The 72089-nt window shown below is 36.6% G+C and overlaps 1 protein-coding gene across 1 annotated transcript; it reads right to left on the minus strand.

Moving 5' to 3' along the window:
• Nucleotides 1-767: 767 nt before the first annotated feature.
• Nucleotides 768-37732, minus strand: ARGLU1 (arginine and glutamate rich 1). The gene is made up of 4 exons (XM_003341817.4): nucleotides 37085-37732; nucleotides 19417-19642; nucleotides 17025-17108; nucleotides 768-1667 (listed from the first exon to the last, which is right to left on the minus strand). Exons 1-4 carry the CDS (start codon nucleotides 37429-37431, stop codon nucleotides 1500-1502), a joined length of 825 nt encoding a protein of 274 aa, XP_003341865.1. The 5' UTR covers nucleotides 37432-37732; the 3' UTR covers nucleotides 768-1499.
• Nucleotides 37733-72089: the final 34357 nt, after the last annotated feature.

Genomic DNA, 72089 nt, shown 5'->3' on the forward strand with positions numbered 1-72089 from the left:
TGCCTATTTTTAATTATGTGCCCTATTTTAAAATTTGTTTTGAATACTTAAAACTGATCATATAATTTTTACTTTACTGCCACTACCTTACTATCTTCATCCACAAGCTAAGAACTGAAGTAAACATTCAAGGAAAAGAAATTGTAACTTTTAGTTACCTTGACATGTACATAAAGTTCCTATGAAATAATATCAGTATTTTCTCACTTTGACTCCATGTTTCTATAACTTGGGTAATCACTTTTTTGTACCCAAACCATTTTAACATATGATTTAATAAACAGTAGGTAAAGACATTAAAAAAAAAAACGGACAAGATGAGGGTATCAGAATTCCAGTTTTAAAGATATGATCACATGCATAAGGAATTTTAAAAATTCAAATATATACTTCTAAAAAACAAAAGCATACCACCAAAGCCCTGCCTTTTAATTTTAAGAATATTTTTTCCTTGGTTTTAAGAACAATCTGCAATATTACTTAAATCCTAATTGTTTCAGAGGCACAAACCTGAGGATTAAAATTTAAATGCCTATCTGGGTCCTGTAAACAATACAGTCAAACATTAATACTGAAGCTATAATCATTCTATCATTATAAAGTAGATATTTATGAAAATAGCCATTAAATATTAATTCACAAGCTTATTTTAAATTCTATATTAAAGGTATAAACTGGGAGAAAAATTAGTGATCTGAAGTGTTACTAAACTGTTGACTGACGAAAAGCATTTTTTTAGAACTTAAAAAAAAAATTACTTAAACATATGAATTTAAGACTTGCTTTATTCGGCAAATTGATTTATTTACACAATGGGGAATGCTGGTTGGATTTAGTCAATGTAAGAAAAACAAAATGAACAGAGACAATACTGAACTATATATATATATAAATATATATATATATGCTTTTATATATATATGTATATATTTATATATTTATAGCAGAGTTGACCAACTGATTCCTTACCTGTATCAGGAACATCAAGCGCAACAGTGGAACAGTATCATGGGACACTGATTTAACAATACACCACATAGGTCCAGTAATACCCTGGGAATTTACCAATGCAATTACCAACTTTTCCCTTTTTTTGTGTTTTTTTTTCTTAAAAAAAAGAAAAAAGAAAAAAAGGCAGCAAAACCAGCATTATGGTCTAATAAACAGAGTATTAACTCTGAGGTGAGTGGGTCAGTAAAAACCTTATCAGACCATCCACAATTTATATAGTGACCTGATTTGCTTCAGACCACTAATACAGAATTAAAATGGGTGAAAATATCACTCTTTAGAAGACAACAATGATCTGATAAGGATTTAACTTAATGGAGGTTAAAAAGGAAAAAAAAAGTTGCAGAGCACAGCCCCTATTAGAACAAGCTAACTTTCCAGATTTTCCAAATTAAAAAAACAAACAAACAAAAAAAAAACCACTTCAACATGAAGCTACCATACAAAGTTTTTCCATTTCTCTTTGTAAAATGTTCAGAGTTTTCAATTTAATCCTGGGTGGTTTTTATTGAGAAGGACAGTTTTGGCCTGGACTTCCCCTTGCCCAGGATAATTTTTTGCTCTTCTTTTTGTTGACGTTGTCTCTCTTGTTCTAGTTTCATCCTTTCCTCATGAATCTTTCTTTGTTCTTCAACAATTCTCAATTGTTCTTCAGCCTGTAAATTAAAGTAAAAATAAGAACTCTAAATATCACTGATTTTCATGTTTTAAACAGCAACATTTAATTTGGTATATATATTCAGTAAACTGTATTTGTGGAGGAGGGACATATAATAACAAATATTAAAAGATACGGGTAAATGCTTGTTGATTGCTGACTGAGGGTGTGTCTGTACTGCAAGTTAGTAAGATCCTGTTCAATCTCCTATGCCTTCTAAATAGAATGAAAGAGGTTCATAAATTTTAATTCTGAGGCATTAGAAGAGCATAAAAATAGGTTAAATTATATATCCATATTGATGAAATCATTGATCTTTTAAAGTACTCTTGCTTAAATAAGTACATCCTAATAAATCTTATGAAGATTTTCTGTTTTGCTCAATTCTGGTTCAGCCCTAAATTTCTCTTTTCATTATTTCCTGCTTATGGGACATAATGAAAATCATAGAAATAGTGTGACCCGGTCTATAAACTCATGTTAACTTTTAATGGGCACAATGCTAACAATTCATTTTTATTAATTTATTGATTCTTTAGCACAGTTATTACACATGGTATGTTCTTTCAATTATCTTTAACCAAACTCATAGCCTTTACTCCCCAGGACTGCCAGCCTTGGTTGGATTTTTTTCCTTCTTTCCCCAATGCAATAAGTTGACATGATCTCCCTATTTTTCTCTTTTCTACTTTAATCTTGTCTCAACTATTTTCTTTTTCTCTTTCTGAATAAGCAGTGTCCTTTTTCATTTTCAAGGTTTACCCCACTACTTAATCCTTTACTCTGTTTAATTCTGCTAACCACACATCCATCTCACCTTGCTCCCGTCTTTAAAGAATCTTCAATTCTAAGTAGATCCTTAGCCAACAAATAATTGGTACATAATCTCCCATTCCAATCCAGAAATTCTAATTCTTCTCTACTACACTCCTAGGAAATCATCTTTACCTTACTGATCTAGTTACCATTTATTCATAAGAAGAGTGGTCAGTCCATTCTTGTCTCTATTTCTAAAGCTAACCTAGGACAAATCTTTTCTCTATTAACTTTCTTGACAGCTTTGAAGTATTTTGCAGCGAAGCACTACACTCCCTCATTGCTTCCATATGGACAAAAAATTTCATCTGCTCCTCCACTACATCTTCCACAAGACTGTTGTAGAGAAACAATGCTCTGTCTGCTGATCATTTGTAATAGGTTATCCAGACTGCACCTTAAAAAAGCCCCAAATATATATGCCCTCTGTGATCTTAAACCCTAATCTTAACTTTCAGTACTGACATACTCTAACCAAACTGCTCTATTCATCATGGACTGACCACACCCTGTGTCTCCTTTATCACATATACTTTGACTATAAAAATCTCACTGATCAAAGTCCATTTTAAATGATGCCTGTGGGTCACTAATCACTTTGGCAACAATAGTAGTAGTAGCAGTAGCAGTGCCTCTGTTCCCTCAATTATACTAAGACTTAGTTTATGTAACTCAAATAGTAGAGCTCATTCTGCCTCACACTGTAGTTATACATACCTCTCACCTACACTACTAGGATTATAAACTCACTGAGCAGTGTTTTATTTAATATTTATCAATCTAAATATCCAGTGTAACTGTGCTGGAAGATATTCTGCCCTCTAAAATTAATGAGACCTAAAGAAAATAATAAAAAAAGCCCACTTCCTATTCTTCAGATCCCAATACTTCCTTATTTGTCCAAATCCATTCATATTTGGAGTGGGAAAGAACCCACTAAAGAACAAAGGCAATAAAGAAAATCCTAAAAACTAGGGAAATTACTCAAGGTACTCATGACAATCAAAAAGGACATTCACCAACTGATCCCTAATTTTTTATCCTCATCCTGATCACTAATTGAAGATTTCTTTTTGTCTTTATGTTTAAACTGATTAAAATGTGACCAGGGTAATTTAACATAAACATCTAGTCAAAATTGAATGCTGTAATGGCAGATTTTTTTGACCGTCACATCTCCTAGGACCAAGGAATATAATTTCTCTATTCCTTCATCAATCTGATGCTTAGAACAGTATTTGCAACATAAAATCATCCAAATATTTGTTGAATTACTGAAGGGGACAGCTGAAGTATATAGATTAGGTGAACATCAGGAAACATGCATGAGTTATATAGTCCCTGTTCTGTTGCTAACTAGCTATGTGATTGGGTAAACTGTTTAAATACTTAGAGCTGTATTCTATTCTGTATCTATAAAACAGGAAGATGATACACCACACAGCAACATTTTCCAAACTAATTTCACAATGGAACCATTCTCCTGAATTCTAAAGAAAGTATAAAATGATATCCTGGTGAGTATATGTATTAATAATACTTGGGATGAAGATGGATAAAAACCTTGGAAATAAAAAAAAAGGAAATGAAGTCTTTTTTAAAAAAACATCAAAATTGGGGGGCAGTTGGGGGGCTCAGTGGACTGAAAGGCAGGCCTAGAGGTGGGAGGTCTTGGGTTCAAATCTGACCTGACACTTCCTGGCTTAGCTGTGTGACCCTAGGCAAGTCATTTAATCCCTACTGCCCAGCCCTTACCACTCTTGTGCCTTGGAACCAATATCTAGTATTGATTCTAAAGCAGAAGGTAAGGGTTTAAAAAATCTATATATTGTAATTGCCATATGTAATAAGTATTTTTCAGTGTTGGATTTGAGGTTAAGAAAACCTGGGTTCATAATATATTTCCATTGTGGGTAGGCTGCAAGTCATTTAGCCCTTCTGAGCTTCAGGTTCCGATTTAATAAAATACAGATAATAGAGATATTCAGATGAAAATGCACTGTACATTACCTTACAAAACAAAATCTTCAAGTGCCATGTCAGGTATTAATGATTTCATAAACATTTAAAAAGAAGGAATATTACTAACATTTGAAATTGTCTGGTGGAACTCTTTATGTTCATATAGCATTAAACACCAGAATTCTACAGAACTATCCTAAGAAACACTCTAAAAGTCTATTATTTCACAAACCAATTTTCAACAGGGGCCTACGAACAAAAAACTATCTAATTTGCAAGTGAAACTGGGTTTTGGAAGCAGTATAAAAAACCCATGAGACTCAGAATCCACCTAAAACCTTCAGGAGACACCTCATCTTTTGTTCCTTTTGGCTTCCAGGTATCCAGAGCCTCTTTATGTGACATTAAGGGCATACACTTTGGGTTAAAATTTTGTCTCTGATACTTAATACCTAGAGGATGTTGTGTAAATTATCTAAGCAAGCTCTTGATCTTTTCTAAGTCTAGATCTATATTTCATGCTTCAGAATTACCTCTCCTATCACCTTTTCCCTCAATATCTTACCAATAAAGTAAGCATATAAACTAATTCAATAAAACTAAGGTATTGATATCTTAAATCCCCCATCCCATGGAGAAGACTTGTTGAACTGCCAAAGTAAGTCTCTGGACCTCTATCCAGTATCTAATCTGAGGTTTCCTCTTGCTAAAACAAAGTCCATTGATATGCACTGTAAAATTCCAAGATTTTCAGAGGCAGTAGCTTCTGCCTTCAATTCAATAAATACTATTAAATACTGATCTGCAGATTTCTTGTTATATGTGAAAGACACAAAAGAAAACATAAATCTCAGTAATTCCTGGCCCACAAGAAGCTTAAATTTTACTAAAGGAATGGATGTGATGTGCAAAGACAAATATAATAAAGGGAAGATGGGGCAAGATCATAGAAGAATTCAAACAATAAATAAGTAAACATTTATTAAGAGCCTGCGTACCAAGAACTGGGGATACAAGTTTAAAACATTTTTTAATTAAAAATACAAGTTTAAAACATTTTTTAATTAAAAATCAAACAATCTTTACTGTCAAAGACAACATGAATATATAAGTATGAAATAAATATATAACAAGGTAGGAGATATGGAAAATGGTATATGAATTCTGAAGGAAATAACAGATTCTATATAAAGCAAAAAATAAGGCATTCTAGGAATGGGATATAGCATTGTAAAAGCCAGGAAGACAAGAGATAAAGTACTTTGTATGAGGAAAGAGAAAGACCAATTTGACTAGACTGGACAGTATAATTTATGAGAATAGAAAGATAGGTTAGAACCAGGTAGTGAAAGGCTTTGTGTGTGTGTGTGTGTGTGTGTGTGTGTGTGTGTGTGTGTGTGTGTGTGTGTGTGTGTGTGTGTGTGAGAGAGAGAGAGAGAGAGAGAGAGAGAGAGAGAGAGAGAGAGAGAGAGAGAGAGCGAGAGCGAGAGCGAGAGCGAGAGCGAGAGCGAGAGCGAGAGCGAGAGCGAGAGCGAGAGCGAGAGCGAGAGAGAGAGAGAGAGAGAGAGAGAGAGAGATTTGGTCAGCCAAGACTTTTGAACTTAAGGGAAAGAATTTTAGCAATTGTATGAGACAATAGATATGGGATGGCACCTAAGATAAAAATCCACTGAAATAGTCTAGTCAACAAATAATAAAGTGGTGGGATTATGAGGTCAGATATGAGAAATGGAGGTAGAAATGGCAGGGTGTAACAAGTAAATGGCTACATGGGGGCAAGGGAGAATGAGGAGTTAAAGTTAGGAACCTGGGAGACTAGAAGGATAGTATAGCTTTGAACAGAAACAGGTTATAGGAATGGAGAAGACTGGGAAGTTGAAAGGTTAGAATTATTCAGAACAACAGCATGAGAAAGATTATATAATATAATCCAGTACAAAACTACTTGGAAAAAAAAAACAGAGGAAACTAGGAAACAGTAGACACCATGAACTTCAAAAGGAGACAATTTTGAATGGAATTTCAGGAGAGGTTATTATGACATCTTCCACAAATAGGGTTATAAGTTATATGAGAAGGTAAAGCCAGTGATAAAATCTAGTCTTCTTACACTTTACTTCCCTGTCACCTATTCTTCAATCCAGTGACATTGGCATTCTTGCTGTTTCACAAATAAGATATTCCACCGCTGTCTACCATGCCTAGAATGCTTTTCCTCCTCTTCTCTGCCTACTGACTTTTCTAACTTCCTTTAGTTGCAACTAAAATCCCATGTTTTACAGAAAGCCTTTCCCAATCCTTCTTAATTCTAGTACTTTTTCTCTGTTATATGCTATTTATCATGTATACAGCTTGTCTGTAAGTATAGGTTGTCTCCCTATTCGATCGCAAACTTCTGAGGGCAGAGATTATCTTTTGCTTCTTTTTGTAACACCAGTACTTAACACAGTGCCTGGCACATAGTAGGCATAGTAAAAGGGGATGGATTTAAGATGAGGAGGAAAGGGAGATAAGAGGGATGACTAAACTCTCCTTAAGTTTATCATAAACAGATGATAGATGTTAGCTACCCAAAGGAGTAGATGAAATTATAATGCTAAGCCCCTATAGTGGGGTGGTTAGTCAAAGGAAATAAACTTGGGGATGGAGAACAGAATGACAAGATTGAGATAAAATCTCAGGGAAAATGTGGAGAAAATATCTGAGATAAGGATAGGAGAAACTGAATGGTAGTGATCAGCCCTTGCTTAATTTGCCCTATCCTAGGTTGCTTAGTCATTTCACCTTTTTCAAACTTGAGATCCACTCTTTATTCTACCATGAGCTATGACGTTTTGCATAAGTTAAACCAGTATCACCTGCTCCTTTTCTTAGAGATAAACACCAGCAAAGTCCCATCTAGTTATAATTATCTCCTGGTATCTGGAATGGAATCACAGGAGCTGTGATGTTAGTAAGAGGCAATTGTTCAAAGATTCAAATTATTTACAAAATCTCTATTTTCTTTGTTTTCTTATATAACATACTTATATTCTTAACTAACACAGTATAGTCATCTGCTCATTTAAACTGTATTCTAAGTGTTGGTTGCTATCATTAAAACTAGTTGGTGACCCTGGTTGAGAGACAGTAAATTTTCATGGCTATTTTTTGATATATGCTTCAAAGAGTGCTGAAATAATCAAATAATTTAAAGTGGAAACACTTTAAAATGCCCTATTCCTAAATGTAGGGCCCAAAGAATATTGATAATCAACACCTATTTTATTAAGATGAATCTTTCTGCTATAGACAAATAGAATACAAATTTGAAAGATAAAATCATAGAACCCTCAAGTCCAGTTGGCATCCAATATCACTAATGTAAGGTTTTTTTCTTTAAAGGATGTAAACTTTTTTTTTACATACTGACTTATTTAGTATGTTTTTAAAGAATATATGAAAACTCTCCAGAGGCAGGAAAGAAATATTACTTTTATAACCCGGTATTATAAAATTTTAGTATTTTATGGTATCAAGCTATTCAGATATTATTTACAAACATGCTGTTTAAAAAAATAATCAAATCCTCTAAGAAAGACTAATAGAATGTTTATATTTTAAAAGAGATGGATAACAGATCTTTATGCCACCAACTTGGGCTTTTTGCTTTTCTTTTTACTACCATACCTCTCCTAATGGGTTATACAATCTTTCCCTTTCCCTTGTTCTATTTTTATTCCCTTGTTCTTTCCCTTTCCCTTGATCTATTTTTTACTACCCACTTCTAGTCATAAATGTAGACCTTTCCTATTTAATAAGAAACATTCAAGGGGTGGTCTCTAAACCACTTTTAATTGCTTCTACTTTTTCTCTGAGAAATCAACAGATTTTCTATGAACGGTAGCTAATACAATTTCTTGCATTACACTATCACATCTCCCAAACCACCACAATACCTATTTTCTTGCAATAAGGATATTCCAGAAAAAGTGAAACCATCTAAGAGAATTTTCTTATCAACTTCTTCTATAAGGATAGTTGCATTTAAAGATGACATGAAAAGAAATGTTCTATGGACAGTTGAAGTACTTAAAATATTCCAAGATTCACAGACCTAGAGCTAGAAGTAACCTCCAGGCCAAGCCTAACTCCCTTATTTTATTGATAACCTCCTAACAAGTTTAAATTTTTTTATTTTAATATAGTATATTAACAGTTGATATTTACCATATCAGAAATTTAAAAATATCCTAGTATTATGATGAAAATTTTTGACATCAGTGATCAATAAATCAATTTAAGAACCGCTGCACCACATCACATTAGTCAAAGTAATAAAAGAATAATCTGAATTTTCTCTTACTAGGAAGGGAGCAAATTACAAGTAGCCCAGACTGCTTACCTACCAAATACAGTAGACATGACACACTTGGAAGGAAAGGACTTTACTAGATTCTGGGGTCATGTTACAAAACAAACAAAAACAACCTTAAAAGTATTTTGTTGGGCATAATCTGAAAGGGCTAGGTAACTAGCCATGGCTAATCGGTACAAGCTATGGAAGAATCTAAGTGCACTGATGTCTGCCTCTCCAATAATCTTGAATAGACACAGGGCCATCAGCAAAATTTCAGCAGTAGACTGGCACACTAAATTCTACCATCTGATACCTCAGTTCTAAGAACATAATGGAAGCTATGCTGGCTGCTTTCTCAGAAAATGAGGAAATCACTTGGGGGGTGTTTCAGGCTGACTCCTTTTTTATTACTTGCATTTCCGTTTATTTTTGTTCACTCTTCTATAATTCTATTTTCTCTCTATGCCTTGCCTTAACTTCCAAGCTCATTAGAATTGGAAGGGACCTCAGAGGCTGTCCAGTCTAATCCATAACTGAATAAGAAACTATTCACATATCTCCCAAGTGGTTGTCATCCAACCTTTGTCTAAAGACCTTAAAACAAGAAGAAACCCACTATCTCCTGAGAAGAGTCCAATATACTTTTGGACAGTCTCATTATGAAGTTTCCCCCTTTATTAAGCTGAAATTTTTTTTTTTGCAATTGCCACTCACTGCTACAAGTTGTTTGCTGGAGTCAAGCAAAAGCTCTTCTTTCTCATGAAAATTTTAAAAATATTTGAAGCTGTCATGTCTCCCTTAGTATATACCAAAGTACATACCCTCAGAGATTTCAAATGATCTTCAGATAACATGATCTTAGCGACCTAGGCCAAGATCCTTAGCATCCTACTCTCTCCAGCTTCTTATTATCTCCCCCCTAAAGTATGGCAATAAAAACTGAACATAATTCAACTATTTCCTGTATGTAGAACACCACTGTATTTTAAGAGTCTTACATATATATTTAAATATGATTATATATTAAAACAATCATAGATATCTACAGAACTTATACGTGGCAAAATCTGATTTGACCAAATTAGAAGATTTAACAAAAAATCTAATGTTAAAGAACAAAAAATAGCATCCCCCCCCCTTTAAAATGTTCTATAATTCAAGCTGGTTTACTCTCTATTAAATGAATTAACATTTTTACTAAAATGGCACATCTATGCCACCTGTTTCTTCATATATAAAATGGAAACAAGGCTTTTGTCTCTATAATAGTCACTTGTAATATCAAATAAACGAAAGAGTTTTGAAAGTTGAAAATCCTACTAAACTGCAAAGTTTTTAGTATAAAAACACTTAGGATTAAGTATGTGCAATGGGTAAAAAGTTACACCAATTTGATGAACTGTGGAACAAATGCTAAAAACAAAAGCAAACTGGAGATGAGGAATGGTTATGGAGAGAGAAAAAAAAAACTTAAGATACGAAAGAGACTGGTGACCTCTTCTACCCTTCAGAGTGCTGACTTAACACTATTTTTCCAACCTTTCAGCACACATAACTATTCTGATGCCAAACATTTTCTAGCTGTTGGACTTTGGGCCAATCATTAAATCTCACTAACTCTCATTTTCTTCACATATAAAATGGTTATTTTATTTGTACTATCTATTTTATAAGGTTGCAGTGAAAAAAGTACATCGTAAACTCTATAGAAATGATCACAGTAACTCATGTATTATAAGAACAAAAATTTTGTTCTCTGAATATTTATGAAACTGGAAGAGGTATTTAATTTCTACATCTAATTCCCTTATTTTGGAGTCAAAGAAAAATAAATCGGAGACTTGTCTAAGAGACACAGAGAAGAACTAGTCTTAAATGCACACAGAATACCATAATTTTTATATTACCCATGTCAGCTTTGGCCCCAAAGGTGAAAACTACTATTATTTTGCCTCAATAATAGGACAGGTTATCTCTTATTTTGGGAAAATCTAAATCTATGAAAATAAAATAATAACAAAACATAAATGAGTTATAACAGCAGTTTCTCCATGTTCATTTATATTTTTTAATACCATAAAATATAACCCCAAGTTCTAGCCACCTGTCAGAATTTATGAAAAGAACTTAGGCATGCCAGTTTCCAAATACTGAATATGAATCAGAAATCAAAGATTCATATGGTAGCTAACATCTAATTAAATTTTTTTATTTAAAATCACTAAATGAACTTCACCCTTTTTAGCTGCTCTGAACTCCAGCAACTCATCTTTCAAGGCTCTGTTAAATCCCTAATTTAAAATCACACAATCTTCCTTAACAACTCTAGCTCAGTAATCTCTCTTTCTTCTTCTTTTCCCCCCTGGACTTCTAGGGACATGTCTTCAGAGTTAAATCTCAACAAGAGATTCTCCCTCCATTTATTTAAGATTTTGAACACTTAATACTACTAAAGAAATTGAATATATACCCTAAGACCATAGAACATGATGGGCTTACTGATTAAACCAAGCTCCACAAATGTTGTCTCTAATTCCTAATCAGCTCTTCTATTTAAAATGAGAAAAAAAAAATAAAAGGTCCCTTTCACAGCTCTCATTATAGATCTACAATCTTACTAATAGTCCAATCCAAACTATATACTAGCTAGGCAAACCTCAGTGTATCTTTTACTGAAACATATGATTGAAAAAGTTATATCCTTCCCATCACTCTACCACCTATACCTAAATGGAAAAAATTTGTCTGAACATGCAGTTCCTCTCAGTGTTTCTAAAAACAAGGCGAAGCATAGAATTCATTGTTTAATATAAAATTTTACACACAGTAGGGGCTTAATAAAATACTTTCTGAATAAATGAACCATATAATATAAAGGGACTTCAGAGATCATCTGTAGACCAATCCATCCCATGGTTAGACCACATTTCTCTAAATGGTGGTCTAGTTTTTGCATCTAATCATGGATATAATAGAATTCATCTATCTGACCGGCTCCCATCATTATTCCTAGACAAATTCCTTCTTTAGTCCTCAGTCCAATCATCTGAAAAATAAGGGGTCTGGATTAAATGACATATAGGGTTTCTTTCAACTCTAAAATACTAAGATAATAAACCTAATTCATATTCAGGTTAAACATTCCCATTTCTTTGCCAAACAAGTTTTTGATACAATATAGCATTCAGGGAGTTAGTTCACAACCCAATATACTTTTCTCTAGATATGCTTTAGTTTGTCAGTCCTTCCTAAGGAAAGGAGGACTTTTATCTGCCAACATTTTGAGGATCTAGGCCATCATATTAACCCTCTAGTACATTAAAAAAAACAAACAAATATTTTAGATACCTTTAGAAAAAGATGGGTTCTTTGCATCTGAAAAATATAACAATTCTATATCTTCCCTTCTCTAGATTAATTTTTACATATTTTTCTTAACCAAATCTCTATCCTTGGTCAATTATACTTTTTTTAAAGCCCAAGTTTGAAACTTTATATTTATCCCCTATTAAATTCCACCTAATTAGATTCGACATTTCTATGCTGAAATGTTTTGGATATTGAATTTATTACCCAACAAAGTGGCAGAGTAAGACTGAATTTGGGTTTTGGAAGAACAGGACTTTGATCCTGCCTCAGATATTTACTAGTTGTAGGATACTGCGGCAAGTCACTTAACTTTTCTTAGCCTCCATTTCTTCATTTAGAAGTTGCAGGATAAAAACTGCACTGATCTCAAGAGTTGTTGTGTATCTTAAATGTGCTTAAAAACCATAACTCCCTATTAAACTGCCAGATAGTTTTGTCATCTATCACTCTCCAACTTTCTGACACCCATAAATTTGATTAAAAGTTACTTTCAACCTTACTTCTAGGTTACCATCATTCCTTTAATTACAATCCTCAGACTTTGAACATTCAAAGGCGCCTAGTTTTTCAGTCAAAGGACCCGAGTTAAACTAAGACCTCAAATATCTGGGTCTACGATCCTATGACTATGGTGTACTTTCTTGTATCTTGTCTTACAAGGATAACACTGATGTCAAACACCACATACAACACCTGACATTTCAATCCATATTCTCACTAAGTTCAATTAGAGAACTACTCTTGAGCTGGTTATCTGAAGATGACCAAGCAAAGCCTTTATACCATACTTAAAAACATAAAAACAATATGCCTCCAGAATTATCTATTTTTGCCTGTTGTCCAATGAAGGAATTCTCTATAGAAGAACCACAATAAGTTGTTATAAAGCCTATATTTGAAAGCTTCTGAAAGAAAATTATCACTAAACAAGGCAGCTCATTTTCTTTTCAGATTACAGATTGTTACCAAGTTCTTTACATGGAGCTCCAATCTGACTCATTATAATTTCCATCAAATGATCTTATGGGACTTTATTTTATCAGACTAATCCCTATTCTGCAGTAGAAGGTACAGAAGAGACATAGCTGTTTGCTTAATAAGACTAGATGCAATGACTGCCCAGACATATACACAGTAATGTGCTTTACCTTTTAAACCTCCTATTATCATCTGTTCCTTTTATATTACTAAAATTAACATTCTATGCATTATCTTTCAAAAATAGATGTATTCAAAGCTAAAATACAGTAGTATAAAACCCTCAAAGCAAAAAACAAGGAAGAAAAGATATGAACGATTGAGAAAATACAAGAGATAATCAATCATAAAAACCAGACTTTGAATCCCTAACTTAGTAATGTGATTCAATTGTCTCTAAAATGAGGACAATATTTGTCCTAAGCTATCTTGTTGTGAAGCTTTATAAAATGAGATTTCATTCTTTCAAATCTCTATCTCTTACTTTTTACCTTTCTTTGTATCCTCAGCACTTAGCAGAATTCCTCTTACACAGTAAGCACTTGTATACAAGTATAGTAAATTTTACTGGGGCAGCTAGGTGGTTACCATGGATAGAGCTCTGGTACTAGAGTCAGGAAGACCTTAGTCTAAATCCAGCTTCAGATATAAACTAACTGTGTAACTCAGGGCAAGTCACTTAAACCCAAATTGAACTACAGAAGAAATGGCAAACTACCAGTATGTTTGCCAAGAAGATTCCAAACAAGGTTGTGAAGGGTCAGACATGACTGAAAACAACTAAACAATAATAAGCTTGACTTACCTCTCACATGCTCTTCAGCTCTATTTCCCCAGCAGGCAAAAAAAAAAATCTAACTCTACTGAAAGTTATGTTAACTCCTTGCTATCAAACTCAACCCGTACCTCCTCAAAACCATTAAATTCCCAGTGCCTCAAATGGTGCCCAATACATAGTATAGTAGGCATTAAGGTTGTCAGTTGGTGATTAACTTCTCTATTACTGCCAATCCCATCAGCCCCCAGTTCTGGAATTATTTTTGGTAATGGGAAAAAGCCAGTCACTTCAACCTTCCTATAGAATGATAGTTTCTCAATTTCAAGATCTCATTGCCTTATTATACTCATACTGTGTCACTCTTGGGTAGCCTTCTTTACAGTTAGGTTTATCCTATCCAGTATATAGACCACCCATTATCCATGACATCAAACCCAAATTCAATCAGTTCAATAAGCTTTAGTGTTTCAAACTGCTCAGGTTGAAAGGTTAGACCCACAATCAATAAGATCCACCACATTTCCCCAATATTCTCTTACTATTTTCCAACAGCATCTCTTTGTATCTCATAAAGAGGCTTTTCTCTTTCCTCCTAGAAAATTTCCCTCAAACTCTTGGTCATTTTTCATATCAGCTTCAGACATTTACTATGAAGCTTTATCAAATGAGGACCTTTAAATGTGAGCGATCCTTTCCTTACAGTGAGTTTCTTAAGTGTTATAACATGACTAAGAAATTATCACGTTTTCTCACGAATGAGATCACATTCTTTCTCATGTGATATATTTTTAATCAACCCAATTTTTGTCCATATGTCTTTCTACTAAAAAAAAAAATCACAAGATAGTGGGTAGTAAGAGCAAATATCTTATTTTTAAAAATAAATATTTTGTATTTTCTGTGAGAAAAAAATTTGAAAAAGAGGAATTATGGTGATGTTGATAAAAGAGTAGATAAATATTTGTTGCATAAGCTTTATTTTTTTTTAAATAAAACCCTTACCTTCAGTCTTGGAATCAATACTGGGTATTGGCTCCAAGGCAGAAGAGCAGTAAGGGCTAGGCATGGGAGTGAAGTGATTTGCCCAAGGTGACACAGTTGGGAAGTCTGAGTCCAGATTTGAACCCAGGACCTGATCTCTAGGCCTGGCTCTCAATCCACTGAGCTACCCACCTGCCCCCTGTTGTATAAGCTCTTGAAGAAAACTCTTCTCCCTCTTGATTCCCAGGTTTCTAACAAACATCAAGTCCAAAAGGAACATGACTTTGGGAACCAGAGTTGGTGCATACCTAAGTTCCGATTAGTGAAATGAATCCCCTGAATATCACAGCCCCATTATTTGAATGTGCACTGTGTATTTCCATTGGGCTGGAATAAATTGTTACTTTACACAATTATAACTTACAATACTTTCTATTTGAATAGAGGTATACCACTCCAGTGGATTTATTATTCACAGTAATCTGGACTTTGCTGTAATAGTAAGATCTCTATAATCAGAAGACCAGGATTCAAGTTCCAGCTCTGTCAGTTGCTAGCTTTTTAACTCTGGGCAAGCTAATTTCTTCATTTGTGAAATGAAAATATGACATTACATTTAAAAGCCTCTTACATAAAAATTTAGTAATTTGAGAAACTTTAGATATTTTTTCTACTTTCTTTAACTGTAAATGCAATTGAAAGAAACTTGGGAACTAAGGTTGCCTTTGTTATATGGTCTTCTTTACTTGAACATATTCTACCTACTCAAATAAACTGGTCTAAGTTTCTTTCAGGGCCAACACAGTGTAAATGTGCCCTTTATAAGGCAATTTGGGTTCAAATTTCAACTCTGCCACTTAATGGTAGGCTATGGGGAAAAAACTTAACTTCTTAGGGCCCTAATTTCCTCATCTGTAATGTGATAAGAGTCGGACTAGATAACTTCTAAATTCTCTTTTCTGTCCCATGATAGGATTTCTATTTGAGGATTGAAATAGTCCTTTCATCACAACAAAGCATTTCTCACAGTAAATACAAACTCATTATGACTAAAGTGAACAGATTATATTTGTAGTCCTATTTTTCTTACAAAAACTGAAAAATCAACCTCTAATAATTCAATCTCCAAAGGTTAAAAAAATCGTGTTTTCCTTTTAGACGACTGTTTTAAGACTTTATTTATTTTTTTTTATTTTAAACCCTTATCTTCCGTCTTGGAATCAATACTGTGTATTAGTTCCAAGGCAGAAGAGTGGTAAGGGCTAGGCAATGGGGATCAAGTAACTTCCTGGGAATTGTCTGAGGCCAGTTTTCAACCTAGGACCACCCATCTCTAAATCCACTGAGATACCCAGCTGCCCTCTATTTTAAGACTTTTTTAATAAAAATTGTTTTAGATTCATTGATCAAATTATAAAATAAACGGGAAATTGAAAATCTTGGTGTCCTATAATTAGAAATGTTTTGTCACTTAGAAGTTGCTTTTAGCACCTTAAGTTCTAACACAGCCTTAGGATTTAGGTTAAGAGAAAGTAACATTCTCTAGATTCTTTTATAAAGTTCCTTGCTTGGTCCCAAATTATACAAGATTAATTTTTGGAGGGAGGAAAAAGGGATGCAAAAGATTCTTGGACCAGAAACCAGTTAAACCTGAATGGCTCTTCCCCACTTAAGCAACTTCTAGGTATAAAGCTATAGGGGATGAAGCTCTGGACTAAGTCAGGAAGACCTGAATTCTAATGTAGCATCACACACTAGTTGTGTGATACTGGGCAAGTCATTTTACCTGTTTGACTCATTTCCTTCATATATATGTAAAATGGGAATAACAAAGAGCACCTACTTCCCAGGATTATCATGAAGATCAAATAAGATACTAATTGTAAAGTGCTCAAGAAAGTGTCAGTCACACAGTAAGTGCTGCTATCATTATCATCATCATCATCATCATCAAATGATCATCAAAAGTCTATACTAAGCATCTAAAGCCTTGGTCAAATTTTAGGGAGAAAACCCTTACCATAAACTGAAAATGCATGACAACTGGTTTGGTGTTTTAGAGTTTATATGTCCTACTGATTCTTTTCATTTTGGGGGAGTGAGGGTGGTGGGGTAGGAAAGGGAGTACATACCAGTTTGGCTTGTGCATCTGCAATTTTTCGATTATTCTCTTCTAGTATTCGCTCTAGTTCCTCACGTTTTGCACGCTCTTCCTCCTAAAGGGGAGGACATGGTAAAATGTTAGAAAAGTAAAGTATTTTTATTTGTGTATCTTTACTAATCTTCCTCTGAACTTTTTTTGTGAACTGACTTACAGGGCAGCTTTATAGCCACCTTTTGTCTGACAAATGGTAAAACTGTGCAGCCACTAAAATTGGTTCTAGTACTAAATTTAAATCATCCCTCCCAGTCCAAACAGCAACCAACTAAACCCTCCCTAATCATAGATTCCTGATAGTTATTACTAATACTTTAATATCACACAAATCAACAAGGACAACTACAAAACTGGATAGTATTTACCAAATTAAAAAAATAATATATAAAATATAAATAAAGTGAATATTTGTCTCACCAATTATGTATACCTACGTATTCTTTACCTATACTCCTTTAATCAGCATTAAAAGTTGAATATTTACTGTCTTGTCCAGTGTCCTGCAGAGTGTGCTCCTCGGCTGCCATACGCGCCAGCTTCCTCTTTAAAATGATTTGTACTGTTAGCTTGGCAATACCTGCATCAGCAGCTCAACCATTTATAAAGAAACAACATACAAGGAAGGCTGAGCTGAGGAATGCAGATGTTTATGGTAAGAAGGAACAAAAAATGTAATTCATCATTCCTAAGGCAAACAATTAATAAGAAAAATACATTTACTGTTAGTGAAAAATACAAATGGTAATCCATACTTCATGGAACTAAGGGCTTCTTCCATGGGGAAAATGGACTTAACATTCAGTATGTTGACAATTTCTTAAGGCAGCTTAAATTGTCATCTACAGTTTGAACTGGAATTCAGGAATCCAGGGGAGGCATGGTCAGGAAATAAAGTTCTGTAATTTATTTTTCTTGGAGAATTTAATGAAATTTTGTTATGCAAACTATATGAATACTGCATGATGGTTTGGGCAGTGTTCAGTTTACAGCATACATGATTTTAGTTTGGAAAGACTGTCAGAGGATTGTGTCCGTGTGAAAAAAAAAAGTTGTTAATATGAAACAAAGCAAGCACATGAAGAGAAAAAAAATCTTACTATGATTAGTAACTCGCTACAAGATAGCACTATTACTCCAAAAATGTTATTAAAAGCACTGATATTCATCACATTTAATAAAATTTACACACACAAGACCTATGGAATTAATTGAAATCCACTATAAGCACAGAATTGTGTGTTTATCTTGGCAAAGTTAACAATGAAAAGAACTTAAAATAGTTTTAAAGATAAAAGTAAATGAGATTTGGTATTCTGTTAATTTGCCTACAATCAGAAATCATTAAGATTAAGAGTGACTATTAGCCACACAAATTTAAGAACTACTACAGGAATTTCCTATAGTAAACAATAATTTTCATTTCTGTCAACATAAGTAGTTTCACTCAGTGCTGTAGTTTTGCCTTGAAAGCCTCAGTGACTTTTTACAAGTTTTAGAAATTCAGAGTAATTGGTGCAGACAAGCCATAGAGACTTCAGTAGCAAATTACTGTCTCACAGAAAGACATTTTCAACTTCTGCTCCAGCTGCTGATAAAACAAATCATGTGTTTAGCTTGACTCCAGACAAGGACAACCTGTTCCTTCATAACTCTCTAGAGAAAAAAGGAGTTGTTAGTAGTTACTAAAAAAATGGATAATGATCTGGACATTTTTCCTAAAAAGATTCTTTGAAACACATTAGGACAGTGGAGGGCCTTAAAGATCAGAATGCCAAGAATTAATCCATTGTGTTGAGGCAGGATTTGAAGTTTTTTGTTTTTTGTCTTTTTTTTGTTTTGTTTTTAAAAAGGGAAAAAAGAATAAGAAGAAAACCTATTTGTCAAAAGCAGGTGCTGTCGCTCAAAGCTGGGCCCTGCTCTTTTTAATCTGACTGAAGGCAAGAAGCCTCTCACAGTCTAGGTAAATAGAATGATAAAACAGAAAAGAAGAATACATAACCACAGGTGGAGTTTAACCTTTTCCCTTCACCAGTCTCCAACCCTCCTCTCCCCCCGCCCCGAAAAAAAAGAAAGGATTGGTTGTAGGTCCTGCAGCCATGGCAAAAGTTTCAAACACTTCTCAAATATGTAGGCCAGTTCCATTAAAATCAAGTATCCTTGAATAGGTTTTAGGAGAATAACTGTTTTAAGCATCAGTCAGCTCTTCTGAATAAGCTAAAAATTAACTTCCGCAGCAATGCAAGTTTATATGAGAAAGGAATTAGATAGTCTGTATTCCATCTCTTTCTGAACTGAGCAGGAGGCACAACCCAACACTGAAAGTTTTGCCATGGACTGTCTCTACTTTCCAAACGACCGAGCGTTACCTCTCTAGCTTTTTGTGCTGCAAGCTCAGCTTGTCTCTGTCGCTCGAGTTCTTCGAGCAACTGCTTTTCCATGATGCGCTTAGCTTCTTCCACCCTTCGGAGAACTTCTCGCTCAATTTCATCCTTCCTTTTCTCCAATTCTTCTTCTACTCGTTTTGCCACAAGTTCTTCCACTCTTCTTGCTGTTTCTTCCTCAATGAGCTTCTCTTCTATTTCCTGCTGTCGACTAGCAAATAAAAGAAAAAGTAACAAGAAAACATATAATTTGGTGTTTTGTTACTTATTTTCTAATTCCTAGTTATCTCCCCCTTCTTCCTTTCCTTCTCATACTAGAGGTGCCATTACATGGCAAAAAATATACGTGTATATATAAACAATGTTTTTCATATTTCTATTAACAGTTCTTTCTCTGAATGTGGACATTCATTCTTCAAACATTAATTCTATAGCTGTCTATAATGATCTCTTGGTTCTACTTGTTTTACACTTCAACATTTCTTGTGAGACTTTCCATGGTTTTTGTTGTTGCTTTTAAAAATTAACCTGTTCATCATTTCTTACAGTACAAGTAGTATTCTATGACAATCATATGCCATAACAACTTGTTTAGCCAAGTGATGAGCATCCCATCCCCTCAATTTCTAGTTCTTTGCTACCACAAAGAGGGCTGCTATAATAAATATCTTAGAACATGTGGTTTCTTTTCCTTTTCCCTGATCACTTTCAGATGCAGATCCAAATCACAAATCACAGAAACAATCACTGATTTCATTGAAGGAATGACAATGAGGAGACAACCTATCAAAATTTATGGGATACATCCAAAGCAGTATTCAGAGGAAAATGTATACATCCAAGTGCTTATTATCACTAAAATAGAGAAAAAGCAGATCAATGACTTGGCCATGCAACAAAACTAGAAAAAGAACAAATTAAAAATCCCCAGTTAAAGGCTAGATTGGAAAGCCTAAAAATAAAAGGAGAAATCAATAAAATTGAAAGTAAAAGAATTATTGAACTAAAAATTAAGACTAGGAGCTGGTTCTAAAAGCTATAGACCCAAGTGGGCTGAGTCTAAGGATATATAGAGTAACTCTCTGGATATAATTCCAAAATGCTCTCCAAAAATTGAATCAATTCAGAGTTCCACCAGCAGTGTATTAGTGTCCTCATTTTTCCACATCCCCTCCAAATGTCATTTTGTTCTTTCATTTTAGCCAAACCAACAGGTATGAGATGACAGCACACTTGCTTTGATTTTCATTTCTCTTATCAGTAATGATTTCAAGCATTTTTCATATGACTATATATGAGTTTGATTTCTTCAAAAACTGTCTTTATCTTTTTTGACCATTTATCAATTGGGGAATGGCTCACTCTTGTAAACCAGACAACATTCTCTATATATTTAAGATATGAGACCTCTATCTGAGAAACCATCTATAAAAATCCCTGAATTTTCTGCTTTCCTTCTAATCTTGGCTACAGTGGTTTTATCTGCACGAAAACCTTTTAATGTAATTGAAGCTTATTTGTTTTAAAACTTCATAATGATCTTGTTTATTCATAAATTCCTCTCCTATAAATAAATAAATCTAATAGGCAATTATGTTCCCTGTTCTAACTTTCTTTTGATATCTCACTTTACATATCCATTTGATCTTATTTTAGGAAATAGTATTGGTCTATATCAAGTTTCTGTCAAACTACTTTGCAGTTTTCCTAACAATTAACCAAATGAGTTAATTCTTATCCCAAAAGCTTAGATCTTTACTTGTCAAACACAACTACTGTTAGTTTTACGCCTGTTATGTTCCATCAATCTACCTTTGTATTTCTTAGCTAGTATCATGTAGTTTTGAAAATTACTGCTATATAATACAGTAAAACATAATTTGAAAGATGCAGTGATATGCTTTCTCCCTAAACTATTCATCATAATTTGCTTTGATTTAATAAAAGAAGGAAAATTTGTACCTTCACGGTACTTCTGAGATTTACAAATAATTTCCCTTGTAATGATCCTTTATATTTCCCTTACAACATATATAAAACACAAAACTATTATCATCTCCATTATACAGTTAAGAAAAATGAAGTTCAAAAAGATTGAGTTGAGCCAAAGCCACATAAAATGTCAGAAACAGGATTCATATGGAGATCTTTTCTACTTCACCACTGAGATCAAAGGAGAATATATATATATATATATTTATTTATCTATCTATTCAGCTTTATATATATAAAGCTGAAAGCGACATTAAAAGATTTAGTCCAACTCCCTCATTTTATAAATAAACTGAGAAAGATTTAACTGATGTGCCTAGGTCTCACATGAGCTGTGAGGTAGGATTCAAACCTAAAGAAATTTTGAATCACTATTTAAAAAACTTCCACACAATATGCTAGCCATATTGAGCCTTTATCTAGATGTGGGAAAAAAATCATATAGAAATGCAAAATAAACACACAAAAATTAGAAAGAAGGATTTAGAAACAAGACTCAATTGGGCATACTGGATATAGTCCTGGCTAGGTGGCCACCATAGAGTAACAAAAATTGTAATGTATTTGAGGTTGAAGGATCTTTTTGGCATCCTAGCTCTTTTCTGACCTGATGGGACTTTGAGCAAGGCATTTGGCTTTTCTGGGTTTCAGTTTCCTTATCTGATAAATGAGGGGATAGGATGTACTCTATAAGTTCCATTCCAACTCTAAAACAATGATCCTATTTGGTCATTTGTTACCAGCTCAATAAGAGGATCCTCTGACTTTTCTTTTATTTAGTCAATTTCAAACATTATTCCTTGGTTACAAAAATCATATTCTATTCCTCCCTCCCCTCACCCCGTCCTTCCCACAGCTGACACACAATTTCACTGGTTGTTACATGTGTCCTTGATCAGAACCTATTTCCATGCTGTTGATGTTTGCACTAGGATATTCATTTACAGTCTACATCCCCAATCATATCCCCTCGACCCATGTAATCAAGCAGTTATTTTTCTTCGTTGTTTTTATGCCCACAGCTTCCCCTCTGAATGTGGATAGTGTTCTTTCTCATAGATCCCTCTGGATTGTTCAGGATCACTGCATTGCCACTAATGTACATTACAATACATTCGATTGTACCCCAGTGTATCAGTCTCTGTGTACAATGTTTTCCTGGTTCTGTTCCTTTCACACTGCATCAATTCCTAGAGCTCATTCCAGTTCACATGGAATTCCTCCACTTTATTATTCCTTTAAGCATAATAATATTCCATCACCAACATATACCACAATTTGTTCAGCCATTCTCCAATTGAAGAGCATCCCCTCATTTTCCAATTTTTTGCCACCACAAAGAGCGCAGCTATGAATATTCTTGTACAAGTCTTTTTACTTATTGTCTCTTTGGGGTACAAACCCAGCAGTGCTATGGCTGGATCAAAGGGCAGACAGTCTTTTATTGCTCTTTGGGCATAGTTCCAAATTGCCCTCCAGAATGGTTGGATCAGTTCACAACTCCACCAGCAATGCATTAATAGCCCAACTTTGCCACATCCCCTCCAAAATTCATTACTTTCCCTTGATGTCATGTTAGCCTATCTCTTAGGTGTGAGGTGATAACTAAGAGTTATTTTGATTTGAATCTCTCTAAGAGATGTAGAAAACTTTTTCATGTGCTTATTAAGAGTTTTGATTCCTTTGACTGAAAATTGCCTATTTATGTCCCTTGCCCATTTATCAATTGGAGAATGGCTTGATCTTTTGTACAATTGATTTAGCTCTTTGTAAATTTGAGTAATTAGACCTTTGTCAGAGGTTTTCGTTATGAAGATTGTTTCCCAATTTGTTACTTCCCTTCTAATTTTGGTTACATTGGTTTTGTTTGTACAAAACCTTTTTAATTTGGTGTAATCAAAATGATTGATTTTACATTTTGTGACTCTAAGTATTGCTTGGTTTTAAAATCTTTCCTTTCCCAAAGATCTGACATGTATACTATTCTGTGTTCACCCAATTTATTTGTAGTTTCCTTCTTTATGTTCAAGTCATTGACCCATTCTGAGTTTATCTTGGTGTAGGGTGTGACATGTTGATCCAAACCTAATTTCACCCATACTGTCTTCCAATTTTCCCAGCACTTTTTATCAAATAGTGGATTTTGGTCCCAAAAGATGGATCTTTGGGCTTGTCATAGACTATCTTGCTGAGGTCACTTACCCCAAGTCTATTCCACTGATCCTTCTTTCTGTCTCTTAGCCAGTACCCTATTGTTTTGATGACCACTGCTTTATAGTATAGTTTAAGATCTGGTACTGCTAGACCAACTTCCTTTGCATTTTTTTTCATTATTTCCCTGGATATATCCTTGATCTTTTGTTCTTCCAAATGAACTTTGTTATGGTTTTTTCTAATTCAGTAAGAAAGTTTTTTTGTAGTTAAATGGGTATGGCACTAAATAAGTAAATAAGTTTGGGTAGGGTGATCATTTTTATTATGTTAGCTCAACCCACCCATGAGCAATCAATGTTTTTCCAATTGTTTACATCTAAGTTTTAATTGTGTGGAGAGTGTTGTGTAGTTGTGTTCATATAGTTCCTGTGTTTGTCTCCGCAGATAGATTCCTAAGTATTTTATATTGTCTACGGTGATTTTAAATGGAATTTCTCTTTCTAATTCTTGCTGCTGAGATGTGTTGGAAATATATATATAAATGCTGATGACTTTTGCAGGTTTATTTTGTATCCTGCAACTTTGCTAAAGTTGTTGATTATTTCTACTAGCTTTTTAGTTGGTTCTCTAGGATTCTTTAAGTAGACAATGATATCTGCAAAGAATGATAGCTTGGTCTCCTCACTGCCAATTTTAATATCTTCAATATCTTTTTCTTCTCTAATTGCTACTGCTAGTATTTCTTGTACAATGTTAAATAATAGCAGTGATAACAGCCATCCTTGTTTCACTCCTGATCTTATTGGGAAGGCTTCTAGTTTGTCCCCATTGCAGATGATGTTTGCTGATGATTTTAAATATATACTGTGTTATTTTTAGGAAAGACCCTTCTATTCCTATGCTTTCTAGTGTTTTCAATAGGAATGAGTGTTGTATTTTATCAAAGGATTTTTCTGCATCTATTGAAATAATCATGTGATTTTTTTGGTTTGGTTGTTGATATGGTCAATTATGTGGATGGTTTTCCTAATACTGAACCATCCTTGTATTCCTGGTATAAATCCCACCTGATCATAGTGAATAACCCTTTGCTGGAGTCTTTTTGCTAGTATCCTATTTAAGATTTTTGCATCTATGTTCATTAAGGAGATTGGTCTATAGTTTTCTTTCTCTGTTTTTGACCTGCCTAGCTTTGGAATCAGTACCATCATTTGTGTCATAAAAGGAATTTGGTAGAACTCCCTCTTTTCTTATTATGTCAAAGTTTGCATAGCATTAGGATTATCTTTTCTTTGAATGTTTGATAGAATTCACTTGTGAATCCATCAGGCCCTGGGGATTTTTCCCTAGGGAGTTCTTTGATGGTTTGTTCAATTTCTTTTTCTGATGAAAGATTATTTAAGAATTCTATTTCTTCTGTTAATCTAGGCAATTTATATTTTTGTAAATATTCATCCATATCACCTAGATTGGCATATTTATTGCCACATAATTGGGCAAAATAGTTTTTAATGATTGCCTTAATTTACTCTTCATTGGATTTTTTGTAGTATGATTTCAAGATTTCTGTTTATTTCTGGTTTTTCAGGTAGACCATTGATTCTCAAATTGTCTCTCCTTGCTCTGTTTTACTGATCTGTCATCTTCTCAGTGAAATTTTTTATGTTTTCTTCTATTTTGTCAGTCATTTGACTTTGCTTTAGTAATTCTTGTTTTGCAAGATCATTGGTTTCCAGTTGCCTATTTCTGGTCTTTAAAGACTGGCTTTCCTTTTCAGTTTGGCCTATCCTGCTTTTTGTGGCTTCCAGCTGTTTCTCCAGTTGGGAGTTCCTGTCCTTTAAACTGTCTTTGAACTATTTTCCAGTTTTCTTGCCAGAAGGCGTCCATCTTTTTGATAAGCTCCAATTTAAATTCTTCAAGAGCTTGTGGATAATTTCCATTTTTTTGGAAGGTTTTGGTGCATTTATTTGAATTTCCTACTCTATTTCCTCTGTAGCCTGTGTTTTTCCTCTGTAAAAATTTTCCAGGGTCTATGTCTTCTTTTTGTTTTTCTTGGAGGGAGATTGTTGTTCCTAGGCACAATTTGCCATCACAGTGGAAGTTTTTCCTTCCCTTTTTAGTCAGAAATCTGAGTGAGACTAGCAGGCTCTCTGTGTATGGAGTTAAGGAGCAAGGATTTTGCCTGAGACAAGCTCTCCAATCTCTGCAGGTCCTGCTGTTTGCTGCCCTTCTCTGTGCTATCTTCCCACGAGCACCCATGGTCTGTGTTCTTCAGCCTGCTGGGATTTCAAGTGTAGCTGCTCTCAAGGGTAGGTCTTTGGTGGTCTTAGTCAGCTCCCAAGGACCTAGAGGTGCCCTCGCTCACTTGCTGATTCTGGTGCGTGCTGGCACTGTGGGTGGGGTGGGGGAGGGTAGATCAGCTTGTGTTTTGGTGGGAGCTTTTTCACCCCCTTATAGTGTGAAAATGCCCAAATTCCACATACCTTCAATGCTGCACCCTACTGTAGAGTCCCTTCATTCTTATGAATTTTGTTTTTTTGGCCTTTTGAGCCAGTATATATTGGTGTGTGCTGAGGAGAGGACAAGTCTTAAGTCTAGACTGCCGCCATGTTTACCAGGAAGTCTCCCAGACCCTCTGACTTTTAAGTAAGTTTTCCCTATTCCTTATAAAACATATGAGTAAGGTAGATGTGTATGGCATAGCTATTTTATGCTAAATGACTTACACCAGAATAAAAAAGTTTCTGTCCCTTCACAAAAACCTCAAGGGATATTTTCTGTGATAAATAAAATATCCACCATGTCTTCATAAAGGACAGGGTGAGAGGAGGGAAGCATGAACATTATTTCTTGCTCACGACACTTTTGCCTTAAAATAGTATATTAAAAACCATTGGCATTCAAATGGGAAAATCATTGCTTTAATGAACAAGTTTTCAGAAAAAAATGTCTCTAACATTTATCTGAATTAATACACCTTGTAGTAACTAATCTAGTCAGTTTTCATAATCTTAGGAATATATTCAACTAACATTGTATTGTTAGAAATTGTGGTATTACTATTCTTCAAAGTACTTTTTAAGTATACCTAGTATATTAGAAGACTATTTAATTTTGTTTTGAAAATTTCTCAAAACTAAAGGAACCTGAGATGCCACAAGTTCTGACCTAGTAATCATTTTGTAAGTATACAAAAATTTCATGTGTTCCCAAGTCACAAAGATAGACTCTCCCCAAAGGACCTAGTATAAAAACAGGGACTTATTGGTGGTCATTTGGATAGGTCTGAATGTTATCTACATCCTATGGCATTTAGCACAGGTTCTTAATAAGGACTCCTTAACTAAAATTATTGAATGCCTTTAAGAATCATTAAGAAGAGTCACCTACTTTGTCTTTGACTATACTTTTTCAAAGGCACATGTCCTGTTAAGCAATTTTCTACATTCCTGGTTTCCCCTTCTCTTTTCTAAACTATAAGGAGCTTACAATAAGATAAATTTTTTTAAACCCTTACCTTCTGTACTTGCAAAGGGGGGTAAGTGACTGAGGCCAGTCTGAGGCCAGATTTGAACCCAGGACCGCCTAACTCTAGGCCTGGCTTCCAATTCACTGATCCACCCAGTTGTCTGCAGATAAGATTCTTGAAGGTAGTCACTAATGGATTCTAGGATGATAAACCTAGAACTGAAAGTAATCTCAGGAACTATTCTAACTCCCTCATCATAAGGAAATTGAGGCTAAGAGATGATAAATTGCCTGTCCATAATTGAAAAATGGAAGCATGGGAACTATAAAAATGTATATGGGGGTGGAGGCAAGGGTTTACAATCAGCAAGGTTGGATTGGGGAGGTAACAAACCAGCTTGTAAAATTGCTATGCTTATTTTCAAGGCTGCTCTGATTCCTAAGGACAAGATACTAACATCTATAGTCAATAAGAATTGGCTGAAACAAAAAATATTGGAAAGAATCCACCAGGTTCAGTCTGGTGAATCTGTATTACAATACAATATAGCTACAACTAAAAACTGTATCTCTATGAATCACAGCATTATATTTGCATGTTATTCTTTATTCTTAAATGCTCTGTAATGCTCCTTCAACCTCTTGCTTGACTATTTACAGTCTTACTTAAGTTTTATCAGTATGGGAGAAAACTGATAAAAAGTGAAATCAGTCAAAATTTCTATTTTAGAGGCACCTATTGGGGCGGGCAGGTGGAATAATTAATTACGAGGAGGCTTTAGGATAAATGATAATTTTGTTCATGTTATCATAACTTTATCAAATAAGCTATGCATATGCCATTTTATCGGATGTTGGAAATAATGAGAGGATTAGGAAGAAAATCTTCTGACTGACCAAAGACTTGGTCAATCAACATTTAATGAGTGCCTACTATGTGCCAGGACCAGTGCTAAACACTAGGGATACAAGAGGCAAAAAACAGTCCCTTCCCTCAAGGAGCTTAGAATCTCATCAGGGAGATAACATGAAGAATATATATAAAGGATCAGTAGAAAATATTTCAGAGGGAAAGGTCCTAAATTACTAGGGGTTAGGGAATGTTTTCAGGAAAAGATGTGATTTTGGTCAGTAGTTAAAGAAAGCCAGAAAGATTGGTAGGCAGAGCAGAGGAGGAAGAGGTTTCCAAGGCATGGCCAGAGCTGAGATGGAATATTTTATTTGTAGAAAAGCAAGGAGGCCAAGGCCACTGGATCAAAAAGCACATGTTGAGGAGTGAGGTTTGTAAAAAAGACTGGAAAGTTAGGAGGAGCCTAGATTATAAAAGGTGTTGAATGTCAAACAGTAGTCTGTATATATTCCTAAAAGTAAAAGGAAACCAAGTTTTTTTGGGTAGAAGGGTGACATGACTGGACCTACATTTTAGGGAAATCATATCAGTGACTCAATGGAGGATAGACTAGAATGGGAAGACTTATGACTGGCAGACTCACCAGCAGGATATTGCAATAATAAATGCTTGAGGAAATAAGGGCCTGAACTAGAATAATAGTCCTATCAGAAGAGAGAAAGGAGTCAGTAATTGATTTGTGTTGCAAAGAACGAAATTTCAAGTCTTGGCCATAGCGTGGATATCTGGGGTTGGAGGGACAGGGATGGAGTTAAGATAGTGAGAAACCTAGGATGATTCCTAGGTTGTAAGCATGAGGGATTGGGAAGATGGTATTGCTCTCTGGGATAGCTGAATTCCATTGGAAATGAGTTCCATTTTGGACATACTAAGTGTAAGGTATCTATTGGACATCCAGTTCAAAAGGTCTGAAAAGCAGTTGAAGATACAATATTGGAGGTTAATAGATAGACATGGGCAAGAAAGGTAAAATTGAGAAACATCAGCAGAGAGGAGTTATTGAGTCATAGGAGCTGATGAGATTACCAATCAAAATAGTATAGAGGGAGAAGAGGGACACCTAGAATTAAAAGGCATGATCCTGAGGAGGAGCCAACAAAGAAGACATAGAAGTGTGAGTTTTAAAATTAATATTCAATAACTAAGTATTATATTTTAAAAGTTTTATTAATAATAACTAAGGCAAAAGAACTGCCTGAATTCAGTCCCATCACAAGTCCAAAAAGAGAGAGAGAGAGAAAGAGGAGTTATAGCCACTTAAATACAATTAGGCAAAACAAGGGGATGCAGGAAAAGGGAATTTTGGGGAAATACTAAGGGACTTCTGGGGGATGAAGTCCAAAGGCTCAAAATCTCCATTTATACAGAAGGAACAATTGGGGGGAGGGGGAGAACCAAAAAATAGTGGTGTCTTCAAAACTTAAATGAGAAAAGAGTGTCAGGGAGGAGTGATCAACAGTGTCAAAGATTGCAAAGAGATCAAGGAGAATAAGGATTGAGAAAAGACCATGGAATTGGTAACTAAGAGATCATTAATAACTTTGGAGAGAGAATAGTTTCAGGGGAATAAAGTCAGACAGATTGTAGGGGGTAAAAGAGTAAGAGGAGAGAAAGAAAAGACATATATGATAGATGATCTTTTCAAATTTAGCTACAAAGGGCAGAAGGGATATAGGGTTAGCTACAAAGGGCAGAAGGGATAGTTTGGAAGGATCAAATGAGGGCTTTTTAAGGATAAGGGAGACATGGACCTGTTTGTAGACAGGAAATGAGCCAGTAGGGAAGAGATTGAAAAGAAGTTTAAAGAGTGGAGATGACAGAGAGGGCAATCTGTTAAGAAGAGATGGGATAAGGGACAGCTAGGTAGCTCAGTGGGTTGAGAGCCAGGCCCACAGATAGGGAAGTACTGGGTTCAAACCTGGCCTCCTGGGCAAGTCACTGAATCCCCATTGCCTAGCACTTACCACTCTTCTATCCTAGGAGGGAGGGAGGGAGGGAGGGAGGGAGAGAGAGGGAGAGAGGAAGAGGGAGAGGGAGAGAGAGAGAGAGAGAGAGAGAGAGAGAGAGAGAGAAGAGATGGGATAGAATAGAATATTTGAATAAGTGAAAAGATTACAGGGGGTGGGGTTAAGACAGGGTTGATGGAAAAGAAGGCATCTGAGTGATAGGAGATGAAGAGGGACCTCAGTGAATGGTTTTACAATTAAAGGAAACTGAGGTAAAGATTATATTACATGATTTTCCCAGGGGGTCACAGTGAGTGTCTAAGACTGGACTTGAATTCACATATTCTTGATGCCAGATTAAGGATTTAAATCACTGTGTTACCTAACTGCCTGGCCAGGGCAGTTCCTCAAAAGAAGATCCCAGGAAGAACTCACCAATGGAAAAGGGACTGCAAAAGCAAACTAAAAAGGCCTCAAGGCAAAAAGATTTTACAAGACTAGAAGATAGCTAAAGCCTACTTGCTAGTTGGCTTGGGCAATTTCTCAAAATGGAAGTTCAGCTTCCTTTCCTATTTTATTTAAACTATTTAGATATAATACACAAACCTCATTAACTATATACATTTAATTATAATGCCATAAAATGATTTTGAAAATACAGCATTTTTAGCAGGCAGCACAGTGCAATAGAAAAAGCACTAGATCTGGAGAGTAAGAGGAATTCAAGTAAGTTAACATGTCACAAATCTCATTTTCCTAATTTGTAAAATTAAGAGGGCTTAACTAGATCATTTCTAAAATCCTTTCCAGTATAAATATATTATCCCTTGCAGACCAAAAGAGAAAGAAAACTATATTTTACCCCACCATCCTATCTATATGAACTTTTCTTAATACTACTACTGTTCAAAGAGGCAGTATGGAAAACTTTACTTGGAATACAAAAGTTTAAGTTTTGCCTCTGATATAAACTAGCTTTGTGATCCTGGGCTAGTCACTTATTTCAAGCAATATGACTATAATTTGTTGAACTATATAAGTGAAATTTTACACTTGAAGCACCACCAGTTTTTAAAATGTGGTTTTGTAACAACTAAGAAATATCAATGACTTGAGCCAATGTGGCAGATAACTGGCAGGAACTAACTTTTCCCTCCATTTAGATTAGTTTTTCCTTTAAAAATATTGAGATTTGGGGGGCAGCAACTGGGTAGCTCAGTGGGTTGGAGACAGGCCTAAAAACAGCGGGTCCTAAGTTCAGATCTGGCCTCAGACACTTCCTAGCTGTGTGACTGAGCAAGTCCCTTAACCCCCACTGCCTAGCCCATACCATTCTTCTGCCTTAGACTGAGTCTAAGGTGGAAGGTAAGAGTTTATATATATATAAACACTCTTACCTTCATACATATGTACATATACATATTCAATGCCTCTCCTTGTTGAATCTTCTTCCACTATGGCTAAGTAAATCTCTGTTAATTGCTAAATGACTGAATATCACATTTTCTTCCAATATGGAACATAAACTACCAGGTAAGGCTTCAAGCAGGCTCTTTCTAGTATGAAAATACAAGAAAAAATTGCTAAATTTAAAAAGCACACTACATCAAGCCTTAAAAGGGGGTGGCTATACCTTCTGCCACTGGGCAAAAAGGTGATGATCAATGGTATAGAAGAAAACACAAATTTTCAGATACTGCCAATATGCTGGGTTTTTTTAAAACTATACACACACATATGTAATGTATATATGGTCTTGTATATAACTTTTATATATGTTAGAAGAAAAAATTCCTATGGGGAAGAAAAAATTGGTATAGTAATAGATTTGGAAAAAAAGAAAAAACACAAATGAAACATTCAAAATGGAAGAGAGCAAAAGTTCAGAAGGGGCAAAGTAACAGATTAGTTTTGATACTTTTGTGTTAAATTTTAAGTACATGCTAAACTGTAACAGAAATTTAATTTTATTCACACATATGAATATGTATTACTTATACATTGAAATGACTTTTTAAAAAGTGCATAATAAAAAGTTATTATAATGAGTTTTAAAAAATTATCTATAATAATGGATAGCTTGTTACAGGAGGAAAATTTCAAAATATATTTTAACAATGTAAAAAAGGAAAGGAACCAGCAAGGCAAAACAGTACAAAACCCTGTGTGGTTTTTTTCTACCTGTTGAGGGATGAACTAGATAATGACTTATGTTCTTATAATAAATTCCTGCTAATATATTTGTACTTTGGGATTTGAAATGAAGCATAACTTCAGGGATTTGTAAACAAGTCCTTGGGTTCAAGGAACTTAAATACCACTATACATAACACTCACAAAGGCAAGTAAATGCTAATTAACCAGTAGGACTGGCTGAGTAAGCCTGTGGGTCACAATGGTAAAAATATTCTCAAAAAACTAACCCTTCCTTCCATCCTTCAGGCCGAGCTGAAGAAATACAATTATCCAACAATGCACTAATTTTGTTATCTTTAGGTGGCCTATGACTCTAAAATTATATTTTAGGGAAGCTATGAAAAGATATCAATACCAGTGGGGGATGAGGAATGTCCTTGTTCATCCAAGTATTTAACCCATGCACTGTAAATAAATAGAAAGTATGCTGCCAGCATTTAATTCAAACACCTATGAAATTTTAAAAAACATCAAGCACAACCAAAATTTGTATTGTAAAATGGTTGTGGGCATCCGGCTCAGAGGTTAAGTTCTATAGACAAAGAATGCCCCAATTCTATGCTGTCTTGACATTTTTATTTGTCAACTAGGTTTCTAATGCTTTATCTGAGCCTGAAATCTCAAGGAAACTCTTCATAAGTTGCATTTGCTTATAAAAAGATGCCTTTTCAATGGCCACCATTAGCAATTTTTGCATAGAAGTATCCATTCATTGGATAACTAGGCTTTTCCCCCCTCTCCAAAAATCCCTTACTCTGTCTAGGAATTTTGGTTCCAAAGCAAAAGAATGTTAAGTTGACTTGCCCAGTGATCACATAGTGAGGAAGTGTCTAAAATAAAATTTGAACCCAGGACTTCAGGCCTAGTTCTCTATCCACTGAGCCACCTAGCTCTTAATGTAAACTTCCTTAAGGGCAAGCACTGTCTTTTTGTCTTTGTATCTCAGTCCTTAGTATAGTTCTAGGCACATAGGTGATTAACAAATGTAGATTGACTGATACAGACCAAAGTATAGGTGCTCTAATTTAAATGGATCACATTGTGCTGTTCCAGTTTTAGATGAGTGACTACTTGCTAAAAATAGGCTGCAATGCTGCCCCAAAGGCTGAGAATGTCCCATTCAGGGATCACTCACCTATGGCTAAGGCAAGAGACATAGAGCCATAAAATTCTACTGTTTTAAAGAATGTATAAAATCTATGTGAGCATTGAATCCTCAACATTTTCCCATGCCATTTTAGGACACGTGTAAATCTTACGGTTATCAAAAGTGTCTAATTCTTTATTTTCCCCTACCTTGGAAGAAAACTGGAACCCAAGATAAGATTTACATTATTGTAAAGTACTCTACAGTACAAAGGGAGTATCACTATTCTTTACCCCATATACATAGTACCCAAACTATGCTGAGCAGTACTGGTTGTTACGTTTTTAACATGGTATACTGATACCTTCAAGTGTTACTTAAGTACAATGAATGGACTATCTGCTCCTCTTTCCCTGCCAAAACTGAAGTTACTATTTTGCCTTAGTCATAGAGATTTTGTCAGTGTCTGTTTTCTTTAATGCTGTTCTCTTCCATTACCTTTGTCTCTTCTATCCATCATTTTTCTGCTAATTCTTAAATTTTTATATGAAAAAAGTTGGCCTTCTCCTATTAAGAACAGTCAAAGTTCCTTGTCCTTGCGTGGCAAAAACAGCTATAAAAGCAAGTCAGGTTGATTTTAGAGCTTTATTTCTTCTCAGCTATATTTACTGCTGCTAGGTACAAGGAGTGACTTATTTCCCTTTCTTAGCAACATTTCTATCTTTACCAGGTACAACTCACAAATCTCTTTCCAGAGCCAGAAAAGACCCTCTTTCAACTACAAACATGATTATATTGATAGATTAAGGAAAGAACACTAAAGGCAACCTCACAATTTGGAAAATGAAGAGCTTTTTCTTAGAAAGTTCAAATATAGCATAAACTGGTAGTAATTCATGAAAAAAGCCTAGACTGAAGGATCTATACCACTGGAATGGAAATGAACTAAGTTAGCAAGGCTGCAAGTGAGAAGAAATGTGGACATCACTTGTGAGAGAAAAATAAGAGGGGGGAGAGGGGGTGTAGCTAAAATAAGATAAAAAGTAGGCCTGTGGTTAGGAATAGCAATAGCACAATTAAAAATCAAATGATCAACAGGCATTTTGTTGCCTATTATAAGCCAAATACTTTTATAGGGTAAGGATACAAAGACAAACAAGAGTGAAGCAGTTTTGGAGCTTACGGTCTACAGAGGAAACAACATAACTTGCACTCATAAGTTAATAGAAGATAAATACAAAGCAAATACAAGATAATTTACAGAGAAGAGGAAGGGAAAGAGGCACTAGTGATGATTTCCACTACTCAAAAATAATATTGGTGCTCTAGGATAGCAAAAATTCATGTAGGTCAAAAGTGAAAAAGTACTTGTAAGCACTTGTGCACCTGTTAAAGCAATATTAATTACCAAGGCTAAGTTCTCAAGAAAACATAAAAAAAGCATATGCATATTATAAAACTTCATCTAGCTCAGTGATGAATCCAAAAAAATGTGAAGACCTTCTTTACTCATTCTCCCCACCCTACCACCAAATGCCCCCTCTTCAAGATCTCTGCCCAAAGAGACACTCAGTAGCATTAAGATGAAAAATGCTAAAGACAGTTCCCTGGCCTCTAGTTTGAAAAAAAAATGAAAAGAAAATTAAATTCCCAGTGCATCAGAGATCTTATTTAAAACAGTTACATTCCAAAACCAAATATATCTTTTAAAAATGGTTTAAATCCTCCCCATCACTGAAAATGATTTCCTATTAAGAATTCCTGAATTAAATTATTTTGTGTGGACAAGTTTAAAAGGAAGCATGAACCAGAAGAAATTATTTGTATAAGTATTTAGGTACTTCCTTCTAAGATTTAGGGTAAGTCACAACTTCTTTTGGACTTCAATTTCCTCATTTATAAAAAGAAGGATCTGCATCTTAATATTCCTGACATATACTAGCCCTGTGATTGTGGGCATTTCCCTTCATGAATTTCAATTTCATCCTAAATGGGAAAAACAAGTAACTATACAATGAACTTACACCATTGCTCTGAGAAAATGGTCCATAAAGTGCTACATTAAATGAGCTATTATCTCACATGTCCAATGGAGTTGAGGAAAAATAAACACTTCCAGGCAGAGCAGTCAAACTCAAATGCCACCTCCTCCAGAAGCCTTCCCAATAGCAGCACACTTTAATATAACTGTTCATTTACAAAATATTTCCCTCACAGCAATCTAGAGAAGTGGTCAGAACCAGTATGTTCTCCCTCCATTTTATAGATAAATAGGAATGAAGTTTAGAGAAGTGACTAGATTTCAGGTCACATAGCTAGAACCCAAATTCAGACTTTCAAAGTCCAAAACTCTTTCCACTACAACATATGGTAGTTTCCTTTCTTACCCCTAAGGGTCCATAATAACCTTGTCTACCTGTACCTCACACTTGTACCTGTGTATTGTTCTATTTTCTTCTATACATTTATGTATTATTTACATGTTTAAGATACTTTGTGTATTTCCTACATACTCTTTATTAAATTCCACTTTAAAGATAAGGGAATTGGGGTTCAAAGAAGTGACTGGATTCAAGGTTATATGGCTCATATTATGTTAAAAGTAAGAACTCACTCAGACTTTCAGGACTCCAAAACTCTTAACAAATGGCTTCCTCTCCTCACTGGGCCCTCCAAGTCCATAATAACTCTCATCTCCCCCTCCCCCTTACACAGCACTATTTGCACCTTTCATGTACAGTTTTGTTATTATTTTGTGTTTGTTACATACTCTTAAGCCCTAGGAAGGCTAGAACACCTCACCTATAATTTGGCAGGGTACTTAGCACATAGCTGAATCTTTAAGAGAGATAATTTTTATATTCCAAAAATTATTTCAAAAGGTTTTTGGAAGGCACTCTGTCAACTAAGTACAATACAAAATTAACCCATATCAAACTCTACATTCCAAAGTTAATTTAATGTTCTCTTTTCCTCCATAAAATTCTTCATATGGGTAATAATATATGAATTATAACTAATATTTTCTAAATAATAAGAGGGGAAGACTGCAAAATAACTTTGGACTCCTCCCCTTCCCCCAGCATTGAAGCTCTAAGGAAAAAAAATTAGAACCAAACCTCTCTGGATTTTGATAGGATATTTCTTCATCTGCACTGAGAGAAGTGGACAAGATGCCCTCTAAGGTCCCTTACATTTATAAATCTATCATCTTAAATTACAAGAGGATAATGAATAATCTTAAGATTTAAAATATTCTGTTGAACGAGGGTTTGTTCTCTTATACTGTTTCACCAACTAGTTGTAGAGGAAGGAAAAAATAAACCAAAAAATAAAAAAACCTGATTGGCCGAGTTTTGCATTGCATTAGTACAACACCCCTCCCCCTCCCTCCAACTCCATTCTCATACTCTCAGGGCCATCCTGGATATAACACAACTCCCCCAAATCCATGTGCGAACAATCCAAAGAAAATTTGAGTACCCATCTGGGCTTGCTTCCCACATCCGGATAACCCAATTTCCCCGCCTCAAAATTATTACCCCTCCTCCTCCCCCTCCTCCTCCTCCTCTCCCCCTGCCCTCCCTCTGAACTCAGGCCTCCTAGCTCCCGCCCCGCCTCGCGCCAAAATAGCTTTCTCCCTTCCAGGCCTTTCCGGCCCTGGACCACATGCTTCCAGATTTGTCCAATCGTCCGTGCGGGAGAAATCCTTTTTCAAGAACCTTGGAGGAGTGTCTGTGTCTGTGTGTGTGTATGTGTGTGTGTGTGCGCTCCTGTCGATAGGTTGGGGGAGGGATTAGACCGTACCATTCCTGGCTCCCAGCCCCCCCCCCACTTCGCTTTCCCCCTAGATTTGCCCCCTTTCCCCACTCCTCCCCACTATCTCGGCCAAGAACTCACATCTTTCGCTGCCGCTCGAACTCTGCCTTCTTCTCCTCCTCCTCGCGTTTCTGTTTCTCGTCCAGGCTGCTCCGCTTGCTCACCGTGCGCCCGAAGATGTCGATACGGTCCGGGGGGGACGAGGCGCGCTCGCGCTCCCGCTCGCGGCGGGACACGGCTGCGTTGGTGGAGCGCGAGCGAGAGCGCGACTCCCGGCGCCGGTTCCTCTTGCTCTCCCGGGACTTGGAGCGTTTCCGAACCCGTTCCTTATCCCGGGACCGCGACCTCGACCGGCTCCGCTTTTTGTTGTGCTTACTGCTCTTGGTGTGCTTGGAGCGGGACGAGCTCCGACTCCGGGACCGGCCCATCCTTGCGGGCCGACAACGCTGTTGGCTCGGCCGCTTTCGCCTTCGGGCCCCCCTCCCCCCCGCTTCACGCTCCCTTACTTCTCTTTCCCCGCTGTGTCTGGACGCTGGCTGAAAGCTCCGCCGAGATCGGAAGTCCGGGAGCGGGCCCGGTAGGCCTTAGACCGATCTTCCGTGTTCACAACGGCCACGAAGGGCTTCCCCCCCCCCTCAGATGCGAAGGCCGCAGCGACAGGACTTCCCTAAAATGGCAGCGACGGCACCGGCTGCCCTTCCCACAATGCAATGCTTGGAACCGGCCGTCAGCGTAGCCCCGCCCCCGTCCGATTGTTGCGGAAGTAGTTGCGAGGGCGAAACGAAGGCCTTCGGGTATTTCCGGGTATTCCGGTACCTAAGTGGATAACAAACGGCTTTTTGAGTGCTGAATCTCAGTGGGGTTTTTGTGCGATCCTTGCAATTCTAAGACACAAGATTCATTCCTTAAGGCCTTATCTTTAAGTTCTGGTACAGAGAGAGAGAGAGGAGAGCCAGGAGCATACTAGAGGCATTATATGCAAACTAACAGTTTTCATATTTTGCTAGGGTCCCTAGATGCAAACAAAACATAAATAGAATTTAGTTTACTTTACAGGCTTTCTATGTTTGATCTACACCCACTCACTGGGAGACATAGTCAAAATTAAGTGTTTTGATTTAAAAGGTCATTTTTCTCCCCTTTTTAAGACAATTCAGCAAATATTTAGCTGTGTCTCTTCAAGGCTTGTACCTAGCCTACTGATGTGGCATTTTAAAGAGTGGATGCCATAAACTGTAAGATTTTTAAAAGTGGGAGCATAAACTGTAATAGTTAAAATAGTTGAAGGCCATAAACTGTAGTGAGTAAAATAGTGGAAGATATAAATTATAGTAGATATAAGAGTGGATGAGTAAATTGTGACCGCAGGAAATATGTTTTCACTACAGTGTTTTGTTTTAAATCAATATATAAGGTGGTCACCAGGGAAATATTCCCAATTATGAAATATACCCAAGTCAACTGGGTTTTATAGAGATTTTAATTAATTAACACAATGAGTAATTAAAGAAAGAGAGAAAAAGAGGGAATAATGAGAAAGGGATAAGCTGGCCCTGGCCAGTCCTGGCCAACCCAGGCCTAAGCCCTAAGAGAAAAGATCAGTCAGTCCTTAATCACTCACCACAAGATCTGTCCAAGCAAGGATTCCAGTGACATCAGGCCAGCTCCATCTCAGCTGACTCCACCAGCTCAATCTTCCCTCTGAAATGTCCCCAAGAGAGTCTCGAGAGAGAGACCCTTCAAGGCAGCCTTTCCCAGCTGACTGTCCCCTGAGAGAGCTTTTCATCTCCTTTTAAAGGGCATTTTCTTCTTTGTCACCTCCCCTAAATTCTTACATCTACCAATCACAGTAGATGGTTTTCAAAGGATAGACCATTCTTAGTTCACACCTAAGAAGACTAATCTTTTGAGTAATTCACACCAGGAAAGCTCTGAGTAAGTTTCTCAGCTCTTTGTTCTTTGTAAATTCACAAGTTGCTTGACCTTTCTAGGTACTTAGCACCCCCTTTGTATTAGTTCTAAAAATAGGCATGGCTTAAATATGGGTTTAAGTACTTTCATTGTTCAGCAAGGAGTTTTCTCCCCTAAAGCAGTCTTAAGAATGGGTGGAGTAGAGGTCTTCCCATTTCTGATCTAGAGTTCTCACTTTCCAAATGGGGAATGGTGAATTGTTCCAATGGAGAATTCCCCAATGGGAAATTTTTTAACATTCACAAGTCTGAGAAATTTCAAGATTCACACTGAGCAGATGTAAGCATGGGAAAAGAAATGAGGTGAGGAAGGAAGCAGAGACAAAAAAAAATCCTAATTAAAATTTTAAAAGTCTTCACATGCTTGGCATAAACACTTCCTTAACTTATCTTCAGATTTTTGATTCATCTACCCTCAACCTGGTTAAGCCCATCTGTCTAGACAGTTTACTAGAGTGTGATCACTTCCCATGCTACAGCTTCTTGGAGCCACAGATGAAAGTTGAGTGCAAGGTAGATTACCAAAGGTGGATGAGGAGCCCTGTAAAGATTTATCAAGCCCTACACTGGAAGTTACACCTCACTCCAGAGGTCTTCCTTGAACACCCATATACCCCCTGGTATTAGTAGAGTCAACTTGAAATCTGGAGATCCAAAGTTTGCCCTAGTTCCAAGAGAATTCCTTGAAGGGAGGTCTCATATTTAGCTATTTCAGATTGAATAATAGACCTTAAGGACTTAATAACCCTAGTTGGGTGGAACTAATAGATCTAAATCAAATGTTAAGTTTCCTTTTGTCCTGATAGTTTCTTTTTTGTATCAGAGTACCCCGCTGCCCATTGCCCAGTAGTCCAACCCTTTGCTGGACCCTTTCCTTTGTTTCCATTGTAAAATGTCAGCCTCTCCCTGATACTCCTGTCTTGGACTTCTCTGTTCCTTGTAGCCATTGTAAAACCAAGCAATCATACTTCCCTATCCTTAGTTCCCCAAATGGTATATACTTCCCCAAGTTCTATTGTTCTTTGGAGAAATCATCTAGCTTGGTGCATTCTCCCAGGGATACCTTCCCAGAGTCCCCAGGGTGTAGGCTCTGTGAAGCTTTTGGCACTGGGTTCTGTGTAGTGGCCAATTATTGAACCTATCCTTCTTCAGATTAAAGACTTGTTTGTTTTTTTCTGACTACTTTAGTAGTTCTGTGTTTTTTCCAAGTTAATAGTAGGCACTTAATGTTGAATTGGGTGGCAGCTAGGTGGCAGAATGGATAGAATGCCAAGCCTGAAGTCAGGAAGACTCATCTTTGTGAGTTCAAATCTGGCTTCAGACACAATGTGTTATACTGGGCAAGTCACTTAACTGTTTGCCTAAGTTCCTTTATCTGTAAAATGAGCTAGAGAAGGAAATGGTAAACTACTCCTGCATCCCAAATGGATAATGAAAAGGGAACATAACTGACAACAATGTCAAATTAACTAAATGTTGAATGTGAGAGCAGAGTCTCTGGCAAAATTCTAAGAATGAAAAAGTTTAGCTGTAGTGGAAGAAGCACAGGTCTAGGACTCAGGAAACCTGGGTTCTAGATTTGTACAATTTCCTTGTTGAATGAGAGAGCTCAGTCCAAGATGGGGGGAAAGGACCTACTTGTACAAAAATACATATAGCAGTTATTTTTGTGGTGGGAAAGAATTGGAAATTGAAGGATTGATTTGTTGGAAAATGGCTGAACAGGTTGTGGTATATGATTGTAATGGAATACTATTGTGTCATAAGAAATAATGAGCAAGACAATCACAGACATACAAAAAAACCCCTAAAAAGATATGAAATTTATGAAATTAAGCAAAGTGAAATGAGCAGAACCAGAAGAATGTGATACACAGTAACAGCAATAATGTATTATGATTAACTATGAATGAATTAACTATTCTCAGCAATGTGAAGAACCAGGATAATAACACCAAGGGATTCGTGTCAAAAAGACTATCTATCAACTTAGGATACTTAGTTATTTCAGCCCTGTCCAATACTGAACAGGATTGTGCAATGCTCATATTCATCTCTTTTACCAACCCTTTCTTCTACCTTCCACAAATTCCTTTTAAAAATCCAGTTGGTTGTTGAGTCCCTTATGTATTCAGATCAGTTCTCTTCAGACTACTTCCAACTTTTTTTCCCCATTCAGCAGAATTTTTTCCCCCTTGGAATCTTGTTTTTCAGAATTTCTTATCCCTCTTGGGATGACTTCTATTTAATTTTATTTTATGAATCTATTCCTGTGAAAATTTTAAAATCTGCTCTCACAAAAACAAAGAAAATCAGATGATGTCCAGCTTTCTTCTTCTCTATTACAAGCACAATACTCCCCAAGGTTCCTATTATGTTTACCATGACAACCAATTTCCTCTTTTTAGTGAAAAATCAGATCTAAAATTTTCTTTGTTGATTCTTCAGCTTTTTGAAGGATAAAATAATCATCAAGGAAGTTATATAGCTGTTCTGCTTTTGGTATGGAAAACTGAAACCCCCATCATTTCCTCACAATTTTGTTTTATGTCTTTGTGCCAGGTTTATAATCTCTTTAGCTCCTCATCTATTTCCTCTTTCTGTTCAGGTGGTCTGTAGTATCCTCCAGTGATAGTTACTTCTGTTTCTCTTCCCATTTATTATCACCCACATGCTTCCACCATGTTTCTTCTATCTTAATGTACCTAATATAATCTACCTTAAAATAACAGAGTAATGTCAGGCACAGATAGACTGGCAGGTTGCTATAGCAACATAACTATTAATAGTAACTATAAATGCTAGATAGGCTGTGACAGAAACACAAAATCCTTTCTCCCTACCCCACTTTGAGGAATTAGGGTTGTTGTTTTTTTTCCACATATAACCAGCTCATTTTCTTTTTTTATTTTAATTTCCCCGATGACACCCTTATTTGTTGCAGTCTGTTGACACCATAAATCTTTCCATGCTCTCTGAATGATATTAATTTTCAATTCTTCAGTCATTGTGTTTTTTCCATGGCTGATCTAGAAAAACAGTGGTAGCATATTGGCATTTAGAGGATGGCCATTTATTTTCTGGAAGAAGTTTGGGATCCTTCAAGTTGAAAGCAATCCAGCCAACTCCCTGATTAATTCTAGGCCCAATTCATTGTTTATTTCTATTATCTGTCTTAGATATATATCTTCATTCATAAGTCCTATAGGTTTTCCATTATCCATATAATTAGACATTTGTCATGCATTTAGTATTTCCTGTGAATATGATTAGATCAAACTTTTGAGTGGTTACAGATCTTTTCCAGAATTCTCTGCAGTGCTACAGGTTTTGATGAAAAAGAGCAAAATATTTTACCAGTAGGGAAGCTAGGTGATGCAGTGGATAAGGTGCCATGCTTAGAGTCAGGAAGACTCAATTTCATGAGTTAAAATCTGGCCCTAGATGCTTGATAGCTGTGTATTCCTGAGCAAATCATTTAATGCTATTTGCCTCAGTTTTGTCATCTGTGAACTTATCTGGAGAAGGAAATAACAAATTACTCCAGTATCTTTGCCAAGAAAACCCCAAAATATATTCATAGTGTCTGGCACAACATTCTACAACAGTCTGACACAACTGACAAATGATCAAACAGCATTCCCAAACAGGAATACCTGGAGTACCAGCCATCAGAAATCCTTTTTAAACATGCAGATTTCCTGCAAGATAGAGTTAAGCACTTTGATGTTATAAATATACATTTGTCCCATTTTAACTTGTATTCTATTTATTTATGTAAATGTCATTGATTTCTGCAAATATTCTGGTTATCTGCAGTCATAGGCAGGAATGCTGATATAATCTGCTTGGTTATAAGCTCCTTGAGGTCTAACACTATACAAATTTTCACCATTACATATACTCACTGCATAACGCCATGCCTTGTGCAAATTAATTGAAAAATGAGGAAAATACCTGAACATCTTTCTTTTCTTTTTTTTCTAAGATAGTTGTTTAAACTAACACTCTGGGATTCTCAGGTTCTTCTTCAGTTTTTCTCTGTATTCCTCTGCCTTCCTGACAATAAGAAAGTTGTAATGTCTCTGAAAAATTTTCTAATGGCACTAAAAGTCTGTTTATCCTCTTAGTAGGTTAAAGAGTCAGCACAATTTGTAAATCAATTGATCCTTCCTTTCATTTAAGAAATCACAAAGAGATAGAGTTTCTTTCCCATTTGCTTCATATAAACTCCAGGAAATACTGTCTTGAAATTATTATTGAAAATTTCAGACTCCAGCAATAATCTTAGCTTCTACAATCAAGCCATGCCCAATGTCATGTGACTTTCTTGAAGTAGAAACAACCTTTTCACTCCTAAAAATGAACTAGATCTTGGCATAATCACTCTTAACCACTTTATCCTCCTCAGAGAATAAAATAAGCGTAACAAGCCCAACAATGAAAACTACACTCTGAATCATCCTTTTTCAGGATCTCATTCCTTCCTAATAGACCCAGTATCTCAAATAAGTTTGCATTTGTTACCAGGATACCAGTATTGTAAAGGCAATTTGTTCTTCCTTCTACTTTAGTTAGTCAATAAACATTTAAGTGATTACTATGTGCCAGGCACTGAGCTAAGCACTGGGGATCAAAAGAAAGGAAAAAAATTGTCCCTGCTCTCAAGGAGCTTGCATTTAATGAAGGAGACAACATGCAAATAAGCATGCTTAAACAAGTTATATATGCAGGACAAATTGGAAATAATCAGCCAAGGGAAGGTACTAGCATTAAGTGGAATAGTGAAAAACTTCCTTTAGAAAGTGGAATTTTAGCTAGGAGTTAAAGAAAATCAGAGAAGTCAGGAAGCTGAAATGAGGATCAAGATAATTCCAAGCATAGGGGAAAGATATTGAAAATGCACAAAGTTTGGAAGATGGAGTATCATGTGTGGGGATTATTATAAAAAAGTTAAAATTAACATATAATAATTAAAGTATATTTTAAGAGATTTATTAATGATCATTAGAAATAAAGGAATAAAAAGGTAAAATAAAAAACATGTGCCCATGGCTAATCAACCTGTTCAAAACCCCCACTTACCACTAACAGTCGTGATACAGGAAGGAAAGAGGGCAAGACCAGGAACCCCACCAAATATATTCCTTTGTCTACAAGAAGTACATAACAACAGGAAATCAGTGGGCTCCCGGGAAATGTATTTTTTAAGGTAACATTTCTTTTTTCTTTTTTTTTTAAACCCTTACCTTCCGTCTTGGAGTCAATACTGTGTATTGGCTCCAAGGCAGAAGAGTGGTAAGGGCTAGGCAATGGGGGTCAAGTGACTTGCCCAGGGTCATACAGCTAGGAAGTGGCTGAGGCCAGATTTGAACCTAGGACCTCCCGTCTCTAGGCCTGGCTCTCAGTCCACTGAGCTACCCAGCTGCCCCCGGTAACATTTCTAATTATATATTCCCCCCCCCTCTTCCCCCCCCCCCCCGAGATCCAGTTGAAGACTGGTCTCTCCAATGGATCTTGTAAACATAACCAACTTTTTAAAATTTTGATTATTTGGGGATAAAAGGAAAAGAGAACAAAAATCAATAATTGCTAGGCACATTGACAAAAAGCCAATTAAGGAACAGTCCCCTTCAGCATAAGAGTATACATATAAAATAAATGTATTCAACCCTACACTGTTCAAATCACCACATCCCAAAGTTCACTCTGGATCTTCTGGTACAGTGTATGGTCTGTGCAGGCATCTTCATGGTACCTTCTCCAAACAGTTCACTTTCTGGATTCTGAGAGGTAGCATGTTTCTTATCCTGAAATTACTCTCAAAAGAATTTAAACTTTTCATTTTAGTATAATAATACATTCCCCCTTAGGAGGATGGTGACAAACACAGGGATCACCCAGGGATGCATGGATGAGTTATAAGGTATATGAATCAATTAGCAAGAGAAATCAAAAACATCAAAAAAAAATCCACATAAGAGAGAAAAAAAATAACTTCTGGATGAATTATAGAACATCAAAGTCTTATGTGTAAAAATTCTAAGTAAAGGAAAATAAACCTATAACAGGTCCTTGAATCAGGGCCCAATTAAAGTGATTTGTGTAATTATGCACTTACCCAATCAGTAGCCAGGACTACAGAAAGTTTGCCGTTCTATGAAAGACAAAAAAGGGACTAGATTTATGGGAGCCAGGAGGGCAGTCAAAGTGAGATATTTGGTAGAATGTGGCTCAGAGGAAATCCGGCCTCTGACATATGTCAAAACAGCTACAACCTCAAACCCCAAACAAGTTCAAGTCCTCTTGTCTTGGTGTAGAAGTTCATCAGTCCTACCTGGATCGGTTTGGTCCTTTTTGACCTTGTGCTTGATGGGAACTATGCAGGTACTTTTGTGCTTCTTTAGCACTGTACAGTGGTTCTTTTTGTATTCCCTTCTCCTGGAATCAGACAGAATCATTAAGCAAAGTCCCATAATTTTTTAAGCAATCAATGCCATTGTAAGGGGGGAAAGGGGTTATTTTTTAAAGGGTTGGACTGGATTATTTAAGAGTGTGGTTGCCAGGAATTTAATTTATTCCAAGAGATATGTTTATAATTTATTTACAAAATGTAGAAATAGTGAAATAAGAAAATCAGAGAGAGGATAAGGTAAGTCTCTACTGAGGTTAGTTTTTTCAGAAAATCCAGCAGTTAAGAGTCAGCTTTTTCACTCACCACATGTAAGTTCAAAGGAAGAGATTTTAGAACAGTCTCACCAGGAACAGGGTCTCAGGTCCAGCCTCTACACCAAAGAATGAAAAATTGTCTCCAGTCTCCACTTCCAAAGAATAAAGAACTCCCTCTCACAGGAAGTGATGGCTCCTTTTAAAAATGCTTCTTTTTTTGTTACTTCCTATGTCTTCCCCTAATTTTATGTCTACCAATCACAATTGAAGCTTTGTTTTAGGACTGCCCAGGGGCTGTTAGTCTAATTCTGATATGTCACCCACTATTACATACATGTGTCACAGACCTCCCACTTAATAATTAAGTGGGATGTTTACATTTTTAGTGATTAAACCTAAAAATGGGCAGGGGTTACAATTTTAATCTTCATAATCAGGGGAGAGTTAATCTTCACAGCATTATTTCTATAATCTAAAGCCTTTTGCATATGCATTGACACTAGGGCAAATGTACTTTAAACTTATATTATTCCAAAATGAAAAAAAATTAAAGGAAATATTCTCAATGCTGTTGATATGTGCTTCAAATACAAAAAGTAAAGAAAAATAAAACTGAAATACTATATAGCACATGCAAGGAAAAGCAATAATAAAAAGTTTTAAAAATCAAAAATATATAACTTACAATTAGTGACACACTGTGCCAGCCAAGGAGAGGTAGAATACAAAGGTTCCTCACTAAAAAATTAGATCCATTTCCTTTTTAACTTGGCCTTGATCTGTGGTATGAGTGCAAATGATTTTTCACAATGTAATAGTTTTTAAAAAGCAACAGTACAGTAAATAATGCACATTTAAAGAAAGTATCCAAAATTCCCCAAAATTCACAATAGCTGAGTTAATTACAATAGCAAACAAACCCACTATCATATTTCACATGAGTTGCTATATGACATTAAAAAAAAAAACAACTATGAACTCATGGATACTTGTCACAAGTTTTTCAGGTGTAGCAATCTTTCAACCTTAGCTGAGATATTTTTTTAAATAATCTATTATTTCCATCATTACAAAATGTGGCAGAGGAGTCTAAAAAGACACAAACCTCTGTACTGTTAATGATGGGTCTAAAAACTTCACCAAGAATCTAGATAATTCTGGTGGAAGGATAGAGTAAGCTGAAGAGTTACAAATGGGAAATTTGCTCTTGGGATACATCCAGGAGTACTAATCCCTAGAGACAACTTCCCAGCTCCTCTGGTATGAGACTATTATGTCTCATCCATTTACATTTTTACAAATGCAAAGGTGGGGATTATAATTGCACTTCACTTCAGCTACTAAATGAACCCTTTACCTCTTGTTACAAATAACTCAGAGGCAGGCAAGATGATAACTTAGAGCTATTGGAAAAAAAAATCTAAAAATCATGTCTGAAGACCCCTTAAATCAATTTGAAATATTTAGGTCATTAAATTCTCCAGAGGTTGTTAGCCAGGTTGATGGAGTTCATCATCATCTATGTGACAATTAACAATGGCAAAATGGAAGAAAAGCCTGTTTAGGAAACATGTGATCTCAATTGATCTCATGACAAGCCCAAGATCCAGAAAGGCTTATGGTTTTGCCAAAGGTTTGCACAAATTTTTTATGGACTTTTACAATGATCTTTTGTTCAGCATAGTTATAGGGGAAAGGTAACAAAATATATCTAATAGCTAAAACACAGTAGATTAAAATGATTCAGTGTAACAGAATAGTATTGCTCAGATTAATATATGAACTTAAAACAACAAAATTAAATCTTAAAGCAGACAATAAGCAAAATACAATAAAATACAGAGACTTTCATAAAGCAATGGAGTCTGAAAAGGTTTAAGAATTTCACCTCTAGACTCTTTAAAGTTCCTTCTTTATCCATTTGGATTTATTTTGTCACATTTCTGGGATCTTCCATAGTGAGAGAGAATTCCTTGATGAACATGGTGTGGAGGAATCCCAAATTGGATGTATCTTAGAAACTGGGCTCAAAGGCTCAAATGGCAAGGGATTGTAGGGAGATGAATTTCTCCCTTGATTTTCAGGCAAGATAATCACAAGGACCAGTGCTCCCAGGAATGGTAGGAAGAAAAAGCATTCTAAAACTGGGAGTTGTTTGAAATAGGAAATGTACTGTTCTTTCATAGAGTGAACCATACTTGCAATTTTACTTCCTGGTTGAAATAGTAACCTTTCCCCAAGGGGTAAAACACTAGGGAGCAGCTTGCTTCCCCTGCCACATGGACAGGGAGTTAGGAGGCTAATTATTGCCTAATGGAAATAAATCCTAGTTTTTACCAACTGCCCAGAGAACGGCTCCAAGGACTCCCAGCTTGTGTGTGGTGGCAGCAACCAGGAACAGCAATAGGAACAACAACAGCAGGAGGGGAGCAAAAAGCTGTGGCAGGAGAAATATGGCTTTGCAAAATTTATCTAGGCTATCTTAAAAAATTGAAAATTATTTCTCTAACTTCAGTAGCTGCCATCATTGTAAAAATTTAAATTAATGTACAATAATAAAAAATATTCTATTTTGAGAACTTTATTAATGATCATTAGAAGTAAAGGAATAAAAATTTAACAAAATTTAAAAAAAAAACATTCCCATGGCTAATCTACCTGTTCAAAAACTCTGGGCTCTACCACAGTCTCCAACAGGAAGCAAATAGGACATGACCAGGAACCCCAATGAATATATTCCCCTATCTACAGGAAGTACATAATGACAGGAAGTCAGTGGGCTCCTGGGAAATGTAGTTTTTTGGGTAACAGATTTCTAATTAGACAGTACTAAGGTAGACAATATCACAGGACAGCAGAATATGAAAGGAGATATAAGTTATAAGATTAGAAAGGTGGAGGGAAGGAAGGTTATAAAAGTCATTATTGTCAAACAAAGGATTTTTTTTTTCCTAGAGGGGATAGGGAGCCACTGGAGTTTACTAAGTATTTTTTTGGTGTGGGTGACATGTTCAGATCTACATTTTAGGAAAATCACTTTAATGGTTGAATAGAGAATGGATTGGAGTGGAAAGAGACTCACCAATAGCCTATTACAATAATCAATGCATGAGGACATGAAGGCCTGCACAAAACTGATGGCCCTATCAAAGGAAAGAAAGGAGTGTTGAGAAATGTTGCAAAGGTGAAATCTCAGATCCTGGCAATAGCTTGAATATAGGGGTGGGAGGTTAGAGAAAGTGAGAAATCCTGGTTGACTCCTAGGTTTTAAGCATGAGGGCCTGGGAGGATGATGTTGCTATCTACAGTAATAGACAAGATGGGTTTGAGAGTGTGGGGGAAGGGTTTAGGGGAAAAGATGATTAGATCCATTTTGAACATTTCAAAAGGCTGAAAGGCAATTGAATATGCAAGATTAGAGGTCTGCTGTTAGATGAGTATGAAAGGTACATATGAGAAACATCAGCAGAGAAAAAAGTTATGAAGTTCATGGGAGCTGATGAGATTAAAAATCAAAACAGTATAGAGGGAGAAGAAGACCCAGGACAGAACTATGAGGGACAGCTAGAAATAGAAGGCATTATTTGGAGGAGGATCCAGCAAAGGAGACAGAGAAAGAGCAATCAGATAGGTAGAGAGGAAACCAAGAGATTGCAGTATCCTCAAAATTTAAGAGTGTCAGGGAGGAGAAAGTGACCAATAATATCAAAGACTGCAGAGAGGTCAAGGAGAATGGAGACTGATAAAAAACCATGAATTTGGTAACTAAGAGAACTTTAGTAACTTTGGAGAGAGCAGTATTAGTAGAAATATACGGTTGGAAGTGAGATTACAAGAGGTTAAGAAGAGAATGAGAGGAGAAAAAAAGCAGAAACACTTGTAGATTGTCTTTTTAAAGAATTTAGCTACAAAAAGCAGAGGAGATATAGGATAATGATTAGCAAGGATGGAAGGATCAAGATAGTTATATTTGTTTTTATAGGATCTTCTAGCCATTCCTATATAATTTATCTGTGGGTGTGCCCTGAGAAGGAGAATGGAGGCTAGAGCAATATGGATGTGAGATAGATAAGGCAGTCAGAGGAAGAGACACAGAAATAAAGACTCAGAGACCACAAGTTAAAACACCTGGGGAGTTGCGAGCTCCTCCTTAGATACCTCTCAAGTGAAAGATAACAGAGTGGAGAAATTATGAGGACCAAGAGAACCTGTGTGGAGCAGAGGACTCCGGGACATCCCCCATGGATCAGATGGTCAAGAGATTAATGGGAGATGTGCGGGGCAGAATACGTTACATGATATAGATTTTTACATTGGTAGCATTAACAATGACAGAATCACAGAGGAGGAGATTAATCCAACTCGAGCTTTGTAAATGAAAGTAGTCCGACCCAAGGCACTGTGGCTGTCAACACCCAGCTCAGGAATTTGCTAGTCCTTTGGATTGTCCCTTTCCATACAATGAACAATAAGTGATCTGACCATGTGTCTGGTAAATGAATATACAGGATACAATATCAATACATCAATCATACTTCCAAGATATTAACATGCCTGGTATGCTACAGTTTTTTTGTTTTTCAGAACAGGGAGACATGGGCATGTTTGTAGGGGGTAGGAAATGAGCCAGTAGTGAGGGAGAGATTGAAAATAAGTGAAAGAGTAGGGATGACTAAATAGGGCAAAGATTAGAGAAAATAGAATGCAATGGGATCATTTGAACAAATAGAGGCATGAAAGAGAATTCTTTACTGTCTTCTGAATTAACACTAACTTAAGTACCTCACTAGATTATGAAGACAGGATTAATGCTCCTTTGTCTACTTTTTGATTGAATCAACACAATATTGAACTAGGTGGAGGAGCTCACAAACCACTTAGTGAATTCACACCCTACTTAGTGCTAGGAGAGAAGTCAGAAATATACTTGGAAAGCTCTACCCTTTTTTCTAACTCAATCAGAAACTTTTGAATTCTTTTAAGAGTTCACACCCTCTGAAACTGTGAACACTTTCAATAAATATTCACCCTTCCAGAAGGTGTGAACTGGTTCCCACAAACACTGCCCACTGGGACTACTAGACTATCTGTAAGTTGTGATTGTTCCCTGTGAAGAGGGGAGGAGACAAGGAGTCACCATAAAAGCAAGCCCTGAACTCAGTCTGAGATGGTCTTGGAAAAAAATAGTTTAAAGAGATTGCCTTCTGGAGATAGTCTTCTGACTGGGGAGAGTTTTTGAGGGAGCTTTGCTGGAGACTGAAGCTTAGATCGTGGGCTTGAAGTTCAGCTTCAATTTAGATTCTGATTCTTGGACTACTTCATTGGGTGAGTGAAAAGGACTGACTCATTTCCTAGTTTCCTAAGAGAGGAGCTTCCATCTTGGAGGAGGTCTCATAGTAACTCACTAACAACCCTCCTGGCTAAGTACTAGTATAGATATTTTCTCTAACCTCTATCATATTTCTCTACTTTATTGTTTCCCCTCTATTTTGGTAAATATACTTCTGATTTGAGATATAATAATTTCAGTGACCACATTATTTCATATAATTTAAGTCCAACCATTAAATTTAACATTTACAAGGTCTTAATCTTGTAAGGATACTTCATCATGTAAAATTGGGGTGAAGGAGGAGAAAGTGGCAGAAGACATATGAGTGATGAGATGAGGAAGAGGGAAGGAAAAAGAATTCATGGAGAATGGCCTCATTTTCCCCCCTATAAAATACAAGACAAGATTCTCAGCTGAGAATGAGAATAGGGGGAGACATGGGAGGTTTGAGGAGGGATGAATAGGTTTGGAAGAGCCACTATAGAAAGTGGGATTGTGAGTTGATAAGGGAGGCATTAGAGGATGCTTAGCAGCAGTAAGAACCCAGTTGAAATTATTTAACATAAATTTGTGTTGAGCCTGTCAGAATGATTGCACACTTTTCTCTACCTTTGTTCAGCAGCACATCTATAGGAATAAAGGCAATAGATTGTGGGCTGATTCAAGACTGAGACTTACTGGGTACAATCAATATGTTAAGAGGAATAGAATTCAAGAGAGGAGGAGGATGTAAAGTTAAATTGGTTCAAGATGGAAAGAAGAGAGATATCCTGGTGCAGGGGAGATATTCTGAGAGAGAATTGAAGGATCAAAGATATGACCATCTTTGTGTGTGGCTAAGGTGGGGTAGAGGAGGAGTGGCTCATGGGAGGTAAGTAGGTTGAGGAGCAGAGTGATTAGGGTATTTGAGAAATCAAAACCAATATGTATTTTAAAGCTGCCTAGTTGAGGAGAGAAAAATTGTAAGCCAATTATCAGACTTACAGAGGAAGGAAGGGGAGTGGTCACAGCGGGTCTGTAGACAATTGCTACCAGGATTTTGATTTGATGGTACATATTAATAGCATAAATCTCAAAGGGAAGGAGATTTACTGAGTAATGGAGGAAGAGGGAGAACCTAGGATTAGCAATAGAAAGCAAAGAGTATTATAACTATCCTGCCTTGACCAGTGAGCTGAGAAGAATGAATGAGGGCGTAGCCAGTTTTGGAAAGGCCATGTGTCATTAGAAGAAAGCAAGGTTTCAGTAAAAGCTAATAGATACAAGGAGTGGGAAAGGAATAGAATTACGATGAAGAGAAGTTTATTGCCTATGGAAAAGGCATTCCAGAAAGCACAGTGGAAGAGTTTGGTGCAATTAGGATGAAATTTTGGGGTAGGAGGATTGAGGGAAATAGGAATGAAGAAATCTGGTGTGAGGGAATGTGAATAGTTTTAGATTTTGATTTATAGGAATCTAGAGCCACTGGGATGTGAAGAGTATGACCAGGAGTGAGAATGTTTAACATTAAATGGAGGGTGTCCCTTGCCTACCCTTAAAAGTCAGGGACATTAGAAAATGAAAAGCCTAAAGTTGAAAGGAGAGTTGCTCTTCTTTGCATTTGAAGTTCCTCACTCCTCACTTGGGAGATTGGGCTGGCAGCAGGAAGTGGAAAATGCCTTGTCCTAGTACAGTTAAAAATGTATGCTCTGGGGCAAATAAAAGATGCCTGACCTGGGCCCTAGTAATCTTTCCTTAGGGATTATGCTTGCCCCAGCAGTACATGGGAAGCTCGGTACATTAGTGCACCCTTGGTCTGAGGTCTTCTCACCTGAAGAGTCTGACAATGACATTGTAGTAGGAAAGTGCCCTACCTTGCCTCTAGCAGCCTTTGCTCAAGTAAATGTGGAACCTTAGTAGACCCATGGTCATTTTCTCTGGCAATCTGCATGCCTGGAATGGTCTTCCTCTTCTGGTCTGACTACTGACCTCCCTTGCATCCTTTAAGTCCCAACTAAAATTCTACCTTCTACAAAAGTTTTCCCCAAGTCCTCTGAAATATCATTTAATTATTTCCTATTTATCTTGTATATAGCTTGATTTGTGTATATTTGTTGACTTGTTGCTTCACCAATTAGATTGTAAGTTTCTTCAGGACAAGGATTGTCTTTTGCACCTCTCCAGCACTTGATGCTATACTCGGCACAATAGCAGACCCTTAATAAATGTTTATTGACTGATGAGTGGTAAACTATGAATTTGGCTTTAAAATTGATATGTATTTTATGACAGTAAAGGAAAGTAATGAATGCTGGAGGGGATGTGGCAAAGTTGGGACATTAATTCATTGCTGGTGAAGTTGTGAATTGATCCAACCATTCTGGGGGGCAATTTGGAACTATGCCCAAAGGACAATAAAAGACTGTCTGCCCTTTGATCCAGCCATAGCACTGCTGGGTTTGTACCCCAAAGAGACAATAAGTAAAAAGACTTGTACAAGAATATTCATAGCTGCGCTCTTTGTGGTGGCCAAAAATTGGAAAATGAGGGGATGCCCTTGGATTGGGGAATGGCTGAACAAATTGTGGTATATGTTGGTGATGGAATACTATTGTGCTCAAAGGAATAATAAAGTGGAGGAATTCCATGGAGACTGGAACAACCTCCAGGAAGTGATGCAGAGTGAAAGGAGCAGAACCAGGAAAACATTATATACAGAACTGATGCACTGTGTACAACCGAATGTAATGGACTTCTCCGTTAGTGACAATTCAGTGATCCTGAACAACTTGGAGGGATCTATGAGAAAGAACACTATCCACATTCAGAGGAAACACTATGGGAGTAAAAACACCAAAGAAAAACAACTGCTTGAAAACATGGGTCAAGGGGCATATGATTGCGATGTAGACTCTAAATCACAGGTTCCCAAACTATGGCCCTCAGGCCACATGCGGCCTCTGAGGCCATTTATCCAGCCCCCACCACACTTCCGGAAGGGGCACCTCTTTCATTGGTGGTCAGTGAGAGGAGCACAGGATGAATCTGCATCCTGTGCTCCTGGAGTACTGCATGTGGTGGCGCCACAAAGCATAGCATCACTCACGTACAGTACTACTTCCGGTGACATAATCCTTTGTGTGGTGCCTTGTTCTGAGAGTAACAAAGGATTATGTGGCTGCACAATGGAAAATGTCAGCATGGTGAACATCGATCTGGGGGAGGGAATTCCGCACTGTGTATACTGCTGCCTGGTATACTGGTGGTGGTGATGGGCCTGTGCAAGGTGTGACAGGCCCATCACAGCCAGTGCTGCAGCTTCTGCTATCCCAGAGAGCCGTATACAGTGTCACAGGCCCAGCACCACCTACAATACTGTATATAGGTATCAGATAGTAGTGATCTGGCCTGGGACATCAGTGGTAGGCTTCTACTGTGAGAAACTCACCACTGCCACTGGGTGTTTTATAAGACACCCCCTGTTTTTTGGGGGTCAAATTAATATAAGACAGCATCTTATTTTTGGAGAAACATGGTATTACAATGGCCCTCATATTCCCCTAGATGCCCACATAATGATCCCCTATTATAGGGGGCCATTATGTTGTCAGTTTGTTGATTCAAATTTACTTGTTCTTTATTTTAACTATTGTATTTGTTCCCGTTTTATTTTTTTTTTACTTTAAAATAAGATATGTGCAGTTTGCATAGGAATTTGTTCATAGTTTTTTTTTTTTTAATAGTCCATCCCTCCAATGGTCTGAGGGACAGTGAACTGGCCTCCTGTGTAAAAAGTTTGAGGACCCCTGCTCTAAATGATCATCCTAGTGCAGACATCAACAACATGGAAATAGGTTCTGATCAAGGACACATGTAAAACCCAGTGGACATGAGCTTCAGCTCCCAGAAGGGATGGGGGGAGGGGAGGGAGGGAAAGAATATGATTCTTGTAACCAAGGAATAATGTTCTAAATTGACTAAATAAAATTGAAAAAAATTGATAATGTATTTTAATATAATTGTTTTTGTTCTCTCCGGAAGTCAGGGAAGGAAGGTCAGCTTTTCCATTCACCAATCCAAAGTCCAAGGGGAGAAGATTGGTGAATGGTGTAAGGATAATTTTAGGGTTGTGACTTAAATCTAAATTAGTTTTGGTAGACAGAGGAAATCCCAAATAAAATACCCAAGTCAGTTGGTAATTTATGGTGATTTTAATTAATATAGAGGCAAGGAATTAAGGAGAAAAGAGAGAAGGAGGGTATAGAATTTCTCCTGCCTGGCCTGTACCAGGGGGAGTTCAAAGACCTCCGCCATGAGGTCTTTTGAAGAAGATTAGAGGCTTTCTAAGAGGATAGTGTTTGGAAGGTAAAGGAGAAAAGAATCAGCGTAAACTCTGAGAGAGCCCAGTTAAGATGTCTCACCTGAACTAGGCTACTCAGTTTCTCCCAGTATAGTATAAAGGAAAACTTACCACCAAACTGGACAATAGCTGCCGCCACGCCAAGATGCCAAAATGCCCAGCACGTTGCCAGCCAGAACCACCTCTCCATGGAAAGAGGAAGTGATATGAAATATATAGACGGTTTTTATATCACTTTCCTGCATCTCACATGTACCAATGGTAGCTTAAGCTTGACTTAGGACAGCCCAGGGGTCTGTAAGTTGTTTCTGATTTGTCATTTGCTAGCGCATGTCTGTCATAGCCCATCCTCCTAAATACTTAATCCTTAAGGCCATCCTCCTCAATACTTAATCCTTAAGTAGGGGTGTAGATGTCGCTCTTTTGTTAGACTAAGCAGGGTGAAGTAAATCTAAAATTCACAATGGAAAAGCTGACCTTCTTTTCCTGACTTCTGGAGAGATTAACACCAGATCGGCCTCCCTTTAAGAGGAGGCCAAGTGGGTGAAAACCTTGCTTAATTTACTTCTGGGCCCTCTAGCTAGGGCTTCTGGAGCCCTTCCAGGGTAGAGCCAGGGGCTGGAGCAAATATTTAGAGTGATAAGCCAGACTTCTCACTCTGCCCTCTTTCACATTCCTTTCCTTTCACTCTTTCCCTCTTTTGTAAATAAAACTGATAAAAAGTCATTTTGACTTGTGATATATAAATTTCGGTGACCACATTCTCTCATAATTTAGTCAAACCATTAATTTTTACCCTTACATATGAGATGGTGATCTCTTCTGTGAGGTAATCTTTTGATTTTTTCACTCTGGTGTCATGAACAAAGCTTTGAAAGGTTTAATTAAGCTCATAGGACCACATATCTAGAACTAAAGGAGACTACAGAGGCCATGTTATCTTACCTCCTCATTTAATAATAGAAGAAACAGAAACCCATGGAGGTTAAGTGACTTTCTCAAGGATGTGCAGATAATGTCAGAGGCAGGACTTGAATTAAGATTCTCTAGATCACAAAAAGCAGTGCTTTCCCCATTATATCATACATATTAAATCAAAGCTGGTACATGAAGGATCTAGTCACTATTAGGATCATTACCTGAGTGATAGTAAAGAATTATATGATCTCTTCTGCATTTTAGGAAGGTGTACTATTGTAACATCTGTGGCAATATAGCCAGACCTGGACCCCTACACTTAAGTACTGCCCAGGAGTAAAATGGTATTTGGTCTTATTTTTGTACACCAACATGTTTCTTTGCAGTCCACTACCCTAATTACAGGGTTTGTAGTGTGTGGAGTAAACTCTAGGTGGGGAAATTAGGATAAAAGCTATAGTTTATGTAAAAGATGATGTTGTGGGTAGACAAGAGGACCAAATTTTAAAAATTTCCTTGGTTACTAGAATGGCTCAGTCATCATGATCAGTGTTCCTTAGTCTGACTCACAAGCCATCTAAATCACACAGGAAGTAAGTTAGAGTCAGGACTGGAGGATTTAAATTCAGATCCTTTAACTTCAAAGGGAGTATTCTTTCCACTTATACCAGTGATGGAGAACCTATGGCATGGGTACCAAAGATGGCACACAGAACACTCTTTGTGGGCACATGGCTACCTCCTCCCCTACCCCTCCCCCAGAGTTCCTTACTAGAAAGGCAGAGGGACTTGGAGGAACTACTCCCCTCTCCCTCTCCACTGTGTCTGATGATATTTTTTCACATCCCCTGCTCCAGCAGCCGAATGGAAATATACAGGGGGTAAGATGGGCAGTGCACAGGTGGTAGAGCAGGAAGGGAGTAGAGGACTTGAAGCACTCACCTTTTTACAGGTGAGTGCTTTACTATACCTCTTTACATTTGCAAAGGATATTTCTCACTTCACCTGCCCCTTCACCCAGTAGCCCAATGGGAGTACTTCCTCCCTCCCCTATGTGGGATAATAGGGGGGAAGGGAGCACCTGGCATTCATTTGGAGGGAGGGCATGGCACTTGGTCTGGGGGTTGGGGGTGGTGCCCAACACTCCATCTTTAAAAGGTTTACCATCATTGCACTATACCATACACATTATAGGAAAGCTGATAGAGCATCTGGAAAATTCTCAGTAAGGAATTTAGTCATTATTAATGGGCATATGAAGGAATGTCCTGGTGACAGAATGAAATTTATTAATCTCCATGATGACCTGCTTTTATAGGTCTGAGTATATTGAGTTAGGGTATATGGTAAGGTGATTGCTTTCAGACTGTAGTTTACTGTGGAGTAAATATTTTACAATGGAAGGAGTAGGTAGCTTTAGAGTGTGAGATGGGATGTGAAAGGGTTGGGTTGAAGGCGATAAAGACAAGAGAATTGTCAGTGAGGGTTGGAGAATGGACTTTGAAGATTGGCAATTGTGATCACTAAGAAAGGGAGGATATGACTAGGTGGGATTTTGTTAATCACTGACATGAGTTCAAGTGAATAATTAACAGTTCTATGGATTCTGTATCACAGCAGAGTCATCTCAGGGTGTTAGATGGCTTAGGAGAGGGGACAACTGGGGAAAGCTTTGTTTGACTACTTCATCAAACTATTGAATAATATTAGACTTTCAGTCCACAAAAATTCTTTTATCTTTTTCACACCCTTGTTTTCTATCTACTTCTACATCCTATATTAGTGCAGTTTATATTTTTCATTTTAGCATAAAGCTTTATATTTGTCCCTATTAAATTTCATTTTCTTAGCTTAAGCATTGTTTTCAAGCCTGTCAAAAAAAATTTGGTGGTGGGGATTCTGATCTTGTCATCTAATGTATGATAACCACCTGAACTTCATTTCATCTACAGATTGATAAGCATTTAATTTATTCTTCACCCAAGTTATTGATAAAAATATCAAACAACTAGGTTAAGGAGCACTTTACTGGAGACCTCTATCCCTGCTCACAGATCCATTACTCAATACCCTTTGTTTTCAGTTATTCAACCAGTAATGAATATATTGTAAATATCTTTACTGTTATCTAACACATTACACTCTATGTCCAATGTCTCCCCAAAAGGATATTATGAGAAAAGAAACCTTGTCAAATATTTTATTGGCATATAAATATGCTTTCTAGGTTTTCATGATTACCTTTGATGTGCCAATCTAAGAGCTCTGTCAAAAAGGAAATAATAATCTGGCCTGATTTGCTCTTCGTGATGACTTGTAATAATCAACTCTTCCTCTTTCTATGCTCATATACTCTCCATATAATAACCTGCTCTATCATTTTCCCAGAACTTATGACATTGAATTCACCAGTCAATAATTCAAAGAATTTGCCCCCACCCCTCCACACCCTACTTTTTAAAAAACCATTTACCCCTCTCCCATTCAGAAGTTTCTTAAACTGGTCTCCAAGATTCTCCAAAGGTCATTGGTAATAATGTAGAAAACATATTTGCAAGTTATTTCAGGAGAATAATCACTGAGGTGCTGGTAAATGTTTAACAACTGCCTGTCCAGCAAAAAAAAAAGTGTACATGACATATTAAAAAATTTAATCTACATTATTATTATTTTTCTCTATCACTTTGTTTGGTCTAGAGAACCAGCAAAACAATAAATCAAGCCTCTTTGTAGTGTTTACAGCTTTCTGAAGTGTGAATGCTCACACTGAAATTTCAACAATCTGCTTTCTTGGTTTGAGCTGGCCACAGTATAATCCTAGATGTAGGGAGTATAGATAGACCTGACAGCTTAAATTTATTGAGGGCAATCAAGTTCCTTATTATTCCATACTTAATTTGGATTTCAGTTTCCTGTTAATCATTGTTTTCCTGTCTTTCTTGCTTTGAAACTTTCTCTTGGACAGAGAAAGATAGGGAGATAAGAGTTGAATAGTTTTGTCTTTTCTCTATCCAATATCATTCTCAGTCCAATTTGAGCATTGTGTGTAAATGTAGAACTTTCTTTTGCTCCCAATAGAGTTTAGACAATCTCTTTTGTCTTCTTTAGTTCTCATCAGTGCTTCCTGTTTTCCCCAGGGGCTTCATACCTGTATTCTGAGGCTCATAGATTCAGAGCTGTAGGGGATCTTAAAGGTCATCTAATCCAAGCTCCTCATTTAACAGATAAAGAACCAGAAACTCAGGGCGATTAAATTAACTTCCCTAAGGTCACACAGGTAGCAAGTGGCAGAACTGAGATTTGAGCCCATGGTCTCACTCCAAATCCAGTTCACTTTCCAATGACTGGCAGCATTATGTTTCTGCTCATGAGACAGTATCATTTTGTAATTTTCTTCAGCTACCTTTCATTTCCATTCCCCTTTTCTTTTGAATGAATCAATGAAAGAAAAAGTGTGATGCACCTCTGTAGGACAGATACGTAATGTTGTTTGACCTTTGTTTTCCAAGAGGACCAATGACACCATGAAAATAATGTCAGCTTACAAGTGAATTGCATTTAAGGGAAGCTGAGTTGTGCAGTTGTCAGCCTCACTCTTTTCCTTCCAGTCCTGGGGGTCCAGTGACAATACAAAAGTCAAGCATACTGACATGGACCAGGATACAGTGCCTGACCCTGGCATCTTTGATGTGGAACCATGCTCTACGCAAGCCACAGAGCCTGCTTTAGCTGCCTTCATGGTATTGGAACTGAGTGTTCTCACATGCCCATTCAGCCCATCTGCCAGGATGTGTTTATGTGCATGCTACAGCTTCTTGTGTTAACTCCAGAGTATATAAAAACAAAAGAAATCTTTGCCATCCAAGAACTTTTTATCGTATGCTGAAGGAGAGGAGGGAAGAAACAACAGGGGAGTAGTATCCAGGAAAAGGAATTTCAGTGTGGGGAATCACTGGAATTTCATACAGCTAAGTGCCACAGTGAATATAAAGTTCTAGAAAGCTTGAGTTCAAATGGAGCCATGGACACTTAGTAGCTATGTAATTCTGGGCAAGTCACTTAACCTCTGTCTCCCTCAGTTTCTTTAACTGTGAAATGTGAATAATATCACCTACCTCCAGGGATTGTTGGTAAGATAAAAATGAGATATTTGTAAAATGCTTTGCAAATCTTAAAGCACTATGTAAATGTGAGCTATTGATATCTGAGTTAGTACAATCTGTAGCCACATTAGCTTCTTTATTTGAAATTTCAATAAATTTTGTTTTGTCAAAACAGCCACTATCCAATAAACACCCCCAAATCCTGAATAGGATGACTGTAACTGACAGGACATGTTATTTTCCATTTCTGGAGTTGACTAATTGTTGCCTGAAAGGATATGTGTGCTTTGGCTTTGATCTTTTAGTATAAACATTGTCTTTGACCTGAACATATTGTTGTCATTGTGCAGACTGACCTTCTGGTTCAATTTGCTTTACTTTGTATTATTTCGTGAGTTTGCCTGTGTTTCTGTGAAATATTCTTCCTTGTCATTCCTCCATTTCTCGATCTCTAGATCAGCTTTGGTGAACACATGGCACATGTGCAGAGTTAGCATTTGGGGAACTGCTCTGTTCCCCCTCTTCCCAGTGCCCAAGGACATTTTCTGCATGTCCCAACCCCAGAAAAGTTTCGTCAATGCTGTTGTAGACATACATTTCCTCTTTTGCTTTCTCAATAGAATGACTTGTGATTGGCATCATCAGGATTTCATCCCTATGAGCCTCTCTTCCCTACCTTCCTTTTTTAGTCTGAAGCCCTTGGATCCTACCCAACCTTCTTACCTAGGGAGCACATCAGACTAAGCCTCTTGTTCCTGTTCTCATCTATCACAGACTCAGATGGTCACTGCCTCCTAAAGTTTCAGAGTGAGGTCAGTCTTAATTTATCCTTACTATGAACTGCCAGGTCTCTGGAGCTCTCACTAGGGAAAACCACATATTTCCTTCTAATTATATGGTCAGATTTACCCTGGACTTTTTTCCTGTTTTCCTATGTTCTAGCATCAGACTTGAGCCATCATTGATACTTCCTATAAGGAGGAGGAAAGGGAAGTATATCTAAATTGGCTTTTGAGACCATAACCTAAAAATACTAAATCCTTCAGCTGGGGATATATTTATCTCCTCAGTCAGACACTTTCAAACTTCCTTTAACAACATAGCCCAGTCTTACCTAATATAGTCCATTTACCATATTCTTAACCTCTCTGTCCTACTTCCTTTCTAGATTTAGGAAACACTCATACATATATGCACATGTATGTACGTGGATATGTAGATAGCTGGGTAGTGCTCTCTCTCTAGTAGCTAGACTGATAGCTGTTTCATAGATTATCAATATCTATCTTGCTCTCTGAGATGGATATATAGAAATGTGTGTTTCAATCTCTCTTTCTTTTGATCTATATCTATATTTATATCTATATCAATGGCCAGACCTCTTCTGCAGCATCTCTAAAGCTGATACCATTAGGTAACCACTTTATTTTATTGGAGACAGCACAGTGTAGTAGATATATAAAGCCTTGGACTTAGAACCAGAAAGACGGGTTTAAATTTTATTTCAGATGCTTATTCACTGAGTGACCATGGGCAAGTCACTTAAAATTTCTGAACCTCAGATTTTTCATTCATAAAATTAAGTTAATTCTAGCACCTACTTACTATACAGTACTTATTATTATGACTACACAAGAGATTCCAAAGATTTAAAGGGCAAGCTTTAGAATAAAATGAAAGCAAGTTTCTCATAAGGAGTTGATTGTTTTTATCCTCTTATCATTTGATTCTATTGAATCAAAAAACCTAACAACCCACAAACACTTTCTCCAGAGTTTATTGATATTAGTGAGTCAAATGTATAAAATTCACTATCCTTTTCAGTTGTGATTTTTGGATCTATTTTTGTAAGATATGCATATTAGGATGAGAAATCATTCTTTATATTCAGGTATGAGTTTCATTCAAGATTTACACAGAAATATATTGATTCAGTGTCCTGAAAAAAAATAGAAGAAGATATAATTTTTATTTTGTGAATGATGAATGGGCCTAGGATTAAATGGGAAGAAATCAGGTTGAATTTCATTTCAGATATTGCATAGTGATTTCAAAGGTCTTCAATTACTTAATGTCAGAAAAGCTCATTTTTTTAACATCAATATTCTACTAGTGATGTTATATTATGTGGTTATGAATCATGAAACACTATGATCTTAAAATGATTAAAATTACAAATAATCCAAGAAGCAAAAAAAGAAGGCATATGCCTTGGTTCCTGTATCAGGTAATCTTTGCTTTAGGCATGCCCCTTCTTCCTTTTCATCATCCCTATCCTCTGCCTTTTGAGAACCCCTCATCTGTGGAATTGTACATACCCAGAAACTTCCAGCCTTGTTAACTGGAACTTCTTTGTTCTTGATGCCACATTGAGGAATCCAAATAGCCAGGTCTGAACTTCCTTACTCTGCTCCTTAGAGCAACCTAGATTCTCTTCCAAACTTCTTCCACCTTTAGAAGAAGCATACTATCCATGCTTCATTTCAACCATGCCTGGAGTCTAGCCTCATCTACCCAACTGCTAACTCCTAACCCCTCTTCCTGTTCCTTATCCAACCAGGAATTACCAACTTGGAGAAATCTTCCTGTTAAGATCCTCTTTCAAGGACCATCGTTTCAGGAAGTTTCCTAGCCATATTTTACCTCAGTTATGACTGGGTTTTCTCCCTAGACTCCTTTTTCTCCTTTTTTTTCACCTGCCTCATTACCCCATTGCCCCTCACCCCACCTCATCCAGGTTCCTTACTTGCTTCTACATAGTGTTGTCTTCCTACATTAGAATGTAAGGGTGGGGGGGAGCAGCTGGGTAGCTCAGTAGCTCAGTGGATTGAGAGCCAGGCATAGAGATGGGAGGTCCTAGGTTCAAATCTGGCCTCAGACACTTCCCAGCTGTGTGACCTTGGGCAAGTCACTTGACCCCCATTGCCTAACCCTTACCACTCTTCTGCCTGTGTATTGACTCCAAGATGGAAGGTAAGGGTTTTAATAAAAATAAAAAAGAATGTAAGGGCAGGAACTATTTTTGTTTAGAACCTTAGAATGGTATCTAGCACATAGTAAGTGTGTGATATATATTTTATCTATTTATATATCTGTGTTAGAGGTGTGTGTATATGTATGTATGTATGTTTTCTCTTTGAAAATTCACTCTCTTAAATTATTGTCTCTGTTGACTACTACCCAGATATAGCCTTGCTCCCTTTTTCTTTGCCCCCCCCCCTTCTCTTGCTGCTGGGTAATTAGAGTTGTCATAAGCCCCAACTTGTATTTGACAGTATTTCTTTTTGCTGTTAGTTTCTAAGTCTGCCAAAAGCAGAAATAATTGATTGGGAAAGTACAGTAATTGATACTAGAAATGGGTTTGCTGTTAGCAAGAAAATGCCATTTCTGTCTTTTTATTTTCCTGATTAAAAACCTAGGATGGATGTTATGGCACCCTGACCCTCCATTCTCAGATTTGCTTCCCCTGACGCTCAGTCTCTATTTCTGTCTGTCTCTGTCCCTCTGTCTCTGTCTCTTGTTTCTCTCATATATTCTCTTTCATACCATATCCTACCTCTTCTGAACACCTCCCTTCTTTTAACAAAGATGTATTTATTTTTTAAAAAATATTTTTCCTTATTTTCATGATTTATTTTATTTCCTTCCCCTCTTCCTTCCCCTCTCCCAGAGCTGACAAGCAATTCCACTGAGTTGTACAAATGTTGCCACTTCATACCTATTTCCATATTATTCATTTTTGCTATAGAGCAATTTTTTAAAAAGATTAAGCCCTAAATTACATACCTATATATACATGCCATAAGTGATTTCATATATTCTTCTTTTGCATTTCAACTCCCATAGTTCTTTCTCTCAATGTGGTTAGCATTCATTCCCTTAAGTCCTTTAGAAGTGTCCTGGCTTGGGGGCAACTTGGTAGCTCAGTGGATTGAGAGTCAGGCCTAGAGACAGGAGGTCCTAGGGTCAAATTTGGCCTCAGATACTTCCCAGCTGTGTGACCCTGGGCAAGTCACTTGACCCCCTTTGCCTAGCCCTTACCGCTCTTCTGCCTTGGAACCAATACAGTATTGATTCCAAGATGGAAGGTGAGGGTTTTTATTTTTAAAAAAAAGTGTCCTGGCTTGTTGCATTGCTACTAGTAGCAAAGTCCATTACATTGGATTATTCTACAACGTTTTACTTTCTGTGTACAATGTCCCTTTGTTTCTGTTCATTTCACTCTGCATCAGTTCATTGAAGTTCTCCCAGTTCATATGGAAAACTCCCAGATAATCAATTCTTACAGCACAATAATATTCAATCACTATCATATACCACAATTTGTTCAGCCATTCCCCAATGGAAGGGCATCCCCTCATTTTCCAATTTTTTGCCACCACAAAGAGTGCAGCTATGAATATTCTTGTATAAGTCTTTTTCTTTATTGTCACTTTGGGGTGCAAACCCAACAGACTTGGTCAAAGGGTTGGCATTCTTTTAAAGCCCTTAGCACATAATTCCAAATTGCCTTCCAGAATAGTTGGATTAATTCACAACTCCACCAGCAATGCATTAGTGACCTGATTTTGCCACAAATGTTCCAATATTTATTATTTTCCTTTACTGTCATATTGGCCAATCTGCTAGGTATGAAGTGCTACCTTAGCATTGTTTTGATTTGCATTTCTCTAATTATGAGAGACTTAGAATACTTTTCATGTGCTTATTGATACTTTTGATTTCTTTATCTGTAAACTGCCTCCTCATGTTCCTTGACCATTTGTCAATTGGGGAATGGCTTGATTTTTTTTTTTTTGTACAATTGACTTGTAAAAAAACAGAGGTTTTTGCTATAATTTTTTTTCACAATTTTTGCTTCCCTTCTAATGTTGGTTGCATTGGTTTTGTTTGTATTTTTTAATTTAATATAATCAAAATGATTAATATTACATTTTGTAGTGTTCTCTATCTCCTACTTGGTCTTAAATTCCTTCCTTTCCTATAGAAAAATATACTATTTTATGTTCACCTAATTTGTTTATGATTTCTCTCCTTATAGTTGTCATTTACCTACTCTGAGTTTATCTCGGTATAGGGTGGAAGATGCTGATCTAAACCTAATTTATACTATATTGTATTCTAATTCTCCCAGCAGTTTTTGTCAGATAGTGGATTCTTGTCCCAAAAGCTAGGATCTTTGGGTTTATTGAACACTAGTTTGCTGCTCTTATTTACCCCAATTCTATTCCATTGAAATACTTGCCTTCTTTAGTTTCTCTATTTTAGTATATTTTTCTTTCCTTAGCCCCTTTTTTAGAAAAAGGCAGAATGTATAAGGCTTCTTAGATGACAGAATTCTCCACTCTTAGGCTAGGGAAGAATTAAAATTGTAAATGAATTCTTGGGGAAGAATTTACTCAAAGGCATAGATAACAATTGAATAGAATGGGAAGTCTTGGAGAAATTGCCATCAGATTGATGAAGGGAGAATCTTGAATAAAATAAAAATTTCATAAAAATATCAAATTTAAGTAAATATTGAAAATTTTTTGGTAATAGTCAAACCAAAATAATTTTTAAAAGAAAATTCCAATCCCTTGCAACTTCATAAGATATAAAACATAAACCTATTTATATACCTTTTGTTTTTGTTTGTAGCTTTTTAAGTATTTTCCTATTATATAAATATTACCAGAAAAAAAAAAACACAACCTAACATCTATTTAGTACTGTAAGATTTCAGAGTACTTTGTGTGTGTTATTTGATCCTCACAGCAAGCATATGAGATAGGTGTTATCATTATTCTCATTTTATAAATGGGAAAAGTAGTGAAATTGTGGTGCTTTCGACTCCCTACCCTAGTCAAAGTAATCTTGAAAAGCCCAGACAGACATTTTGATTGACTTGTTCAAACAATCAAAAGAATTAGTGTACAAAAGTCCTTAATCAATTTAAAAATATTTTAGAAGCTTTGAGTTGTTAAGAGACTATAGATGATGTCCTGTAGCAAATAATTTGCGATTGGCTAAAAGAATTAGGTATACCTCTAAACCTGTTAGGATGCTGAGGACAAACTAGACCAGGACCAGGACGTTTTTCTGTGAAGGGCAATATAGTAAATTCGTTAGGCTTTGTGAGCAAAAAATAAAACTAAGGATATTCCATAGCAACTTATATAAGAAGAGAGAAACCAAATTTTTACTGACAAAATTCTATATATATAATAATAATTGACTACTTGACTTAAAAGCTGGATTATATGAATTTTGCATAAAAGTGCTGTTTTCCTCCTAATTTTAGGTTAAATTCATTAAGAAACATTGCAATTAGAAATTAATTTTTAGAGCCAAGATATTTCATAATAGTGGTTTGGTTGGAAGTTAAATAAGTATTTATAGATTAAAAAATCATAATAAGTTTTTTTTTCTCATTTTAATATGATGGGTCCATACTGGCAATAAAAAATAAAATAAAATGTCATGGCTTAGTGATAGAAGTGGTACTCAAAAGGCTTCACAGTTATAACTACTTCACTTTTTTTGTAGTCAGCTAAGTAATGGGAATCTATGAAAATACCACATGTGATCTCTATCTTTTTATTTATTTATTTTTATTTTTTTAAACATTATTTTATTTGGTCATTTCCAAACATTATTCATTGGAAACAAAGATCATTTTGTGATCTCTATCTTGACTGTGCTTTTTGCTGTCTATCAAGAAAGCAGACTTATCCAATATGTAAGTAAACAAATGTGTTTGTGTTCCAATAACATTTTATTTATGGAACCTGAAATTTAAATTTCATGTCCTGGAATCTGATTTCAAGATCAGGAGATTGAGCCTGGCAGATAACAGCAATCCATTACCAAGGTGGACCTTTCTATGAAATAATTATTCTCAGAAAGATTCACAAAGAGGAGTGTCTGTGTCTCCAAGTGGGGAGAAACTTGGATATGTGCTATCAGTTTAGAGAGACGGCAGATTGGTGAAGATATACCTCCTGGAGTAGTAAGAATCACTTAAAGGAAACTTCTTAATGTAGTGAGAGGCCATGACTACCATCACTGTGCCAGGAGTACTCATCCAGGACCAGCTCATTTTCCACAACAAAGAATGTCATTAGGAAATACTCTCCCTAAATGGGATACACGTGGAAAGAGAAAGAGCTTCAGACCATACTCAGCCCTCAGAAACTATAATTAAAACTGCTCAGAAATCTTTCCTAAGAATAACAAAAGTGGGAAGTCCTTTGGTTATAATCCCAACCTCATTGAAAATGTCATGACTTATATCATTACTGTGGGAAGATCTTTTGATGGAGTTCTCAGGTTGTCCAACATTAGAGAATCCAAACTTTATAAATCTAATGAATGTGGAAAAGTTTTCCCTCCAAACACAATCTTTATTATATATCAGAGGATTTATAATGGAGAAGAACCCTATGAATGCTATGAATGTGGGAAGTTCATCAGCCAGAGCTCACAACTTATTCCGTATCAGAGAATTCACACTGGAGAGAAGCCTTATGAATGTCATAATTATGGGAAATCCTTCCTTCTGAGTATGACCTTTTCTGTACATCACAGAACTCATACTGGAGAGAAATCTTATGAATGTCATAAATGTGGGAAGACTTTTTGCCTGAGCTCACCATTGACTCATGATCAGATAATCCACTCTGGAGAGAAACCTTATGAAAATCATGAGTGTGGGAAGGTCTTCTGATCGAGTACAATCTTTGCTATCCATAAAAAAAATTCATAGTGGAGGATAACCTTATGAATGTAATAAATATGAAAGAGCCTTCCAAAAACAAGCATTTATTAAGTGTCTCATATATGCCTAATACTGTGCTAGGTGTTGGGCTACAGATGCAATGAATGAAAGTGTCTGTTCTTAAGGAGCTTATATTCTCTCAGTAGAATGCTTTCCCCCCTGCATGTGACATCTAATTTTATTAAAAACTGGGCACAGAAGAGAAAGAGCAAATTGTCAGGTTTTGTGTTGTTCCTGAGGGTCCCAGACTCTTTTCTGTCAGCACTGAAGGGACAATGATGAGACAAAAAGTTTCTAAGCCCAATAGGATCACATCTTGAGCATGTAATTCATAAAGCTGACTTTAAGGTATCTTTCTTTTTTACCATTATATTTTCTATTGCTATAGTCATTATTATTATATTTGATTACTATGATTTCATTCAAGATGTAATTCCCAATCCAGAGCACTTAGAATTGTTCCTAAAGGGAAGCTCTACTCCCACTTAAGCAACGAAACTGATATGGTTTTGACCAACATCAGTTGAAAGCAGGTGAGAAGAGGTCAGCAACACCCCAGGAGGAATCCAGGGTTTCCTGCTGAGTTATTGAAAATGTACTTCTTTGCCTTTGATTGCCACACAGTAAATAGTAAACGTCCTGTTGGTTCCCTGAGGAAGTGGTACTCATAAAGGTGACTCTGATGCCCTTTCCTTTCCTTTCCTTTCCTTTTCTTTTTTCAAAGCAAACATATAAAATGAGATTTGAAACCTTTCATCTCTTATCTCTGGTTCATCTAAAAATCCATTCAGTTGGAATGGATAAAGAGATGGTCTGTATCCTTGAAAAGATTATGCGTCTAGACTTGAGGCAGGCCAGTTTTGTATTTTCACGTAGAAGAAGCTTTTCCCTTACAAAGCCAGATGGTAGACAGAATTGCTCTACTTAATGCTGGAAGCTGTTCATAAAAAAGAACGTGCACTGGATACACTGACAGAGATTAATGCTTTGGGAACCACTCCCATGGAAAAGAGAAACTTGATTTAGAATTGAGGAGGCCTCATTGATTCCTTAAGAGACTGATCTAGTGGAAGAGGCTTAAGAATAGTGTGAATTGAAAAAATATATTCCAAATCCTGAATTTCTTCCCTGTTTTAAGTAGCAGCCTACTGTATACTTATAGAGCTGTACCTTTGATTAATTTCTAGGTCATTGCAGAGAATAGTTATGCCAAACCATAATCCATAATAGATTCCTTATGTGCTATTTGATTTTTGGTCTTGTTTGTTTAGCAGACAAAGATTTGATTCTTGTCTGTGCTTGTACAAGAAGGTGATCTTAGGTTTGTGTTGAAACGAGAAAATAAATGTAGCCGGTGTGCTTTCTTCAGGAATGAGTCAAAAGGATAAGCTAGGTGCTAGAAAAATAATGGATGCCTGATTAACAGACTGGATTCTGCATTTTCACTTTTCATATGTCATCATTTTCCTCACTCCATCATCTCTTTCTTTTCCCCAATGCTAGGTAAAATGCAAACCCATTTGTATAATGCTTTGTAAAAGAAGTATCTCCATTGAATTGTGTCACCCAGGGACAGTGGGTCAGAAGGAAGTTGAGGATTCTTGTGCTTGTACTAGGTAGTTAGCAATGTGATAGTTAGTAATCTGATAGCATTTTCCATGATAAAATTTCATTTTCATTGGTTTATGGAGTAATGGTTTTGAAAATTCACTCCAAATGGAAACTTGGCACGGACATTTCCAATCCAATAATTTTTGTACTCATTGAATGAAATGTTTAGCCATTTTGTAAATTTTATAGGAGGTCATAAAATAGAAAATTTCAGTTTGCGGATGTTTTATTACATTCTTGTCACATGATAACAGCTTCATTAAAAACAATTCTTCAACACACTGTGAACTTTGAGTTACTCAAAATATTTTTACTTGACTATCTTTTTTAACCCAAGAAAATCAGCTACTGTGTGTGCAAGGAAGTTAATTTGTTCTTGCTAAGTTTCTGTAATGTATCTAGTTACCACTCCCAGGGGTATCATTCTAAGGATTAAGGACACATTAAAGTTATACTGACACACTAAGCTCTACTCTCTTACATTCAAGGGAAGAATGTCAATCCCACAACATACACAGATAACGGATGCTCTCTCACTCTCTGTCTTTCTATCTCTGTCTCCATTTCTCTCTCTGTGCAGGGCATTTTAGAATTCGCTGGTTAAGTCCAAAGGAGTCATTTCTGGAAGCTGGATAGTGGTGGCTCTAGGATAAGCACTTGTCTCTGCCCAAAGACAATGTAGTTCCTATGTGCCTTTAAGGTAGGTGTGGAATAGCAGGGAATTTTTCAGTGCTAAGAAAGAACACAACCAATGGGGTGGTAAAAAATCTTCATGGAAGTGTAACAGATGTTCCTCTATCATTCCTCTGTCTGGAATGGTTATTTCATGAAAAAAGGCAAGAACTTAGCTAAAGGTAAACCCTCCTCTTACTAGACCTTAGATAGGCAAGTCACTCTAACCTCTTAGAGTTGAATTCTTCATCTGTAAAATAATTTTTGCATTACTTGTGTTACAAATGTGTGGCAAAGACTGAAGGAAATGCCTTGTAGGTGGAGAGGTAGTGTAGTGGAACGAGCACTGGCTTTGGGATCAGAGTCCAAACCCTGTCATTTGCTACTAGTATGACTATTAGTCTCTCTGGGCCTCTGTTTCTTTATTGGGAAAAATGAGAAAATGGTCCAGATGACTTCTAAGTTCTCTTCTAGCTACCTATCTTCAACCTGTGATCTGAGAGAAATGCTACATAAATGTAAACTATCATTATTTCACACGACACTTTAATAATATTCCATTACATGGTGTTGTGTACATAATAGCCACATAAAACACCCTTTGAATGAAATACTTTCTTGCTGAATGAATAACTCAGAGAATTATAACTCTAGAAAAATATGGAAATCATAAAAACTTCCTTTTAAGATGTTATCTCCTTAGTAATATTGTGATTTTGGATGATATCTGTGATTTCAGCAGTTTAGAGAAATCCTGATGAGGAAACCCTTTTAGGAATACATATAGGCACATACTCTGTAACTTGGGAATGAATGAATTCAGACCTGGAGATAAAAGTCTTGGTTCAGATCTGATCTCAGATACTTCCTAGCTGTGTGACCCTGGGCAAGTAACTTAACTCCAATTGCCTAGCCCTTACCACTCTTCTACCATGGAACTGCAGTATTGATTTTAAGACAGAAGGTAGGAGTTTGAAATGATTTTTAAAAGAATAAATAAAAAGATACTTATTATGAGCTCTCTGCTACATGTTAGAGATTAAAAAGCAAAAGTGAGATATACCTTGTTCCCAAGGAACTTGCATGCTAACAGAGGAGACTACAAATATATGGAAATGATGACCTGGGACTGTAACAGTTAAAATTTAGGGGAGACGGGGAGACTGAGGCATTTGAGGCAGGTAGAAATTTGTTTCTCTCTGCAAGGAGTATTATATTTTTTAGAGGTTTATTGAAGATTAAGGATTGAAGAAAATACAGAATAAGAGACACGTTTCCAGGCCATAGAGAGGCCTAGACACAACCTCACCTACATTATGAAAAAAGCCACATTTGCCCCAAACGGAAGTCCAAGAGAGCCCCCAAGAGACCTTTGCCCTCAGCTTAAATCCTTCCTCGATCTCAGCCACCTCAGAATTCCTGTGAGATTACAAAGCATTTTGGGGAAGTGGAGCAAAGGCTTGTGGGGATTGTAGTCCTGTATTCAAGTCTATTTTTTACATTTTCCCGTATGATCATTTTTGGAAAAATTAATTTTTCCCCAAAAGGATCATAAAAACATAATCAACTTAAAAGACTACAATAATGTGAGGATAAGAGAAAAAAAAGAATAAAACCAATAATTGCTGAACGCATTGACAAAAAGCCGTTAGGGGGCAGTCCCCTTTGGCATGAGAGTATACATACAAATAAATGTTCAATCAACCACATCCA

Source organism: Monodelphis domestica, chromosome 8, assembly GCF_027887165.1.
Source record: "Monodelphis domestica isolate mMonDom1 chromosome 8, mMonDom1.pri, whole genome shotgun sequence".
NCBI classification, from domain to species: domain Eukaryota; kingdom Metazoa; phylum Chordata; class Mammalia; order Didelphimorphia; family Didelphidae; genus Monodelphis; species Monodelphis domestica.

What these genes read in the sequence shown, in the direction of transcription:
- ARGLU1 (XM_003341817.4), bottom strand. Translation starts at nt 37,431, where the DNA reads ATGGGCCGGTCCCGGAGTCGGAGCTCGTCCCGCTCCAAGCACACCAAG. An exon ending in TTCGAGCGGCAGCGAAAGAT is followed by an intron (nt 19,643 to 37,084) that starts GTGAGTTCTTGG and finishes TTTATTTGCTAG; the next exon opens with TCGACAGCAGGAAATAGAAG. An exon ending in CAGCACAAAAAGCTAGAGAG is followed by an intron (nt 17,109 to 19,416) that starts GTAACGCTCGGT and finishes CCTCCCCTTTAG; the next exon opens with GAGGAAGAGCGTGCAAAACG.